The sequence below is a fragment of the Apodemus sylvaticus genome, chromosome 2 (assembly GCF_947179515.1).
Source record: "Apodemus sylvaticus chromosome 2, mApoSyl1.1, whole genome shotgun sequence".
In the NCBI taxonomy this organism is placed as follows: domain Eukaryota; kingdom Metazoa; phylum Chordata; class Mammalia; order Rodentia; family Muridae; genus Apodemus; species Apodemus sylvaticus.
Window position 1 is genome coordinate 159,694,274 of NC_067473.1, and position 68,952 is coordinate 159,763,225.

The window sequence follows — 68,952 nt, forward strand, 5'->3', positions numbered from 1 at the left end:
TTTTCATCCTCAACATGGAAACATCAAGTTAGAACGTTTGTTGAAGATGCTTTTTTTCCCATTCTATGGTTTTGGCTTTTTTATCAAAACTCATGTCCATATATTTGTGAGTTTATTTCTTGAACTTTGATTCAATTCTATTGATCAAGGTCTGTTTTTCTATACTAATACCATGCAATTTTTGCCACTATTGTTCTGTAGTACAACTTGAGATGACAGTTTGTAATTTCTCCTGAAATTCTTTTTTTTCTCAGTATTGCTTCAGATTTCCTGAGTTATTCTTTGCTTCTTTCTTTCTTTCTTTGTATTGTTTTTGTATAAAAAATTAAGATTTCCTCCTTAAAGGTCTATAAAAATTGTATTTAAATTATATTGGGAGTTGTACTGAATCATTAGATTGCTTTAGTAGGATGGTCATTTCCACTATGTTATCCTACTATCCAGGTGTAAAAGAGATCTTTCCATCTTCTGATATCTTCTCTGATTTCATTCTAAAGGGATTGGAAGTGCTTGTCATACATATCGTTCACTTGCTTACTTAGAGTTACAGAAGATATTTCATGTTACTTTTAACCGTTACAAATTGTGTTGTTTTCCAAATTTCTTTCTCAACCAACTTATCATTTGTATATATAAAAAAGGCCAGCAATTTCTTAAAGTTAACTTTATTTCCACCCACTTTGCTGCAACTGTTTATCAGCTATATATGTTCTCTCAGAGAATATTTTAAGACCCCATTTTATACTATCATATCATGTGGAAATAGAGATATTTGACTTCTTTTACAATTTGTATCCCATTGTTGATTTACTTATCACAGTTTATGTTGGATTTTCCAGATGAATTTTTATATAATTTAACAACAAACATAATTCTGAATCTACTTTTGCAATTACTAGGCTTCTAGGTATTTTCTCTTATGATATTTTCATTGTATACTTTTTTATTAGATATTTAAAGCATTATTTAAAGCTTCTAGGCATTTTCTTTCTTCATAATTAATGCCTTCAATCCCAGCACTTGGCAAACAGAGGCAGGAAGGTATCTGTGAGTTTAAGGACAGCTTGGTCCACATAGTGAGTTCCAGGCTAGCCAAAGATACTCACTATGGCAATACATTGTCTGAAAATTTAATTTTATCCTTTGAAAAACTACACAGATGACCTTTCAAGCAAGCAGTCTCTACACTGGCATTGTCTCCTATGTAACAGGGAATAAAATGAGAAAAAGGTATGAGAAAATGTAGAACTCACTATGTAGACTAGGCTGGACACAAATTCATAGTGATCCATGTATATCTTCTTCCTAACTGCTCTGGTAAAACATATGCACCACCATGCCTTGATATTTTTTCTTGCTGATCTTACTTCAGTGTGTGTGTGTGTGTGTGTGTGTGTGTGTGTGTGTGTGTGTGTGTGAGAGAGAGAGAGAGAGAGAGAGAGAGAGAGAGAGAGAGAGAGAGAGAGAGAGAATTCTCCTGATCCCTTGTCCAGATCCGACAGAGGTGAGAAGAGGTTGTCAGATCCCAAGGAACTGGAGTAAATTAACTCAAGCACAGAAATCCCATAATAAGGATACATGCTCTACTATGTTCATAGCAGCCCTGTTTATAATTGCCAGATGCTGGAAAGAACCCAGGTATCCCTCAACAGAAGAGTGGATGCAAAAAATGTGGTATATCTACACAATGGAGTACTATTCAGCCATTAGAAACAATGAATTCATGAAATTCTTAGGCAAGTGGATGGAGCTAGAGAACATCATACTAAGTGAGGTAACCCAGACTCAAAAGGTGATTCATGGTATGCACTCACTAATAAGTGGATATTAACCTAGAACACTGGAATACCCAAAACATAATCCACATATCAAATGAGGTACAAGAAGAAAGGAGGAGTGGCCCCTTGTTCAGGAAAGACTCAGTGAAGCAGTATTCGGCAAAACCAGAACAACGGGGAAGTGGGAAGGGGTGGGTGGGAGGACAGGGGGAGAGAAGGGGGCTTATGGGACTTTTGGGGAGTGGGGGGCTAGAAAAGGGGAAATCATTTGAAATGTAAATAAAAAATATATCGAATAAAAAAAAAGAAATTACTGGATAATGAGTAGTCTCCATTAACCATACAGTGATTGACACAATGTAACAATTTACAACATATTTGAATGTCTAACGACTTAGTTAGAAACATATATTTGATGAACAGTTACATATTCTTTCAGATAACTCCAACCAGGATGTGAGATTCCTGCCATCCACTTGGAAATGCCCTGGGCTGTGCTTGCCTTACAACACTATGGTACATGGCTTCAACAGAGAAACTGTCTCTAGGAAACAGGGATTTCTTTATACTCATAGTGTCCATATGCCTGGCAGCGTTTTAGAGTGGGATGTCTTCCTCTTTAAGATAGTAAAACCCCATGAGTACACATTTTCAGACACTTTGAATCCAAGTATTTCTATGTCCATCAAGTAATATCTTTGGAACAAACTTTACTATACCTCTATCAAAGATGATTCCAATGGGAACTTCTGTCCTGCTTTTATGGCCAAATAAAAGCAACTCAGTCTAATATGACATAAATTTGCATAAGTGAAGGATAAGCAATAACTGAGAGACAAGGTAGACTTGAAATACCTAAATGTTTCTTGATCTTAAGACGGGGTCATATCCAACATTACTGTGTGCAAACAAACTCTTGATTTTAAAAGTAAGGAATATATAAATAAGCCTGGTTCCAAACATAATGAAAACCACTTTGGCTAAGTAGTCTTTTCTGTGCAGGCTTTGACGATGGTTGAACAATAATTTCTCCCAATGTTGCAAGGTCCAACTTTAGTTTGAACTGGGCCTGGTCTAGTAATCATGTTTAAAACAAGTCTTTAGCTAGATAAAAGAAAATACCTGAAAACGACATAGCCTAGGATATAAAGTTCTATGATTCTCTGTGACCTGTTGAATCCCTGGCCTCATATAGCTTCTCCATGCCCATATTTACCATCAGAAACTTAGCCTTCCCAGTCCTGTTACATTGTTTAAATAATGAAAAAATCCAACAACTGTGATTGAAAGAAACATCTAGTAGACACACCTAAAGTCACATCTAGTTGGCAACTCTCTAACCTTTGATAACTGGGTTCATGGTGTCTAGTTGGCTCCAAGGATTGCAGGGACTGGTGATTAAAATACAGATGCCATTGTTTGGTGGAATGCATTGGCTTCACACCAGTCTTTTGAATATTCTGACATGAATCATTTTACACAAATCACAATGAATTCCTTTGTCTTAAAGAAGTCATTTAAAGAACTTCTTTCTGGAATGGCCACCTGACCTCAGTAGGATCACATAGCATTTGGGAAGAAACATACATCCCAGTAAACCAGCACTGGAGGCCAGAATTGAAAAGATTTCCACAGCTACCATGGTTTTGCCTGTGGAGCTCAGGTAAGTGGGTATAAAAGAAATCCACACACTACAGAAAACCATCATGCTGAATGTGATTGTTTTTGCCTCATTGAAGGTGTCAGGTAGCCTTCTAGCCAGAAAAGCAATAAGCAAGCTGAGACTGGCCAGAAAGCCCAAGTACCCCAGAACACAATAGAAAGCAAGAGTGGAACCCTCATTACACAAGAGGATGATTTGTCCATACTCTGATTGCATGTCAACATCAGGGAAGGGAGGATATGTTCCCAGCCAGACTGCACAGATGCACACTTGAATGATGGAACCACAGCAGACTATAGCATTTGAGAGTCGGGTCACCATCCACATTTGTAAGGTGCTTCCTGGTTTGATGACTTTGAAGGCCATGACCACAATGAAGGTCTTTGCCAAGATAGCAGAAACAGCAACAGAAAATACAACCCCAAAAATCATTTGTCTTAAGACACAAGTGAGTGTTCTGGGTTGCCCAATGAATGTCAATGAGCAAAAGAAACAGAGCATTAAAGAAACAAGGAGGACATAACTGAGGTTTCTGTTATTTGCTCTGACAATGGCTGTGTCTCGATAGCGAATGAATAATCCTAAAATCATGGCTGAAAAGGCAGATAAACTAATGGCCACAGAGACCAAAACCATTCCCAGAGTATCTTCATGCGATAAAAATGCTATAATTTTAGGGAGACATTGATTCCTCCGCTTATTTGAATACTGATCTTCAGGACATTTGAAGCATTGATCCATACCTGAAAATGAGGCAGATTGTTTTATGACATTCAACCCATAAATTTCCAAATGTACCTATAACACCTATATCTTGCACAGAGAAATAGTTGAATTCCCTAGAAAATGTCTGTGGATATATTCACTGAAACAAGATATTGAAAAACATTTAATGAATAAGTTATTTTTTTCTGAGAGAAAAATACAGATATACTGTATACATAATATATTCAGAACATGAGTGGACTTGAACAATATGAGAGAATGAGAAATGTTGAAATGATGTTGAGAGGAAATCAGACAATATGAAAATTATATTTGTTTATGAAAGAAAGTAAAAGTTGACTTTGAGAGTTTAATATTTTTCTCTTTGTTCCATTTGTTTAGTAAATATTGTTTATTACTTGAGAACATCATATATGCATATCATGTATTTTAATCAAATCTACCCTCCTTCCCCTGCAGCTACTTCTCTTTGCCCCTCCAATAATTCTTTATCCCAACTTTATTTCTATTTTGGTTTCTTTTTCCCCACTGTGTTCACATCATGCTACCTGTATGTATATCAATATAGAGCCATCGACCATAGCATGAGCAGGAACACATATTTGAAACAAACAAACAGATGATGCTGATACAGAATTTCAAGAAGGACATAAGTAACTCCATTAAAGAAGTACAGGAGAACATGAGTCAAATGACCCTATTAAAAAACGGGGTACAGATCTAAACAAATAATTTTCACCTGAAGAAATTCAAATGGCTGAGAAGCACCTTAAGGAATGTTCAACATCATTAGTCTTCAGGGAAATGAAAATCAAAACAACCCTGAGATTTCACCTCACACCAGTCAGTATGGCTAAGGTTAAAAACTCTGGAGACGCAGGTGTTTGGAAAGCATGTGGAGAAAGAGGAACACTCCTGCACTGATGGTGGGATTTTAAGATGGTACAACCTCTATGGAAATCAATCTGGTGGTTCCTAAGAACACTAGACATGACACTTCTGGAGGATCCTGTTACACCTCTCCTGGGCATATACCCAGAGAATTCCCCAGCATGCAATAAGGCACATACTCCATTATATTCATAGCAGCCTTATTAAAAATAGCCAGAAGCTGGAAAGAACCCAGGTGTCCCTCAGTGGAGGAATGGATACAGAAGATGTGATATATTTACACAATGAAATACTACTCAACAATTAAAAACAATGAATCCATTAAATTTTTATGCAAATGGTTGAAACTGGAAAATATCATCCTAAATGAGGTAACCCAATCACAAAAGAATACACATGGAATGCAATCTCTGATAAGTGGATATTAATTAGCCCAGAAGCTCTAAATACCCAAGACACAATTAGCATAACAAATGACTCCCCTGAAGAAATAAGGAGAGGGCCCTGATTCTGGAAAGGCTTCATCTAGCATTGTAAGGGAGTACCAGGACAGAGAAAAAAAAAGGGAGTTGATTGGAGAATGGTTGGAGAGAAGAAGCCTTATGGAACATATGTTGAGGGGGGAACTGAGAAAGGGGAAATCATTTGGAATGTAAACAAAAAATATAGAAAAAAAAGAAAAAACAAGAGAACATGAGTCAACAGGTAGAAGCCCTTTAAAAGGAAACACAAAACCGCTTGAAGAAATACAAGAGAACATGGGTCAATACCTAGAAGCCCATAAAGAAGAAATACAAAAATCACTTAAAGACATACAAGAGAATAAGGGTCAATAGGCAGAAGTCCTGATAGAGGAAACACAAAAATCCCTTAAAAAATTAGAGGAGAATGCAAACAAACAAATCAAGGAACTGAACAAAACCATCCAGGATCTACAAAGGAAGTAGAAACAACTAATAAATGATAAAGGGAGACAACTTTGGACATACAAAACTTGGAAAGAAATCAGGTGCCATAGATGCAAACTTCAACAATAGAATACAGGAGATGGAGGAAAGAATCTGAGGTGCTGAAGATCCCATAGAAAACATTGACTCAACAGTCAAAGAAAATGCAAAATGAAAAAAGCTTGTAACCCAAAACACCCAGGAAATCCAGGACACAATGGGAAGACCAAACCTAAGGATTATAGGTATAGAAGAGAGTGAAGATTTACAACTTAAAGGGTCAGTAAAAATCTTCAACAAAATTAAAGAGCTCTTCCCTAATCAAAAGAAAGAGAAACCCATGGGCAGACAAGGAGCTTACAGAACTTGAAACAGGCTGCACCAGGGCAGAAATACCTCCCATCACATAAAAATCAAAACCCCAAATGTACTAAACAAAGAAAGAATATTAAAGCAGTAAGAGAAAAAGGCCAAGTAGCATATAAAGGAAGAACTATCAGAATTACATCAGACTTCTTTCCAGAGACCATGAAAACCAGAAGATCCTGAGCAGATCTCACACAGACTCTACAAGAACACAAATGCCAGCCCAGACTACTATACCCAGCAAAACTCTCAATCACTATACATGGAGAAACCAAGATATTCCATGATAAAACCAAATTTACACAATGTCTTTCCTCAAATCCAGCCCTAAAAAGGATAATAAGTCAAAAATGACCATACAACAAGGGCAACTACATCCTGCAAAAAGCAACATAGTAATCTAATTTCAACAAACCCTAAAGAAGATACCCACACAAACATAAAAATAACATCAAAAATAAACAGAAAACAACAATCACTATTCCTTAATATCTCTTAAAATCAATGGACTCAATTGCCCAATAAAAAGACAGAGACTAAAAGACTGGATACATAAACAGGACCCCAAATTTTATGGCATACAGGAAACCTACCATGTTGTCAAAGAAAAACACTACCTCAGAGTAGAAGGCTGGAAAATAATTTTCCAAGAAAATGGTCCGAGGAAATAAGCTTGAGTAGCCATTCTAATACAAGAAAAAATCAACTTTCAACCTAAAGTCATCATAAAAGACACGGAAGGACACTTCATACTCATCAAAAGAAAACTCTGCCAAGAAGAACTCTCAATTCTGAACATATATACTCTAAAGGGCACACTCAGTCATAAAAGAAACTTTACTAAACCCCAAAGCACACATTGCACCTCACACAATGATTGTGGGTGATTTTAACACTCCACTCTCCTCAATCAGGGAACACAAATTATCAGAGACACAGTGAAACAAATTGAAGTTTTGTACCAAATGGATTTAAAAGATATCTATATAACATTTCAACCTAAATCATAAGAATAGACCTTCTTCTCACCACCTTATGGTATCTTCTTCAAAATTGACCACATAATTGGTCACAAAACAGACCTCAACAGATATGAGAAGATTGAAGTGATTCCATGCCTCCTATCAGATAACTACAGATTAAGACTGGTCTTCAATAGCAACAAAAAAAAACAGAAAGCCCATATAAACATGGAAGATGAACAATGTTCTACTCAATTATACCTTGGTCAAGGAAGAAATAAGGTTAGAAATTAAAGACTTATCAGAATTTAATGAAAATGAAGGCACGAAATTCCCAAACTTATGGGACACAATGAAAGCAGTCCTAAGAGGAAAACCTATAACCCTGAGTGCCTCCAAAAAGAAACTGTAGAGAGTATACACTAGCTTCTTAATGGCACACCTGAAAACTCTGGAAAAGAAAGAAGCTAATACAGTGAAGAAGAGTAGAAGGCAGGAAATCATCAAACTCAGGGCCAAAATCAACGAAGTTTAAACAAAAAGAACCATACAATGAATCAACAAAACTAGGAGCTGGCTCTTTGAAAAAAATCAACAAAGATAGATAAATGGTACGCCATACTAATCAGAGGGCACAGAGACAGTATCCAAATTAACAAAGATCTTTACCAACCTTACATTAGACAGAGGGCTAATATCCAATATATACAAAGAACTCAAGATGTTAGTCCAGAGAACCAAATAACACTGGTAAAAAATGGGGTAAAGAGCTAAACAAAGAATTTTCAACTGAGGTATATTGTACGGCTGAGAAGCACCTAAATAAATGTTCAACATGCTTTTTCATCAGGGAAATGCAAATCAAAATAGCACTGAGATTTCACCTCACACTGGTCAGGATGGCTAAGATCAAAAACTAAGGGGACAGCAGGTGCTGGAGAGGTTGTGGAGAAAAAGGAACACTCCTCCACTACTGGTGGGATTGCAAAGAGGTATTACCACTCTGGAAATTAGTTTGGTGGTTACTCAAAAAACTGGGCATAATACTACTACTGGAGGACTCTGCTATACCACTCCTGGGCATATACCCAGAGGATTATACAGCATGTAATAAGAACACATGCTCTACTATGTTCATAGAAGTCCTATTTATAATAGCCAGAAGCTGGAAAGAACCAAGCTGTCCCCCAACAGAGGAATAGATACAGAAAATGTGTTCTATATACACAATGGAGTGCTATTCAGCCATTAAAAACAATGAATTTATGAAATTCTTAAACCAGTGTATGAAATTGGAAAATATCATTCTTAGTGATGCAATCCAGTCACAGAATAACACTCATGGTATGCATTCACTGATAAATGGATATTAGCCCAGAAGCTTGGAATACCCAAGACACATTTCACATATCAAATCATGCCCAATAAGGAGGAAGAACCAAATATGGATTTTTGGGTCCTTTATAGAAAGAAGAAAACATACCCACAGAAGGAGATACAGAGACAAAAATTGGAGCAGAGTCTGAGGGAAAGACCATCCAGAGACTACCCCACCCAGGTGTCCATCCTATACACAGTCACACAACCCAGACACTATTGTGGCTGCCCACAAGTGCTCGCTGACTGGAGCATGATATACCTATCACCTGGGAGGCTCTCCTAGTGCCTGACAAATACAGAAAGGAACACTCTCAGCCAGCCTTTCTAGTGCCACATGAGGAATAACAATATGAGTCATCCAGTACTCCCAGAGGCCCCAGGGAGAAAACCATCAATGAAAGAATACAAATGGAGTTACCCACAACTCCAGATGTAGGTAGCAGAGGCTGGCCTTGTTAGATACCAAAGGGAGGAGAGGCCCTTGGTCCTGGAAAGATTTAATGCAGTAGTGTAGAGGAATCCCAGGACAGGGAAGCAGGGGAGGGTTGATTGGGGAAGAGGACATGGCTTATGGGATTTTCAGGTGAGGGGGGAAACAGGAAAGGGGACAATATTTGAAATGAAAATAAAGAATATATCTAATAAAAATTATGCATTTTAAATTTCAATGAACCTGTGGTGCTAAAGACAGATAAAATATGTTGCATTTTAATGGATACATATGTAAACAATCTATCTTGTAAACTTCTTATTCAAATGAATATTTTAATTTATGTTTGTACTTTAATGAACTTCTGTAAAAAAGGACTTGGTTGAAAAAAATCATGTACTTTATTTGCCTAGAAATAGTGCAAAACACTAGTAATGAATACCTTGGAGGCCAATACTATATCAAAGCAGGAGGTGAGAACAAGACTGGAAGGAGAAGAACAGCACAGTAGAATAACTTAGAGATTATAAGAGATCTTAGATATTAAAAAGGAACTTAGAAATTGGGAAGATATTTTTAATGAGAGAGTTTTTGGAGTAGAGAATTATTTGGAGATGAACTTGGAAATAAATATTAAAATCGCGTTTCAAAGTGTCCCTTTTTCTTCCAGAGACTTTCCTTAGCAGGCTCCAAGTCTCAGCCTCCAAGTTGATGCAGAGATAAGAAGGAAGGCTACTTTACATAATCCCCAACGCTTTTATTATGAGGTTCTAAATGCCAGAGGCTATAGTTTCTGGCCCCTAGAAGAACTGAGAGGCAGGCCAGGTACTACTGCAAAGTAACTTAAACTTAAGTCAGGTAAATATTTCATTATTGAAAAGCATCTATAAATATCTCACAAGCCAAGACTTGCTCTCCATCCACCACCACTCAACTCTTTACCACCTCAGCTACCTCCAAGAGAGAACTAGATTGTCAGAGCAGGTCTCTAACAGGAACACCTAGAAACTAAAACTCTCTAGCATTTACTGTCATCTATGTTTAGGAACAGTAATATTTTCTTTTGATTCTTTCATTTTGTTTTTTATCCAAGGATGTATCATTGTTCTAGAAATAATGCTGAAGGCAATACATTTTAGGTGAATGGTTTTTCTTAGGGTGAAAAACTCTTGTTTCTGACAAGTTCTTTAATATCCTAGAGTAAAATCAGATTAGAATTTACCACTAGAAAAAATTTTATGGTGACAATGGCATGATCTGTGGATACAGTTGAATCTAGGGCTGCATATAAAGCTTTAGGTTCTACTCCCAGCACAAAAATGTGTTAAAAATATGATGATGGTAGAAATATTATTCTCAGAAATTTTAGTAAACTAGAAAGATATCACCCAATTAAAACACTTATTTTCAGTAAATGTAAACTTGCAAATCACTCAGATTCCTCCCTGCACATCACTCACAGTCCCACACATCACTCACAGCCCTGCACATCACTCACAGCCCTGCACATCACTCACAGCCCTTCATATCACTCACAGCCTCACATCACTCACAGCCCCACAAATCATTCATCCTCTGAGATCTCTCAGTGCTTGTTTATACTGTGACCCGATGCTGGCTTACCATACCAAGGAATGCATAATGACAGCTCCCTCAAGAATCAAAGTATTTCAAAGGCAACCTTTTAGTTCATACAGGATATATGTATTTAATCATAAACAAATTGTTATGATGGAGTTTCTACAATTCACCATAGGAAGTAAACCCTGGGTCCCAGTGTCCCAGTGTCCCAGTGTCCCAGTGTCCCAGTGTCCCAGTGTCCCAGGGTTCCAGAAAATGTATTTGCCATCAATGTCACTCTGATACATTCTTTTCAGCAGTTGCTCTCACTTGACAAGTCTGTATTTTGTCTCAACTGACTCTAGGTTTTATGACTTTAGCACTTTATATATTTTCTCAAAAGTCTTATTTCCATGTAAATAAAAATATTGCTTATATTAATATTTATTGTAAGCATGACATAAGGTCATGCTCTATAATGCACCTCATAGTTTAGGGTGTACAGGGAGTACTAGCTGTTTATAGTATACACAGAGCACTAACCTTACCCATTAATACTGCTCTAGCTATAGTAGAATCAGTAGTGAAAAACAGGAAACCAAAGAAAAGAAACTTAAACTCCAAGCAGATGTGCAGAAGACAAAGCTGGACCAGATACAGGAGAACACTCCTGTGGTCATAGTCACCAGGAGGCTCAGCCTGTGGGATTGCTGGAACCCAGGAGTTTGAGATCAATACACACAGCATAGCAAATAAAACAAACAGATAAATATATATCAATAACAAAAATGACTGGGTTGAGATCAATGTTTTTCATTGTTTTTTGTTTTCTTTTTCTTTTTTATTTTTTTATTTGATATATTTTTTATTTACATTTCAAATGATTTTCCTTTTTCTGGCCCCCACTCCCCGAAAGTCCCATAAGCCTGCATCCCTCCCCCTGTTCTCCCATCCACCCCATCCCACTTCCCTGTTCTGGTTTTGCCCTATACTGCTACACTGAGAATTTCCAGAACCAGGCCACTCCTGAATTCTTCTTGTACATCATTTAATTTGTGGATTATGTTTTGGGTATTCCAATTTTCAAGGCTAATATCCACTAATTAGTGAGTGCTTACCATGATTAATCTTTTGAGACTGGGTTACCTCACTTAGTATGATGTTCTCCAGCTCCATCCATTTGTATAAGAATTTCATGAATTCATTGCTTCTAATGGCTGAATAGTACTACATTGTGTATACCACATATACCACATTTTTCTGCATCCATTCTTCCGTTGAGGGATACCTGGGTTCTTTCCAGCTTCTGGCTATTATAAATAGGGCTGCTATGAAAATAGTGGAGCACGTATCCTCATTACCTGCTGGGGAATCCTCTGGGTATATGCCCAGGAGTGGTATAGCAGGATCCTCTGGCAGTGATGTGCCCAGTTTTCTGAGGAACCACCAGACTGATTTCCAGAGTGGTTATACCAATTTGCAATCCCACCAGCAGTGGAGGCATGTTCCTCTTTGTCTACATCATGGAATACTTGCTGACTCCTGAATTTTTAATCTTAGCCATTCAGACTGGTATAAGGTGAAATCTCAGGGTTGTTTTGAATTGCATTTTCCTAATGACTAATGAAGTTGTGCATTTTTTAAGATGCTTCTCAGCCATCCGAAGTTCTTAGGGGGAAAATTCTTTGTTTAGCTCTGTACCCCATTTTTAATAGGGTTATTTGGCTTTCTGGGGTCTAACTTCTTGAGTTCTTAGTATATACTGGATATTAGCCCTCTATCAGATGTAGGGTTGGTGAAGATCTTTTCCCAATTTGTTGATTGCCGATTTGTCCTTTTGATGGTTTTCTTTACCTTACAGAAACTGTAATTTCATGAGATCCCACTCAGGGCTAAAATCAATCGAGTGAAAACAAAGAGAACCATACAAAGAATCAATGAATCCAGGATCTGGTTCTTTGAGAAAATCAACAAGATAGATAAACACTTAGCAAGCCTGAACAAAGGGCACAGAGAAAGTATCCAAATTAAAATTAGAAATGAAAAGGGGGATATAACAACAGAAAGTGAGGAAATTCAAAAAAATAATCAGATCCTACTATAAAAGCCTATACTCAACACAACTGGAGAATCTGGAGGACATGGACAATTTACTAGACAGATACCAAATACCAAAATTAAATCAGGACCAAATAGATCATCTAAAAAGTCCCACAACCCTTAAAGAAATAGATGGGGTCATAGAAAGTCTTCTAACCAAAAAAAGGACAGGACCAGATGGTTTCAGTGCAGTATTCTATCAGACCTTCAAAGAAGACCTAACACCAATACTCTTCAAACTATTCCACAAAATAAAAATGGAAGAAACACTACCCAACTCCTTCTACACAGCCACAATTATAGTGATACCACGACCACACAAAGATCCAACAAAGAAAGAGAACCAATTTCCCTGATGAACATCAATGCAAAAATACTCAATAAAATTCTTGCCAACCGAATCCAAGAACACATAAAAACAATCATCTACCATGATCAAGTAGGTTTTGTCCCAAGGATCTAGGGATGGTTCAATATACAGAAATCCATCAATGCAATCCACTACATAAACAAACTCAAAGAAAAAAACCACATTGTCATTTCATTGAATAAAATTCAGCATCCTTTCATGCTTAAAGTCTTGGAAAGAACAGGAATTCAAGGCCCATACTTAAACATAGTAAAAGCAATATACAGCAAACTGGTAGCCAACATCAAACTAAATGAAGAGAAAGTGGCAGGTTATAAAATCAACTCAAGCAAATGAGTAGCCTTCATATACTCAAAGGATAAGCAGGCTGAGAAAGAAATTAGGGAAATGACACCCTTCACAATAGCCACAAGCAGTATAAAGTACCTTGGTGTGACTCTGATCAACAAGTGAAAGATCTGTATTGTAAGAACTTCAAGGCTCTGAAGAAGGAAATGGAAGAAGACCACAGAAAATGGAAAAATCTCCCATGCTCATGGATTGGCAGGATTAATATAGCTAAAATGGCCATTTTGCCAAAAGCAATATATAGATTCAATGCAATAACCATAAAAATCCCAATTCAGTTCTTCATAGAGCTAGTTAGAAAGAGCAATTCTCAAATTCAGCTGGAATAACAAAAAACCCAGGATAGATAAAACTATTCTCAACAACAAAAGAAATTCTGGGGGAATCAGTACCCCTGACCTCAAGCAATACTACAGAGCAATAGTGTTAAAAACTACATGGTATTGGTACAGTGACAGGCAGGTGGATCAATGGAATAGGATTGAAGATCCAGAAATGTACCCACACATCTATGGCCACTTGATACTCGACAAAAGAGCTGAAAATATCCACTGGAAAAAGCCTTTTCAAAAAATGGTGCTGGTTCATCTGGAGGTCAGCATGCAGAAGAATGCGAATTGATACTTACTTATCTCCTTGTACTAAGCTCAACTCCAAATTGATCAAGGACCTCCACATAAAGCTAGACACTCTGAAGCTAATAGAAAAGAAATGGGGGAAGACCATTGAGGACATCCGTAGAGCTTATGCTCTAAGATCAAGGCTTGTTTTGTTTTTCAAGACATGGTTTCTCTCTTCAGCGCTGGCTGTAGTGGAACTCACTCTGTGGATAAGAATTGCCTTGAACTCAGATAAGCACATACTGAGAGTCGGCTTTAAGAACTTTGCCACCTCATCCAAGCATTAATTTGTTTTAAAATATTAAGAGTCAGCCACATAAATATAACTGTGTCTTCAGGTGTTGTATTTTCACCCCTATCTAGTGGGGCATTATTTCCACATTCAGAACCATTTCTAGAAATTTCCACATTTAGAACCATCTTATAAATACCTGTTTCATTTGTAATCTCTCCAGCTGGACATGGGACACAGTAATAACAACAGATTGCATACCAACCGACTGGTATTTTTCTAAATCCAAGGGGGCAACTTTGTTTGCAAAGAGAAAAATGAATCTGCATAGGAGACATGAGAGGAGCAAAGGCAGTCAGCTCATGACATTCAGTATTAGCATCGAGATGGTAAATTTCAGCAGAACATCTGTGTACTATAAGAAAGAAGTATCAGACTTTTAGAGAGTATGAAGCCAAAATGCCTGTTTCTCCCTATCCCTAATTCTCTTTTTAAACTGTTGCTTTATTTTATTTCATTGTTTGATTGATTTTCTTGCTTTCATTTATTTCATTTTATTTATTTCATATATTTTGATCATCTCCTTCCCTTCTCCCATCTCTGTTCAGGTCCTCACCTTCTCTCAACCTGCCCAAAATTGAGTTCTTTCTCAAAAAAACAGACTGAAGTCCCCAAAACTCAACTAAGTATCAAAACCTTGAAAATAAAACACAACAGCACAAAAAGCAAAAGAAATAAAAACAAAACTGTAACTAAATAAAAGATGGCTTCTGGCTATTTAATTATCACTATTCTGGTGGTAGGAGCTGATGGCTTTGGACAATTAATTGGTTTTGCTTATCCTGGGCCAAAAGCTGATGTCTTCTTGCAGGTTACGCATCCTGCAGCAGAAAAGAAAGAAAGAAAGAAAGAAAGAAAGAAAGAAAGAAAGAAAGAAAGAAAGAAAGAAAGAAAGAAAGAAAGAAAGAAAGAAAGAAAGAAAGAAAGAAAGGAAGGAAGGAAGGAAGGAAGGAAGGAAGGAAGGAGGGAAGGAAGGAAGGAGGGAAGGAAGGAAGGAGGGAAGGAGGGAGAGAGGGAGAGAGGGAGGGAGGGAGGGAGGGAAGGAAGAAAGGAGGGAGGGAGAGAGGAAGGAAGGAAGGAAGGAAGGAAGAAAGAAAGAAAGAAAGAAAGAAAGAAAGAAAGAAAGAAAGAAAGAAAGAAAGAAAGAAAGAAAGAAAGAAAGAAAAAAGGAGGGAGGGAAGGAAGGAAGGAAGGAAGGAAGGAAAGAAAGAAAGAAGGAAAGAAAGAAAGAAAGAAAGAAAGAAAGAAAGAAAGAAAGAAAGAAAGAAAGAAAGAAAGAAAGAAAGAAAGAAAGAAAGAAAGAAAGGAAGGAAGGAAGGAAGGAAGGAAGGAAGGACAGAGGGAGGCAGTGAAAAAGGGAGGTAGGGAGGGGTGGAAGGAATGAAGGAAGAAAGGAAGGAAAAGGAAGGAAGGTAGGAAAGAATTGATGAAGGAAGGAAGAAAAGAAAAGAGAAAAAGAAAGGAAGAAAAGAAATTAAGAAAGTCAAAGGGCACAGAAAAACAAACACACAGTGGGAGAAGCACAAAGAGGCTACTCCAAATCTTTATTATTGCTTTCAGTGTTTTTATAGGTTTTCTGTTACAAAATCTATGTAAAAAAATTACCTCATACACAAAATGTTAAAAAAAAAAAGGAATTACAGCAGAAAGGATATAAATTCAAAGCATTTTTTCTTTGTATCAGTTCGTTATAAGTTAAAAGCAACAGTTTCATATGGTCTTGCTTTTCCACAGTGAACACCTATGGGATATTTCTTAGATCTATAATTTAATAAATGTTTTCTCATTGATAATTAATTTTTTCCAATCTGTTTTTTTCTAGCACAATTAATCCAAGAAACATGAAGGTATAAAGAGCTCTATTTGCAAATTTTATTTTATAGGGTCTTTGAGAATACTTGTATCAATTTAGGAGCTCTTTAAAATCATGATCAGTAATTAGAAAATCATCAATTCATCAGAACACCTTTATTACATCAAAGTATATCTTCATATTGATTCTGAAGGAAATGTACCAAATAAAATGAGTAAATATACAGGAAATTAAGCTGCATAATACTGTGAGGAAAGAGGAGCAATATCTAAGTCAAAGTATCTGTGTGCACCCTGATACTCTCAGAGTGCACCCATTACAACCACTCAAAACTGTGGACTATCTCCAGGATTTTACCCACTTGTCATAGCATTTTCTAGATGGCTTCTGTTAGAAACATAAAATAATAATGCATGAGGGTTGGGGGGCAATGAGTTTTACTTGCACAACTTGTACAGAGACAGGTTGTAGAGAGTACAAGTAAGACACAGGTAATGACAGAACCAGGAGAACTTGAGAAGGAGCCAAAAGATTAATACATATTGACAAACTTACTATGAAGCAAAGCAGAGCAAATTCAGTCAGAAACTGAGAGAAGTCAGATTGAAACAATCAGCTTGAAGAAGACATTGAGCCAGAATACCTGAGTTGAACCAGCCAGCCAGAACTCAGAAGGAGGAAGCAATGGGGAGCTTCTTCAGCTTTAAGTCTCAAAGGCTGTAAATGTTCTAAAACTAGAATAGACTATAGGAGACTAGAAGCATCCTGAAGTAGAATTAGGATAGCAGGTGGAGGCAGTAAGCCTCAGAGATGACAATTAACTTCATAAAATCAAAGTTATATTTATAAGTCCAAATAATTGGGGAGACTGGGTTCATCCACATGTGTTTATTTTATTTATTTACTGAAGGCAGTTACTTCCACTAAAGCCTTGACCACTATGACCAATCCAAATAGCTGTCCAAGATGTTGTTTCTTTTTTCTTTTTTCTTTCTAGGTAAGGCATGGGTGTATCTGATCTTTACAAGAATGAAATCATCTGAAGAATTAATCCAAAATGCATCTGTAATACTTACAGTGATTCATAGGCATAAAATTCTGGTATTCAGCATTAGAAAGGACAAAATAAGGGAACTCTCAGCCTGATGGCACTCAACATTCCCTTAACCCTGTTCTCTGAGGAATTCCACTCTAAAAACAACATACAGTGCTTGTGGGACCATGGTGTGTGTAGCTTGGTTGGGCAAGGCCACTCTGGAGACTCAACTCCATAATCCTGTGGCCATCAGTCTCACATGTGGAATGCCCCACTCCCTAGTGTTCTGGCTGGACTCCACCTCTGCAGTCACCTGGCTACAGGCAGGCTTTCCCTGCCCCTTGGTTACCTGGCAATACCAGGTAACCCAGCTTACTATAAATGGATTTTTCCTGCCCATTCTAGTTCTCTTTTATCCTTCTCCCTTCTCTGTCTCTGTCTCTGTCTCTCTATCTGTCTATCTATCTATCTATCTATCACTTATCTCTCATTCTCTCTTTCAAGTTGTCATGTTCATGCCTCATCTCTCTATCTTCTCTTTTTCCTTTTCTCATTTTAGTCTTTTAATAATAAAACATAAAACTATGAACTGTCTCTTTTATTAAACCCGCCGTGTAAAAGCACAGAACAAGCCTCAGAATTTCCAGCTGACATGGGAATGGATCCAAGCCAGACTCCACTCAGCCTGATGAGCCCCCTCACAGCTAAATAGCTTCACCTATAACAGGTATTCAGGGCTGTGCTAATGGCCCTACCTGTTAGCCCTGCAGCTCCAGTCCTGTGGCCTTCAGTATCTTTGGTCCTGCTGGTGTTCCTATCCCTTGGGATCTGCATGCCAGAGCTCTTCTATGAAGGACCTCCTGCCACCATCACAGGCACACTCTCCTCCTTTTTTTTTCTCCACAAGTGCTAACTTTAAAGATACTCACCTGATTGTTGTATACACCTAAATTTATGAGTTTGTCATTTAGGGAAAGATGCTGAACACTGTGAGATTCAAACAGATATTCGCCAACTTTCACTTGAGCTTTGGTACCATTCTGCAGAGAATGGTAATTAAAGATGTCAAGCTTGGTTGCTGAATCTTCCTGGGTCACAATGTTCTCCTCATTGATGTTTCTTCCAAGTTTGCCCTTTTGTAAGAATGGATGGAGCTAAAAGAGAAAATAACTGTCAGAAATTTCAGTATACCTCACTGGGATGCAAATAAACCTGGTTAGTATAATTGCACTCTCTTTCACAAACTGTATGTTCCTGTGGCTTTGATTTTTGTTTAATTTATCAATTATTTATCATAAGGCTAGCACATGTATGACTATACGAAGACATTAACATAGTTATATGTTTTTAAGCAAATCTATCAATACTATTCAGGTTTATTTCTGAACTTTTCTCTGTCACTCAGTGATGACTCTGGCAGACAGATTCTAAATTTTGAGATTTACAATTTGAAAAATTATGAAAAATAAAAATGATTTGAATGAGGTTGTTTTAATTTGAATAAGAGGTTTTCAGAAAAGCCATAATTTTTCACCACTATACATAACTCAAGAAAGTTCAAATAAAATAAATTTTCAGATTTTAAAATATGAAATTTCCAAATAAGGAAGGAGGCAAAAGAAGAATACCTGTGGTACAGAAATGTATAGGAACATTTGATGGAGACCTGAAAAAATGTATCAGAGTCAGAGAGAATAGAGTAGGGTAAGTTAACCAAACCTGAAGATTATGAAGAAGTCATATATAGCTACAACTTTAAGCTAGTTACAAAGTAAAAGGCAACTTAAAAAGAATTTAAACAGAGGTATTACAGTTTATTATATATAAAATATCCTTGTGGCAGTTAAGAATTCCCCAAAAGATCCCAATACAATGCAGGTTATGATCATTGCCTTTGGTTACACATATAAACCAGATGGTAATACCCTACTGCTAAAGACACCACACACTTTGCTGCAGGACACAGCAGTGAGGCCAGAACTAATGTGAAAATTTTCACACTGTTGTCTATTCTGCTTGTCTTTCTGGCACATTTCACTCTGGTAGTAGCTAAACAACAAGCTGCTGAGGAAGTAAAGTCAGCAAAGGCCTTTCCCAACTGTAGACCTTGCATTCTATAATACCCACTTTCCAGACATGATATGCATACTGAGGAAATACTGGCACAACTGTTATGGGAATAAACAACTTCTTGCACATGGTATTTCAGGAAGTCCTAACAAGACAGACTCATGTCTGATACTACAAATGTATTTTAGATCAATATCTTGGGAGATCATAAGTCATATGGGTGTGCCCACTACTTCTGTTTGGCTAAGAAGACACTTTATTGAATTTACTCCTGAATATTTATATACATAGAATCCTGCTATTGTCAGATTATATCAGAGAATTTCTCTATGCCACAGATATGGATTGATCATATTGAAATAGGACAGCCATGAGAGGATTCCCAAGTCATAGAAACCATTGGGAAAGAGGGGATTGAGAGAATGAACAAATCAGATGCTGGTTAGGAGGTCCATGAACTACTGTCTTTTAGGTATGACATGGTCATGGCACTCAGGAGCTTATGATAGCGAAGTCTGCCTGTATAGAAACAGAACAAGATCGAGCCCATAAAAATGTTTAACTTCAGATGAGGGAGGAAGTTTATGGGGTCAAGCCCATCACATGAACAATTTAAGAATTTAAAAGATTCTAAAGGAGAGGAACTCATTGTCGTTAGACATACCAACATTTTTTAATTCCTTCTGCCTCATTGGATAACTGCATATTCATGCCCATATGGAAGGCCCTGTAGGTCATAAATCTAGTGGGTTATGAGAGAAAAAACAAATCAAAAGACATGAATATAGAATACGGAGATAGTGGGAGACTGGAGGATCTGTGAGTATGCAGAGAGCTAAGAGACTTAGAGAAATGGAAGTGAAGAAAAGCATTTGCTATTTGTATGCTTGTTGTACCTGTCAACGAATACATTATTTTAATAGACTATATAGGGTAGATATACAAAAAACTATATCTGACCTTATAATTTAAACAAAAAACCCAATTCTCTTAAGTATTAAGTGAAAAATATCCCTTCCTTAGAGAGAAGAATGTTTTACTTTTAAGGTTAAATCAGCAAAATTCTCTCCTCTTAAAGTGAAGGGAAAATGAATATGATCACATTTAAAAATACTCGGGAGTAAAATTTTATTCATGTTTCAGCCTTGTAGAAAAGTTAAAGGGAACTTTCACAGAAAAGGAAAATTTTGTTATCTAGAAAATGAAACTGACATACGGTCAAGAACAGCAAAGAAGCAGAATAACACAGTTAAATTGAGCATTGTATCTTCTTTATCTTTGTGCTAGACTATTATCTGCTCAAAACCACAAAGTGAATGCAATAACACCTGGATATATCTTTAGATGAATGAAATACTTGACAACACTGCTACAATAGAATATAGAAAGCAGAAGAGTTCCCAAATACGTCAGCATTACTGATAAGCAGTACTTGCTAATGTGTCTTGAACATGTTTGAAAACCACCAGAATATTTTAAGTATAACTGATATTCTTAGAGAAAAAGTTGAATGGAACATATTCAATTGAATCTAATGAAGTCAGATAAAAAGACGAACAAAAGGGGTCAACTGTCCCATATAAAAAATTCTCACATGATAGACATTATTAAAAAGATTAATAGTGAATTTAAAGTGAGTACACTAAATGCATGAATTTAAAACAGAAACAAGACACAGCACCCTGTCTCCAGGCCTTGAAAGAGGCCAGCTGTGCACCAGGAGGCTGGTTGGGAAGAAGCAGCATGCTCTGGTGAGTCTGGCCCTGCAGAGCTGAGGATCCAGTCCTGAGGCCTCTAGTGGGAGCCTTCCGGTCTCTGCCGTGGGATTGGGAACAACCTGGGCCACAGCAGCTTGTCACCAGGGTGTGCAAGGGGCCAGCTGTGCACCTAGAGGCTGGCTCGGAGGAAGCAGCATGCTCTGGTGAGTCTGGCCCTGCAGAGCAGAAGATCCAGCCCTGAGGCCTCTAGCGGGATCCTTCCTGTCTCCACCTCTGGATCTGGAACAGCCTGGGCTACAGCATACTATCTCCAGGCAGTGCAGGAGGCCAGCTGTGCACCCAGAGACCAGCTGGGAAGAGGAAGCTTGTACAAGTGAGTCCAGCATTGACAACAAGTCCAACTAACACCAGTGAGAACTAGATGGCAAAAGGCAAATGTAGGAATGTTACTGACTGAAATCAAGGTAATATGGCAGCATTTGAAACCAACTCTCCATTAACAGCTTGTCCTGGATACCCCAACACACAAGAAAAACAAGATTTGGAATTAAAATCACTAGTCATGATGCTATTACAGGATCACATGAAGGACATAAATAAATAATAAATAATAAATCCAACAAAGAAAGAGAACTTCAGGCCAATTTCCCTTATGAATATCGATGCAAAAAATACTTAATGAAATTCTTTCCCACCGAATCCAAGAATACATCAAAACGATCATCCACCATGATCAAGTAGGCTTCATCCCAGGCATGCAGGGATGGTTCAATATGAGGAAATCCATCAATGCAATTCACTACATAAACAAACTCAAAGAAAAAACCATATGATCATTTCATTAGATGCTGAAAAAGCATTTGACAAAATTCAGCATCCTGTCATGTTAAAAGTCTTGGAAAGAACAGGAATTCAAGGCCCCATAACTAAACACAGTTAAAGCAATAGACAGCAAACCGGTAGCCAACATCAAACTAAATGGAGAGAAACTTGAAGCAATCCTACTAAAATCAGGTACTAAACAAGGCTGTCCTCTCCATATCTTTTCAATATAGTACTTGAAGTTCTACCTAGAGCAATTAGACAACATAAGGAGGTCAAAGTGATACAAACTGAAAAGGAAGAAGTCAAACTATCACTGTTTGCAGATGATATGATAGTCTACCTAAGTGACTCAAAAAATTCCACTAGAGAAATCCTACAGCTAGTAAACAACTTCAGCAAAGTGGCTGTTTACAAAATCAACTCAAGCAGATCAGTAGCCTTTCTATACTCAAAGGAAAGGCAGACTGCAAAAGAAATTAGGGAAATGGCACCCTTCACAATAGCCACAAACAGCATAAAGTATCTTGGGGTGAGTCTAACCAAACAATTGAAAAACCCATATGACAAGAACTTCAAATCTCTGAACAATGAAATTGAAAAAGACCTCAGAAAATGGAAAAATCTTCCATGCTAGCGGGCTGCCAGGATAAATATAGTTAAAATGGCCATCTTGCCAAAAGCAATCTACAGATTCAATATAATCCCCATCAAAATCCCAACTCATTTCTTCAAAGAGCTAGAAAGAGCAATTCTCAAATTCATCTGGAATAACAAAAAAAAAAAAAAAAAAAAAAAACATATGATAGCTAAAACTATTCTCAACAGTAAAAGAACTACTTCTGGGGGAATTAGTATCCCTCAAACATTACTACAGAGCAATAGTGATAAAAACTGCATGTATTGGTACAATGTCACGGAAGCAGAAAAATGGAATAGGATTGAGGACCCAGAAATGAACCCACACACCTTTCGTCGCTTGATCTTTGTGAAAGGAGCTGAAAGCATCCAGTGGAAAAAAGATAGCCTTTTCAACAAATCATGCTGGTTCAATTAGAGGTCAGCATGCAGAATAATGCAAAACTATCCATTCTTATCTACTTGTAGAAGCTCAACTCCAAGCGGATCAAGGACCCCCACATAAATCCTGACACACTTAAACTAATGGAAAAGAAACTGTGGAAGACCCTTGAGGACATGGGCACAGGGGAAAAGTTCTTGAACAGAACACCAATAGCTTACACTATAAGATCAAGAAATAACAAATGGAACCTCATAAAACTATAAAGTTTCTGTAAGGGAAAGGACACAGTCAAAAGTACAAAACATCAACCAACAGATTGGGAAAGGATCTTCAACAACCCTAAATCCAACAGAGGGCTAATATCCAATAGATACAAAGAACTCAAGAAGGTAGAACCCAGAGAACCAAATAACTCTATTAAAAAGTGGGGAACAGAGCTAAACAAAGAATTTTCACATGAAGAACTTCGGATGGCTGAGAAGTACCTTAAGAAATGTTCAACATCATTAATTATTAGGGAAATGCAAATGAAAACAACCCTGAGATTTCACCTCACACCAGTCAGAATGGCTAAGGTCAAAAACTCAGGAGACAACACGTGTTGGCAAGGATATGGAGAAAGAAGAACACTCCTCCAATGCTGGTGGGATTGCAAGATGGTGCAACCACTTTGGAAATCAGTCTGGTGGTTCCTCAGAAATCAGGGCATGACACTTCCGGAGGACCCTGTTATACCACTCCTGGGCATATACCCAGAGGATTCCCCAGCATGCAATAAGGACACATGCTCCACTATGTTCATAGCAGCCCTATTTGTAGTAGCCAGAAGCTGGAAAGAAACCAGGTGTCCCTCAATGGAGGAATGGATACAAAAATTGTGGTATATTTACACAATGGAGTACTATTCAGCATTTAGAAACAATGAATTCATGAAATTCTTAGACAAATAGATGGACCTGGAGAAGATCATACTAAGTGAGGTAACCCAGTCTCAAAACATCAATCCTGGTATGCACTCACTGGTAAGTGGATGTTAACCTAGAAACTTTGAATACCCAAGACATAATCCACATATTAAATGATGTCCAAGAAGACTGGAGGAGTGTCCCCTGCTTGTGGAAAGACTCCGTGCAGCATTATAGGGGAATAGGAGAACAGGGAAGTGTGAAGGGTAGAGGGGGGAACAGGAGGCCGGAAGAGGGCTTATGGGACTTTTGGGGAATGGGGAGCCAGAAAATGGAAAATCATTTAAAATGTAAATAAAGAATATATCAAATAAAAAACAAAAACAAAAACAAATAGTTAAAAAGGGCACCTTGCCAAAAGCAATTTACAGATTCAATGCAATCCCCATCAAAATCCCAATTCAGTTCTTCACAGAGTTAGAAAAAGGAATTCTTAAATTTAGCTGGAATAACCAAAAAACCAAGATAGCTAAAACTATTCTCAACAGTAAAAGAACTTCTGGGGGAATCAGTATCCCAGATCTCAAGCAATACTATGAAAAACTGCATGATATTCACAGTGACAGGCAAGTAGAACAATGGAATAGAATTGAAGACCCAGAAATGAATCCATACACCTACGGTCACTTGTTATTCGAAAAAGGGGCAGAAAACATCCAGTGGAAAAAAGATAGCATTTTCAACAAATGATGCTGGTTCAACAGGAAGTCAGAATGCAGAAGAATGCAAATTGATCCATTCTTATCAACTTGTACTAAACTCAACTCCAAGTGGATCAGGGACCGCCACATAAAACCAGACACACTGAAACTAATATAAAAGAAACTGGGGAAAACCTTTGAGGACATGAGCACAGGGGAAAATTTCCTGAACAGAACACCAAAAGCATATGCTCTAAGATCAAGAATTGACAAATGGGACCTCATAAAATTACAAAGTTTCTGTAAGGTAAAGGACACTGTCAAAAGGACAAAAAGACAACCAATAAATTTGAAAAAATCTTCACCCACCCTATCTCTGATAGAGGGCTAATATCCAATATATACAAAGAACTCAAGAAGTTAGACCCCAGGGAACCAAATAACCCTATTAAAAAATGGGGTACATATCTAAACAAAGAATTTTCACCTGAAGAAATTCGGATGGCTGAGAAGCACCTTAGGAAGTGTTCAACATCATTAGTCATTAGGGAAATGCAAATCAAAACAACCCTGATATTTCACCTCAAAACCGGTCAGAATGGCTAGGGTTAAAAACTCAGGAGACAGCAGGTTTTGGCAAGGATGTGGAGAAAGATGAACACTCCTGTACTGCTGGTGGAGTTGTAAGATGGTACAGCCAGTTTGGAAATCAGTCTGGCATTTTTTCAGAAAACTGGACATAACACTTCCGGAGGACCCTGCTATACCTCTCCTAGGCATATAACAAAAGGATTCCCTGGCATGCAATAAAGGCACATGTTCCATTATGTTCATAGCAGCCTTATTTATAATAGCCAGAAGCTAGAAATAACCCAGATGTCAATCAATGGAGGAATGGATACAGAAAATGTGGTATATTTATACAATGGAATACTACACAGTAATTAAAAACAATGAATTCATGAAATTTTTAGGCAAATGGTTGAAACTGGAAAACATCATCCTAAGTGAGGTAACCCAATCACAAAAGAATACACATGGAATGTAATATCTGATAAGTGGATATTAATTAGTCCAGAAGCTTTGAATACCCAAGGCACAATTAGCTTATCAAATGACTCCCATGAAGAAGTATGGAGAGGGCACTGTTATTGGAAAGGCTTGATCTAGCATTGGAGGGGAGTATGAAGACAGAGAAAAAGGAGAGAGGTGATTAGACAATGGGTAGAGAGAAGAAGGTTTATGGGACATATGGGGAGGGGGGAACTGGGAAAGGGGAAATCATTTGGAATGTAAACAAAGAATATAGAAAATAAAAATATATAATAAAAAATCCTACAAAAAAAGAAAAAAAAGAAAAAAGAAAAAATTAGAGTAAAATACTACACTCAACCAGACAAACAAAAAGCTGTCAAAACTTGACTGTGTGCTAGAAATGAAATCCACAGGGAGAGTAAGTGTCCCTGACACAAAACATACAGGAAATATGGGGCACTGAGAAAGAACAAATTTAATAGAAATAAAAATCAAGATAACAGGAATAGAACAAGGAGAAGATCCTAGCTCAAAGACCCATATTTAACACACTCAAAAAAGAAAAATTACCTAATTCCCCCCAAAAAAAAGGAAAAAGAAAAAAGAAAAAAATGCCTATAAATATAGAAGAACTATATAGAACATAAAATAGATTGGATCAGAAAGTAAACTCACTTTTCTATACAATAATCAGAACACTGAACATATAGAAAATAGAATAATAAATGCTTCAAGGAGAAAAGGCCAAATAACTTGTACAGGTAGACATATTCAAATTCCACAAACATCTCAGTGCAGACACTAAAACTAGAAATGCATAGGCAATTACATTGTAGACTCCAAGATACCACAGATGCCCAGATCACTATACCCAGTATAACTTTCAATCACCATTGCTGGAGAAAACAAGATATTCTGTGATAAACACAACTTTAAACAATATCTGGACTTCAGAACTCAGCCTCCCACCAGTCAGGAGAGGTGCATCCATCTTGGTTCCGTACTCCAGGGATTGGACAGACTGAGGTACACAAACATAATCCGAGGCCAACACCGCGGTGGTCTGAGCCCGACGGGCGTTGGCCTGCACCCAGGCCCTGGGCGGGTCGGGGGCCATCAGGGTGCCAACCCAGCCAGGAGGTTTTTTGCCCAGGCCTGCGAGCGCGCCGCCGCCATTTTGCCTGCAGGACGACAGAGAGCTCAGGCGGGCAGACCTGTAACAGGCATAGCCTAAGGCTAACAAAGCGGGGGTCCAGGCCCCAAAAGGCACAGGACTGACCCCAAGAACTGGGCGGCTCGGTGGGCCATCTGTGAGTCAACCCGCCCAGGTGATTGTTAGCAAAGCAGACTCTCCCGGCGCTTTCAGGGAGCGCGGGCGCGCACGCCCAACATCCTAGTCACCTGGCGGACCCAATTAACAGTCATAGCCCTAGGGGAACTTTGCTCGGACCTTGGCCTCCCAGGCTTTTGCCTGGACTCAGGGACTGGGCGGCCAGGCTAACCTTGTGTGCGACAGCCCGGTTGGCGGATCGGCTGCCCAGCGGAGTGAGCAGAACACAGGGGAGGTCACAGTAGCATACACCGTCGGCACTCCCTGGGGGTGCACACAGGCTCCATCTGGTCCACAGACACAATCTGGGGCAAGGTCTCAGGCAGAAGCCCTTAGCTCTACTCTCTCCGCTTCCGGATCCAGATCAGTCTGGGCGGCAGCATTACATCTCCAAGTCCTGCAAGTGGCTAGCTGGGCTTCCGGGCGGCCAGCTGGGAGAAGTCAGTGTGCTCCAGTGAATCCAGCGGGCCCCAGCAGGAGCCTTCTGGTGCCTGCTTTGGGATCGGAACAACCTGGGCAGCAGCACACTGTCTACAAGCAGTGCAGGAGGTAAGCTGTGCACCAGAGGCCAACTGGGAAGGGGCAGCTTGCACTGGTGAGTCCAGCACTGACAAGATAACCTAACACCAGTGAGAACTAGATGGCAAAAGGCAAACGCAGGAATGTCACTAACAGAAATCAAGACAATATGGCAACATCTGAACCCAATTCTCCTCTACCAACATGTCCTGGATACCCCATCACACCAGTAAAACAAGATTTGGATTTAAAATCACTGGTCATGATGCTGGTACAGGAACACATGAAGGACATACATAAAGAAATTCAGGAGAAAATGGATCAAAAGTTAGAAGCCCTTGCAAGGGAAACACAAAAATCATTGAAAGAAATCCAGGAGAATACAAAAGCCAACAAGGAGGAAATGCAAAAAACACTTAAAGAAATACAGGAGAACTTTGGTCAACAGGCTGAGGTCATGAAAGACGAAACACAAAAATCTCTTAAAGAAATACAGGAGAACTTTGGTCAACAGGCTGAGGTCATGAAAGACGAAACACAAAAATCTCTTAAAGAATTACAGGAAAACACAAACATGCAAGTGAAGGAGCTAAGCAAAACCATCCAGGATCTAAAATCAGAAGTAGAAACAACTAAGAAAACTCAAAGGGAGACAACTTTGGAGATAGAAAGCATTGGGAAGAAATCAGGGGACAGAGATGAAAATATCAACAACAGAATACAAGAAATAGAAGAAAGAATCTCAGATGCTGAAGATTCCATAGAAACCATGGACTCAACAGTTAAAGAAAATGCAAAATGCAAAAAGCTTGTAACCCAAAATATCCAGGAAATCCAGGACACAATGAGAAGACCAAACCTAAGGATTATAGGCATAGATGAGAGTGAAGATTTACAACTTAAAGGGCCAGCAAATATCTTCAATAAAATTATGGAAGAAAACTTCCCTAACCTAAAGAGAGATGCCCATGAATATACAAGAAGCCTACAGAACTCCAAACAGACTGGACCAGAACAGAAATACTTCCCGTCACATAATAATCAAAACACCAAATGTTCTAAACAAAGAAAGAATACTAAAGGCAGTAAGAGAAAAAGGCCAAGTAACATATAAAGGAAGAGCTATCAGAATCACAGCAGACTTTTCACCTGAGACTATGAAGGCTAGAAGGTCCTGGGCAGATCTCATGCAGACTCTAAGAGAACACAAATGCCAACCAAAACTACTATATCCAGCAAAACTCTCAATCTCCATAGATGGAGAAACTAAGATATTTCATGACAAAACCAAGTTTACCCAATATCTATCCACAAACCCAGCCCTAAAAAGGATAATAGGAGGACAACACCAATACAAGGAGGGAAACTTCACCCTGGAAAAAGCAAGATAGTAACCTTTCATCAAACGCAAAAGAAGTTAAGCATTCAAATTTAAAAAATAACGTCAAAAATGATAGGAAGTAACAATCACTATTCCTTAATATCTCTTAACATCAATGGACTTAATGCCCCAATAAAAAGACACAGACTAACTGAATGGATACGTAAACAGGACCCTACATTTTGCTGCTTACAGGAAACACGCCTCAGGGTCAAAGACAAACACTACCTTAGAGTAAAAGGCTGGAAGACAATTTTACAAGCAAATGGTCTCAGGAAACAAGCTGGAGTAGCCATTTTAATATCAGATAAAATTGACTTTCAACCCAAAGTCTTCAAAAGAGACCCTGAGGGACACTTCTTGCTGGTCAAAGGAAAAATACAAAAAGAAGAACTGTCAATCCTGAACATCTATGCCCCAAATGCAAGGGCACCCTCTTTCATAAAAGAAACTTTATTAAAACTAAAAGCACACATTGCACCTAACACAATAATTGTGGGTGACTTCAACACTGCACTTTCCTCAATGGACCGATCAGGAAAACAGAAACTAAACAGGGACACAATGAAACTAATTGAAGCTTTGGACCAATTAGATTTAACAGATATATATAGAACATTCTATCCTAAAACAAAAGAATATACCTTTTTCTCAGCACCTCATGGTACCTTCTCCAAAATCGACCATATAATTGGTCACAAGACAGACCTCAACAAATATAAGAAGATCGAACTAATCCCATGCCTCCTATCTGATCACTATGGAGTAAAAGTGGTCTTCAATAGCAACAGAAACAACAGAAAGCCCACATACACGTGGAAACTGAACAATACTCTACTCAATGATACCTTGGTCAAGGAAGAAATAAAGAAAGAAATTAAAGACTTTTTAAAACACAATGAAAATGAAGACACAACATACCCAAACCTATGGGACACAATGAAAGCAGTGCTAAGAGGAAAACTCATAGCCCTGAGTGCCTCCAAAAAGAAAATGGAGAGAGCATACATTACCAGCTTAATGACACACCTGAAAGCCCTAGAACAAAAAGAAGCTATTTCACCCAGGAGGAGTAGAAGGCAGGAAATCATCAAACTCAGGGCCGAAATCAATCAAGTAGAAACAAAGAGAACCATACAAAAAATCAACAATACCAGGAGCTGGTTCTTTGAGAAAATCAACAAGATAGATAAACCCTTAGCCAGAATGACCAAAGGGCACAGAGAAAGTATCCAAATTAACAAACTTAGAAATGAAAAGGGAGATATAACAACGGAAACTGAGGAAATCCAAAAAATCATCAGATCCTACTACAAGAGCCTATACTCAACACAACTGGAGAATCTGGAGGAAATGGACAATTTCCTTGACAGATACCAAATACCAAAATTAAATCAGGACCAACTAGACCATCTAAACAGTCCCATAATGCCTAAAGAAATAGAAGGAGTCATAGAAAGTCTTCCAACCAAAAAAAGCACAGGACTAGATGGCTTCAATGCAGAATTCTACCAGACCTTCAAAGAAGAGTTAACACCAATACTCTTCAAACTATTCCACAAAATAGAAACAGAAGGAACACTACCCAATTCCTTCTACGAAGCCACAATTACGCTGATACCAAAGCCACACAAATATCCAACAAAGAGAACTTCAGACCAATTTCCCTTATGAACATCGATGCAAAAATACTCAATAAAATTCTTGCCAACCGAATCCAAGAACACATCAAAAAGATCATCCACCATGATCAAGTAGGCTTTATCCCGGGAATGCAGGGTTGGTTCAATATATGGAAATCCATCAATACAGTCCACTACATAAACAAACTCAAAGAACAAAACCACATGGTCATTTCATTGGATGCTGAAAAAGCATTTGACAAAATTCAGCATCCCTTCATACTTAAAGTCTTGGAGAGAACAGGAATTCAAGGCCCATACCTAAACATAGTAAAAGCAATATACAGCAAACCGGTAGCCAGCATCAAACTAAATGGAGAGAAACGTGAAGCAATCCCACTGAAATCAGGGACCAGACAAGGCTGCCCCCTTTCTCCTTATCTTTTCAATATTGTACTTGAGGTACTAGCTCGGGCAATTCGACAACATAAGGAGGTCAAAGGGATACAAATTGGAAAAGAGGAAGTCAAACTATCATTATTTGCAGACGACATGATAGTCTACCTAAGTGACCCAAAGAACTCCACTAGAGAGCTCCTACAGCTGATAAACAACTTCAGCAAAGTGGCAGGTTATAAAATCAACTCAAGCAAATCAGTGGCCTTCCTATACTCAAAGGATAAGCAGGCTGAGAAAGAAATTAGGGAAATGACCCCCTTCACAATAGCCACAAACAGTATAAAGTATCTTGGGGTGACTCTTACCAAACATGTGAAAGGTCTGTATGACAAGAACTTCAAGACTCTGAAGAAGGAAATGGAAGAAGACCTCAAAAAATGGGAAAACCTCCCATGCTCATGGATCGGTAGAATAAATATAGTTAAAATGGCCATTTTGCCTAAAGCACTATACAGATTCAATGCAATACCCATCAAAATCCCAACTCAATTCTTCACAGAGTTAGAAAGAGCAATTATCAAATTCATCTGGAACAACAAAAAACCCAGGATAGCTAAAACTATTCTCAGCAACAAAAGGAAATCTGGGGGAATCAGTATCCCTGACCTCAAGCAATACTACAGAGCAATAGTGTTAAAAACTGCATGGTATTGGTACAGTGACAGGCAGGAGGATCAATGGAACAGGATTGAAGATCCAGAAATGAACCCACACACCTATGGCCACTTGATCCTCGACAAAGAGGCTGAAAACATCCAATGGAAAAAAGATAGCCTTTTCAACAAATGGTGCTGGTTCAACTGGAGGTCAGCATGCAGAAGAATGCGAATTGATCCATCCTTGTCTCCTTGTACTAAGCTCAAATCCAAATGGATCAAGGACCTCCACATAAAGCCAGACACTCTGAAGCTAATAGAAAAGAAACTGCGGAAGACCCTTGAGGACATCGGTACAGGGAGAAAGTTTCTGAACAGAACACCAATAGCGTATGCTCTAAGAGCAAGAATTGACAAATGGGACCTCATAAAATTACAAAGTTTCTGTAAGGCAAAGGACACCATCAAGAGGACAAATCGGCAACCAACAAATTGGGAAAAGATCTTCACCAATCCTACATCAGATAGAGGGCTAATATCCAATATATATAAAGAACTCAAGAAGTTAGACTCCAGAAAACCAAACAACCCTATTAAAAAATGGGGTACAGAGTTAAACAAAGAATTCTCACCTGAAGAACTTCAGATGGTGGAGAAGCATCTTAAAAAATGCTCAACTTCATTAGTCATTAGGGAAATGCAAATCAAAACAACCCTAAGATTTCATCTTACACCAGTCAGAATGGCTAAGATTAAAAATTGAGGAGACAGCAGGTGTTGGAGAGGGTGTGGAGAAAGAGGAACACTCCTCCACTGCTGGTGGGGTTGCAAATTGGTACAACCACTCTGGAAATCAGTCTGGCGGTTCCTCCGAAAACTGGGCACCTTACTTCCAGAAAATCCTGCTATACCACTCCTGGGCATATACCCAGAAGACTCCCCACCATGTAATAAGGATACATGTTCTACTATGTTCATAGCAGCCCTATTTGTAATTGCCAGATGCTGGAAAGAACCCAGGTATCCCTCAACAGAACAGTGGATGCAAAAAATGTGGTATATCTACACAATGGAGTACTATTCAGCCATTAGAAACAATGAATTCATGAAATTCTTAGGCAAATGGATGGAGCTAGAGAATATCATACTAAGTGAGGTAACCCAGACTCAAAAGGTGAATCATGGTATGCACTCACTAATAAGTGGATATTAACCTAGAAAACTGGAATACCCAAAACATAATCCACACATCAAATGAGGTACAAGAAGAAAGGAGGAGTGGCCCCTGGTTCTGGAAAGACTCAGTGAAACAGTATTCAGCAAAACCAGAACGGGGAAGTGGGAAGGGGTGGGTGGGAGGACAGGGGAAGAGAAGGGTGCTTGCGGGACTTTCGGGGAGTGGGGGGGCTAGAAAAGAGGAAATCATTTGAAATGTAAATAAATTATATCGAATAATAAAAGAAAAAAAAACAAACAAACAAAAGAAAACAATATCTGTCCACAAATTCATTGCTACAGATGGTGCTAAAATGAAAACTCCAACCCTAGAAGGTAAAATATACCAATGAAAACATAGGGAATACATAACCTCACAGCAGAAACACCAAAAGAGGGAAGTATGCAGAAAAACAAACACACATACACTCATACTCACATATACAACCACTTCTGGCACCCGATAAAAACAAGAAGCATCATTGATATCTCTCAATATCAATGGACTTAATTCCTCAATTAAAAGATACAGGCTAACAAAACGGATATGAAAAGAAGATCCAAGCTTTCAAAGCAAATATGAAACATATCTCAAAATCAACATAGTAGTTACATCAGATTAAAGGGTTGGGGAAAGGATTTCTAAACAAATAGACCTAAAGTCAATGTACAATAGATATTCTAACATCTGATAAAATAGACTTCAAAAGAAAATTACTCAAAAGAGATGGGAAAGAACATTTGTACTCTTCAAAGAACAAATCCACCAATATGGCATCCCAATTTTCAACAACTATACTACAAACACCTAAATCCAAGTCTGTTAAAGGAACACCAGGAAACCTCAAATCACCCATCGATCTCACATATTGATAGTGGGAGACTATAATACCCAACCCACTATCACCAATGCATGAGTCAACCTGATAAAAGTTAAATAAATACTGGAGCTAGGAGATGTTATTAATAAACTGGACCTTACACAGTAAGTTAGCCAAAGAAGATCAAAAGATACAGACAAGAAAATAAAAATTCAAGACATCATTATTACAGATAATGTGATAGTATACATAAGCAAACCCCAAAATTCTACAGGGAACTTGTAAGGCTGAGATCACTTTCAGCAGTGTGCCTGGTTACAAGATTAACTCAAAGAAATAATTAGTAGCCTTCCTATATACAAATGACAGACTGAGAAATATATCAGGGAAACAACACTCTTCACAATAACCACAAAATATAAAGTACTTTGGGGTAGCCAAATCTAGGAAGCAAAAGACTAGTATGAAAAAAGTTTAAGTCTTGGAAGGAAAACGAGGAACATATCAGAAGAAGAAAAGAACTCCCACCCTCATGGATCAGGAGAAAAACATACTAAACAGTAAAAGAACTTCCAGAGGTAACACCATCACTAATTTTAAAGACTACCACAGTGCTATAGTAAAGAAAACCACAAAGTAGTCTCATAAAAATAGACATGCTGAGCAATGGAAAAGAATTGTAAACCCAGAAATAAATCCACACATGTATGGACACCTTATTTTTTATAAAGGATTCATAAACACACAATAGAAAAAAGAGAGCATATTCAAAAATGGTGCTGATCTAATTGGCTATCTTCATGTTAGAATACTCCTAGATACATATTAGCCCTGTTCAAAAATCAAGGCGAAATGATAATCATTACATTAAAACACACTGGATGGAACACTGAACTTTATGGAAGATTAATAGGGATTAGCATTGAAAATATTTGTAAATTCTTGTAATATGAATGGTAATTTTGTTCCCAAAAAACAACTCTTTAAATGAGAAAATTTACAAGCACATAGCTGATGGAAACCAACCTTTGATAGAAGAAAAAGTAGTGAACATGATAACTCTGGATTATCAGAGGGAGGTGGATTAGCCAAATGGAAGTTAGCAAGTGGCCCAACCATTGAGTTGTTTAAAGCATATGAAATTATAAAGACTGAGTGTGTGTTTTTCATTTGAGAACCCAGACCTTTAGGAAAGATAGTGTGGAATGTGCTGCCAAAATGTATTTAATTCTACATATCCTAGCACAGGAGAAACTTTCTAAACAGAACACAGATAGAACCTCATGACAGCAAAAAGTTTCTGAGAGGCAAAGGACATCAATAGGACAAAATGGCAGTCAACAGAATAGAAAAGGATTTTTTTATCAACTCTAAATCTGACAGAGAAATAATACACAAAATATATAAAGAACTGAAGACACAAGGCATCAACAAACCACAAATCTAATTTTTACAATTAGGTATGGAGTTAAACAGAGAATTCTCAATAGAGAAATCTCAAAGGGGTGAGAATCATATAAAAATAATATTCAATATCCTTATCCATTAGGGAAATGCAAGTCAAAACTACGTTGAGCTTCTCTTGTACACATGTCAACATGCCTAAAATCAATGTTAAAAGTTACAGCTTATACTGGCAAGGAAATGGAGCAAAGGGAACATAATTACATCAATGAAGGGAGTGCAAATATGTACAGCAACTACAAAAATCATTATGACAGATCCTCAGAAAATTGGGAATCTATCTACCTCATGACCCATCTATACCACTTTTGAGAATATAGCCAAAGGACACTACATCTTACCACAAGGACACTTGCTCAATTAGTTCATAGTGTCTTTGTTTAAAATATCAGGAAACTAGAAACAAAGTAGATTTTTCTCAATGGAAGAATGGATAAAGAGAATGTGGTATGTTTACTTAATGGAATACTACTCTGCAGAGTATAAGTAACAAGGTGAGTTCTTGGGGTTGGGGTAGACTGGTCAAATGAATATCCCTGGGAATGCAAAAGATTTGTTGGGTAGAAGAGAGGGTGTGTGAAGATAGGAACAGAAAGGAAAAAAATTGTGAAGGCTGGCACACAGGGAGAGGGTATGGTCAGGGAGACACACAGAGAGAGGTGGAATACTAGGGCATTTAGAGTAGATGTCAAACCTAGTGAAGCAGAACTTCCTGAAACCAATGAAGGTCACCTTAGTGAGAACTTAGTAATGGAGAATATTGAACCTGAACTGGCCATCTTCTGTAAGCAGGCAAGGCTTCCAGTGGAACATGTCAGACACCAACCCATTCATCAAACCTTGGACTCAACAATCTGTCCTGACTACAACATGGACTGGGGCAATGGTGGCTCAGAATGTGTGGGACTGATCAACCAATGAATGACTGGTTTAATTTGAGGCTCAGGACATAAGAGGCAACCCATGAAACACACAGCCTGGATTGCCAGGAATGTGAGAATGTGTGGTACAGAGACCTAAGGTAGAACCAAGTACAATAGACCACATAAACAGCAACAAATCAAAGAAGTAGGCTGGAGAACAGTCCTGGATGATAATGTCTAGTCTCATAAAAGCTGTCTTCTTCAAGGGTCTGTTTACTAAAACCAAACAAACTTTTGGCAACAAACATACCTAAAATCCTTAAAATATGCCACAGTTATACTTGTACAAATTTCCTCAGTTGTTTATTATCATTATTTCACAGAACATTAAAAGGAGTAATAAAAAATGTGAAAATTAAATGACTTAAATATTATTGTTTCAATTTCCTTAAACTAGGAATATCATTTTCTCAACAACAGGCACGTATTTTTTTCTGATAGAAATGTTAGGTCAACTTTAACACTATGACATGTTTTTTTTCTAAGTATGCTCCTGTATGCTCCTGAATAAACATGAATACATTGAGAAGGAGATAGTAGTATAAAGAAGCATGCTAGCATAAAAAATGTTTTTCTAACACTAACTATTTCAGATCATGAATCAAAATGCAGACATTAAAAGCCAGGGCCCAATACTCTAGGAAAGCATAAACATATGTTACCTTCCATGGGAGAGGAGCCTGGAGTCCACATTTATCGAATGAGTCTCCATTCACTCTGAGTGACAGCTCCTCATGAAGTGCCTGGGTAATGGCATACACAGCTTCATGGACTTTGTAGCTCAAAGGTGAGGTATTCATATCCCAAACATTCAGAGATCGTGTGCTCAGGCTGCCATTTTGCTCACATTGACTTAGTTTCTTGACTACATGCTCATAGACATGTGGACATTCAAATAAAATCGACCAAACATCCTGGATAAAGATATCATAAGGGTATTTTCTAGGTTGAACACTTTTTTGAAAATCCTTGAATCCCAGAATTTCATCCTTGTGAACCGAAAATGATAATGCTCCATCAAAGGGTATATAAATTCCATTTTGTTTAAAGGGTAATATTGCAGTATACCAATCAGAAGTTGTGATCCAGATATTACCAAAAGCAGCATAGCAAATGATGAAAAAGAAAAGTGTCAGAAAATCATGAGTGTCACCAAATGCAATTACAACACGTGTCATTATGAGATGTACTATTAATTGGTACCAGCGTACTTGACCAAAAGAAGGAAATACTGGATCCTTTTCTGCAAATGCAACACAAATTCCATAGTTGATCATCTCCTCTGTGATTTCCTTAATGAAGAGTTCTCCCCTCATTTCATCTGGAACCACCAGACCAACCCAGACCCAAGTGAAGTAGAGCAGCAGTTGAATAATTCCATGGTACAGAGCTGCAGTGTGCACAGGAAACTGGTAAGGAGGCTGGAGCTGGTTTCTTGTCCCAAGACTCTGGTCAAAAGGAGCATAGCTGATCTGAACAGAAACAAAGTTACTATATAAGTCATGACAACTAGATTTATTTAAAAATGATTTGGTTTACCTCTTCTGCTTATGCACTCTAGGAGAAATTGAACAGTTAAATAACTTTACTAAGTAATATCAATTAGTTACCTATGTCATTTACTCTTCACTGCATACACAAAATGTACCTTTTCCTTTGTCCTTTTATAGAACATATGAAAAAAGGCCATAGAGTGTCTATCTCCTGATCTCCACTCAGGTAATACCAGTCAAACACAACCATTTGCAAATCTGTCACTTCAAAACTTTCATCTTCCTGATAATAGAAGTGGAAAAACAGTAACACTAAAGGCCTGTTTACTTGATGTCACAAATCCAAAACAAAAACAAAACAAAACAAACAAACAAACAAACAAAACGGAATCTATGGAGCATTGTAAAAGGGAATGTGGAGTGACAGCACCTCACAGAGTCTGCAGGAAAGTGAACAGGCCTGGATGAGGTTGCCTCAGAGGAAGGGGTCAAAATGGAGGTCACAATGGCAAGAAACTGAATAGTTAGGTAAGAAGAGGTTTGGCTCAGGTGGTTTATGGAGGGAATATTTAGTTCACTGTTTTGGTGTCTAGAAGGTAAACTCAACATCAGATTTTAACTGTACAGTCCAGTAGGCCAAAGCCAGGGCTGAGGAGACTGAAGAACAATGTATAATGCTATACATGCATGAAGATGTTATGACAAATCCATTATATTGTAGGATATTATATATGTATATATGTATATATGTATATATATATATATATATATATATATATATATATATATATATATATATATATATATATATATATATATAAATATAATCACTGAAAGGTGGCTCTGCTCACTGGGTTTGAAGTGCTTCCTTTATAAGCAGAAGGGCGGCCTGCAGTAGAATCTTCAGAATCCCCATAAGTCAGACATGGCTGTGTCCCTTGTACCCTAAAATAGCAGGGTGGAGACAGATAAATCCCTAGAGCTTTCTGGGCAATCAACTCAAAATCTTAAGCTTCTGATTCAGAACTCTGATTTCAAACAATGGTGGAGAAAGTGAGGAAGAAAAAATATCAGTTGTCCTGATATGCCTACCTACACAGTCCTGACATACATCATATATGAGACACATACCACACAAACACACATACACTCATGCACACCTACAAGAGTATGCACACATACACACACACACACACATGCACATGCACACACATACACACACATGGTCAAACACAAGCAAACACTCATGCACACATACACAAAAACACAGACAAACAAACTGAAAAAGAGAGACAGGGACAGACACTGAGACAGAGACAGAAAGGGGGAGAGGGAGACTCAGAGTGAGACAGAACAACTATGGCTCCTCCATCAGGTCATGATTCCTCAGTATTAGAAATCAAAGAGAATAAGGAAAATGGCATGATTTACATATGCTGCATAGAGTTACCAATAATAACAAAAAATCATAAACAATGCTCACATAAGCAGGTACATGCAAAAAGAGAATCAATTCTGAATCTAAATAGAACTTAGCAAACAGGCATTAGGTGGAGAAATTTTAAAATGTGGAGAAAAAAACTGAACGTAAAAACAGATAACTAAATAAACCTGCTGAAAGTTACTATCCAAGTAAGTCAAATGAAAACCCACCACAGAGCAACCTTTGTAAATTTTCTTCAACTCAAAAATGTGCTCTGAAAATGTGAAAGTTAATCAAGAAAGAAAGATGTAAGACTCAGCATACAGAGGACCTAACACCCAGAACTAGTTGAGAACAGACATACAGCACTTAGGCTGGAGAAGACAAGAAATTGAAAGAAGGGATTATCTGTCACAGGTAAAGTTGGAATGATTTATATATACTAGGGATTCATTTACATACACTACAGATGGTGTACTTATTCTACACAGAAAAATGCTAACAAAAATGCCAACATGATAAAACCAAAGAAGCATGAATAAATATGGTCTACAATACAGCACTGCCAGCTCCACAGTTCATGCTTAAGAAGTATGAGTGGATTACTAAAAGAAATGATAAAAATGTCTCAGGACATTGTAAGTATATTTAACTTGTGTTAGGCTATTAGCGTAAGTTTCAGTAGCCACAGGCAGCCAGCTAGCCATAGGTGAAAGAGAAAATTTGCATTTCAACTATTAAAAAGGGGGATAGCATGAATTTTACAGGAAGATAGATAGAACTACAAAATATCACCCTGGTTGAGGTAACCCAGATCCAAGAGGACATACTCAAAAGGTGTATAAATAGATATTAGCCAAAAAATACAGAATTACTTTGAATTAGAATTAGCCAAAGAGACAGGGCCCCAAGTAGAGGGATGGCATCACTGAACTACCCTCAAGCTAGTATAGCTGTCCTCTGAGAGGTTCTGCCAGTACCTAGAGAAGACAGAGGCAGACTCTTACTGCCAACCATTGGATTGAACCTGGGGACCCCAATGGAAGAGTTGGGGGAAGGACTGAAGTAGCTGAAAGGGATGGCAACACCTTATGAAGAACAGTATCAACTAACTGGACTCCTCAGAGATCCCATGGACACAGGAATATACATGGGTGGTTCCACGGCTCCTACTACATATGTATCAGAGGAATTCCTTATCTGGCACCAAATGGAGGGGAGGCACTTGGTCCTGTGGAGGCTCATTGTAAAGGAGGATGCTAGAGGAGTGAGGCTAGAGTGGGTGGGTGGTTGCAAAATTACCCTTTTAGAGTCAACGGGGAAGGGGATAGGATGGAGGGTTTGGGGAGGTTAGACAGAGAAAGGAGAAAACATTTGGAATGTAAATAAATAAAATGACAAATAATTAAAAAATAACTCATAAAATCTTATAAAATAAAAATCTAGTCAAGCATGATGGAGTATGATTAAAATCCCAGCCATGGGAAAGCAAAGGCATGAAGATCTCATTAATGCTATCTTGGGCTGCAAAGGAAGTTCAAGACTGGAAAACAGGATGCTTTGTGTACCTGTGGGACATTGTAGAGACTTAGAACTCGGGAGATCTGAGTTGATATTCCTGTTGAAATGCCTCCTATTACTGCAACCAGCTTATCAGTCTTCTCAGGCCTGCAGCTGTAGTTAGGAATTGGGGGGCTTGCTCCTGAGAGCAAAGCCATAGAAGTTTCCATAGCCTTTGTTTCAAAAAAGTCATCATTGAACAGATAAAATCCCAGGGACATATTGAATAGAATATTTGGCTCCTTGTTGATTTTTTCTATAGCAAAAACCATTGCCAACACGTGCTGATAATTTTTGGTGAGATTCCTGGGAGGAAAATTTGAAAGATCATATTGCCTTTTCTATCAGTTTCATTAGGAGGTTTGTCTAGTAGCTTGCCTAGACTCTAGATAATGCCCTATACTCCTGCAATACTGGCATGTCTAAATGAACTCAATATGTTAAAATTGGAGAGAGACTGGGAGAAAGACAGAAAGACAGACACAGAGAACCCATAAAGTTGAAGGCAGGAGACATTGCAAGGGAAACAGCAGACTACAGTCAGATCAATATGTCTTGTTTATATGTATGAAATCCTGAAACTCTTTTTTTTTTAAAGAGAGAAGTCAAACACTTACACAATAACAGCTTCCGGTATAACCATTGCATCATTAAAGCCAAATTTAATTTTATTGTCTCTAGCAGTCACTCTGAGGGAAAAGAGTCCTCCAATAACAAAATCCCCATCTTGATAGTAGCCAGGAGAAGCAGGTATACTTAAGGAGAAACAAGAAATTTGTTCCTGGACTTCAATGAGGACAATCAGGAGAGAGAAAGCAATGAGTAATTCCATAACATTGATAAATAATTGATAAAACCCAGATATCTGTTCAGTTGAGAATCTTGGACTATTCATCCCTGGGAGCACATCAACAAACTGGTAAAGATGTCTGGTTGATCCATGTGGATGAAGGTTATGAAGTATTGTTTTGTCCTGGTCCAGGTCCACCAGTATCCAAACACTCCCTCAGTTCCCTGGAGTCCAATCTGCTTTATACCTTTTTAGCCCTAGATTATGTCCCCTTCACAGATTCACTGTGAGTCTCCAAGGGCTCAGAAATCTCTCACTTGGCACCTGGAAATCCTAATTCTCAGTAGGAAAACATACAATTAAGAAAAAGTGTAAAGTCCACTAAAACACCTGTGGGGTGTGTACACTCACAGAGCTGAGACTAACCAGTGGAAACAAAATTAAGTCATGAAGAATCATCTGAAGGAGGCATCAAAGGGCACAGTGTTTGTTAGGCAAGAACTAGACCCTGAATTATTTAACATCAGTATCATTTTAGAGTATATTTGTAAGGAAAAGAAATAGTGTTACATTAGAAAATATTATTTCTGGTTACTATATTGGGTGAAATAATCAACTCCTATTTTTTATTGGATATTTTATGTATTTACATTTCAAATGTTATCCCCTTTCCCGCATTCCTCTCCAGATCTGTCCTATCCTATTCCCTCACCCCATACTTCTATGAGTGTGCTACCCTACCCACCCACCTACTCCCACCTCACTGACCTGTCATTCTCCTACACTGGGCAATCAAGCATTCATTGGACCAAGGGCCTTTTCCCCCATTGATGCCAGACAATATCATTGTCTGCTACATATGCAGCTGGAGCAATGAGTCCCTCCACATGTATTCTTTGCTGGATGGTTTTGTCCCTGAGAGCTCTGGGGAGTCTGCTTGGTTTTTATTGTTGTTCTTCCTAAGGGGTTGCAAACCCCTTCAGCTCCTTCAGTCCTTTCTCTAACTCCTCCATTAGGGACCCCATGATCAGTTCAATGGATGGCTGTGAGTATCCACCTCTGTACATGCCAGGCTCTGGCAGAGACTATCAGGAAACAGCTATATCAGGATCCTGTCAGCATGAACTGAATGGCATCCACATAGTGTCTGCATTTGGTGACCGATTGTTAATTCTTCCTTTGATATATGTGGGGATAGTGTGTAGGTTTGTGTATGGGGTGTGTGTTTCTGTCTGTGATGTGTGTGCTTCTCTGTGTGTGTGTGTCTGTGTGCACTTTCATGATTTTTTTGGCTTTGCTAGCATGCAATGTTTTATTTCCTGCATTTCCGTGCATGTACTTAATGTCCTTGGATTACAGTTTTGGGTCTTGTATCCTGTGTAAGGATGGATTTGTGGATGGATGTTTAGTTTTAGATTTCTCATGAAATATTTTCTTTTCTCCATCTATGGTGATTGAAAGTTATGCTGGGTATAGGATCCTTAAATACCATTTGTGGTCTCTTAGAGTCTTAATGACATTTTTCCAGGCCATTCTGTCTTTTAGAGTCTCTGTAAAGATGAAAAGTATAATTCTAATAGGTTGGAATTTATAAGTTACATGATAATTTTTCTTTGTAGCTTTTAATATTGTTTCTTCTGTATATTTAATATTTTCATTATTAAGTGATAAAGAGATTTTAATTTCTGGCTCAAACTATTTGGTGTTCTGTAAGCTTCTTTTACCTTTTTAGACAACTCTTTCTTTAGGTAAGCTGAATTTTCTTCCATGATTTTATTGTAAATATTTTCTGAACATTTTATCTGTGAATCTCTCCATGTTCTCTTCCTATTATTCTTAGGTTTTGTCTTTTCATTCTGTCCCAGATTTCCTGGAAGTTTTGTGTGAGAAACATTTTATGTTCAACATTTTCTTTGACCAATGTACCGATTTTTTTTATCATATCTTCTATACTTCAGATTCTCTCTTTCATTTGTTGAATTCTATTGGTGATCATTGCATCTGTAATTCCTGTTTGATTATAATATTTTCCATTTCAAGGATTCTTTCACTGCATGAGTTTTTATGGTTTTTATATCCATTTTTGGGTTTTGAAAAGTCTTATTAATTTTCTCCTATTAGTATTTTACTGGATATATTAAATGGACTTAATAATTTTCTGTTTAAGGGGGGAAAAAAGACCATATGTTAGGAGGGCAGAGAGAGAGAGTAAAACAGAAAGTAAAAATGATGGGAGGGGTATTTCTGAAACAAGCAAGAAATCAAGAGCAATGGAAAATCCCAGGAATCAATGAGGGTGACCCTGGCTAAGTCTCCTAGCAAGGGAGATATGAAGCCTAAACTGGACATCTCCTGTAACCAGGCAAGCCTTCCAAAGGAGGTATTGGAACACCAACACAGTCACATGTATTTTAAACAACAATTTATCCTGCCTAAAAGATGGGTTGGGATAAGGGTAGCAGAGAAACTATGGGAGGGGTCAACCAATGACTGGTCCAGATTAAGACTTATGCCTTGAGAGGGAGCCCATTCCTGACACTTCCTAGAGAGACAGGCTCTAGAGACTAAATAGCCCAGAGAACAAATAAATAAAAACAAATATAAATGGCAAAAAACTCCAACAACAAATCCAATAAAAAAGAAACTCAAAGACAATAAAATTATTCCTAATGATAACTTACTATATATTTATATGCATAGATACATAGATACATAGATAGATAGATAAATAGATAGATAGATAGATAGATAGATAGATAGATAGATAGATAGATAGATAGATAGATAGATAGATGGATAGATGGATGGATAGATAGATAGATAGATAGATAGATAGATAGATAGATAGATAGATAGATAGATGTACATCTCAGTTGTTATGGGAGAAGTTTTACCTTGCAACTAATGGAAACACATGCAGAGATCCACATCCAATGCCTAAAAGGAGCTTGGTGAATCCTGAAGAAGATGGGAAGGAAAGGTGGCAAGTAAGAGGGAAGAAAAATACCATAATAAAAAACTCACAGAATAAACTAGCATAGGCTCACAGAGACTGAACAATTAACTAAGCAACCTGCATGGAACTGACCTAGGCTCTCTGCATATGCTCCATTTGTGTAGTTTCATCATCCATGGACTCCTAACATTGGGAGCAGGAGATGTCTCAGACTCTGTTCCCTACAAATAGGACCCTTTCCCCCTACTGAATTGTCTTGTGTAGCCTTAGTAAAATAAGTAGGTATCTATTCTTACAGTACATCATAGGACATGACTTGTTAATAACTATGGAGGGCCTGCCACTTTCTAATAAAAATGAAGGAGGAGTGGAGTGAGGTAGTGGTTGGAATAAACTTGGAGGAGACAAGAGATGGGAAATTGATGTAGAATATATAATAAATTGATTAAACACAAAATCTAGAGTTTTTTATTGCTTCTAGTGCCTTTATAACAAAAATTTTGGCATGTTTATTTTGAAACAATTGTAAGTAAATTTCTTTTCCTTACTTCTCTCTCAAATATGCTTATAGCTGACAACGTACAGATACGGATGCTGACTTAAGACCTTAATGGGTTATCAGATCTTAAAGACTTTATTTCTTTGTTTCTTTGTTTGTTTGCTAGTTTTTGTGGAAACTTAGGGTCTTTTTTATATGAGATAAAGCCATCTACAAATAAAGATAGTTTGATTTTTCTTCCTAATGCTAGGGCTTTCCTTTTTTCTTCAGCTCTATAACTCTCATTGAAAAACATTGCAAACTTCCACTAGATGTTGAAAGATAGCCAAAAAGGCCCTATCCAGGTGCAAAAATACCAATGCAAAACCACCAATAAGGTGAGAATGACTTAGACAAAAGTTTAGACCAGGAATTCTAAGGAACGATTATAAGTGTGCTCAAAGAAATTAATAAGGACAAAAATAGTAAGCTGAAATAAATAATTAAACGAGGACAGAACATGAAATGGAATACAATAAAGATAATTAGATGGAAAGAACATGGAATATAGCAGAATCTATAAGATACAATGAACATAATTTTGGAAAAAGTATAGTGACTGGGAATTGACCAGAGGCCATCTCAGGCAAAGACTCAGGTGAGTGTGTTCCACAACTCAAAGAGAATTCGGTGCTGATGCAGGATCGATGAGGGCACCTCCATAGTATGAGGCAGAAGCCATGGTCTCAAGTAAGGAAAGGGTGCTGACCTAAGGTAAAGGGAAGAGGTGTCAGAGTTGGGGGATTCAGTAACAAATGGCAGTAGTTACAAACCTAGGGAGGAGAAGCAAACTAAGCCAGAGTAAGGCATCTAGGTATGATGAGTACATTGATAGAGAAAGCAATGGACCCAGAGGATAATGAGTAGACCCAGTGTGAGTACTTCAGAGGTATGGAAAGGTCTACAATTCACAGTTGAGTGCAGAGCCAGGGAGGAAACTGAGGCTGACTCAGAGAAGTGCATATAGGGCTGTGGAGTTCAAAGCACAAATTGTGGACCCAAGGAGAAAAGAGAAATTGACCCAGGTATAGGCACACAGATTTATGGTGTTTCACAAATCAGAGCAGAAGCTGTGGACAATGGGGAAGATGAGAGCTGAAACAGCGGAGATACACTGGCATGGGGACACACATAATAAATACCACAAATTATGAACCAGGGATCAAGGTAGAAATGACACTAGACAGTAGCTGACTTCAGAGAGAAACTAGGGATAGAGTTTGGATTCTTAAATACAATTCTCAGGTAGGAAAAGAAGATCTTACTCTTAACTGAACTCTCTGAACTTTCTGAACATTGTAAATGCCTGACTGAAAAATAGAATATTGGTTTAAAGAATCACCAACAAAAATATTCTAGAGTAATTACTCATAATTAGAACGATTTAAAAGAATATAAGCAAATATTTAAAAGAATGGTTAAAACTATGGTAGCATGTGGGACATTAAACCATGCCAGAAGTTTAGTTAGGTAGAGCAGATCAAAATTGGGAGACTCAGTGGGCACACACCTGAGACTTAGGTGACTCCCAAGTCTTGCCAGACTCCTGGATTGTAACATGTACCATGGTTCTCACATAGAAGAAAGTGTCCTATGTTCATGTAGGCTCAAGATAGAGTTCTCCATGCTAATGAGGTACCTAGAGGCTCAGAGAGCTTAGCCAAAAGTTTCCCTTACCAGATATTCCTCCCTGCAACAAGTACTTAATCTCAGGCCCAACCTGAGAAGTCAGGTATGGTTTTACAAATGCATTTTCCACATGATAATAAACTGATTAGAATCAGGAATTGTGCCTTTCACCAAGATCTGCTGTTAGAGACATGAAGACCTTTGCCTACAGATCAGCAGCCTAATCTCCATTAGAAGGCCTCTCTGCACTTCTAGCCACAAATAGCCACCAAGCCTGCCTCTGCAAAGGTAAAAACAATCCCTTCTACTAGGAATGAGAGCTCCCTTTTTCCCCCTGGCCATGGACTAGACAATTTCCCCAAGTCTCAGTGCCCCCTACTACACAACCCACCACTGCACTCCGATTTCTATACTAATATAGAATGAGGAGAGCTTTGTAACACAATTAAAACACCCAATCTGCATATTTTAGATGCAAAGAAGGAGAACAATACCAAAACAAAAGCGTATCAATAATTATCAATAATGTAATAGTAGAAAATTCCCCAAATCTACAGAAGGAGATGTTCAATTAAGTAGAAGAGGCTTACAGAAAGGACCAGAAAAGAACCTTCACATGACATACTATAGCTAAAATACTTGAAATATAAAATAAATGGCATTAAAAAGCTGTAACAGTTACAAGTAAAGTCACTTATAAAGACATGTCCATCTGAAAAGCAATAGAGTATACATTAAGTAGAAACACTTGAAGCAGAAGGGTCTGGAAGATGAATTCGAAATTCTGAAAGATCACAACTGCCAACATGAGTATTTTGCATAGTAAAACGATGCCTTATATTTGAAGGAAAAATACAAACATTCCATGATAAAAATACCCAAGAATTTATGTTACCTAAATATCTCTATACAGGATTCCTGAAGTAAAGCTTAAATCTGAAGAGAATGATTAGCATACACAATCGGCATCCAAAGATAAATAAACACTATCAGGAGAGTTACTAAGAAAAGGTCCAAGAAAACAATACAAAATCAAAAGTGACAGGAACATAAACTACTATTGACTACTATCACTAAAAGTTAAATGGTCTCAATTGTCCAACTGAAAAAAATGGAGACTAGCAGGATGGCTTAGAAAACAGAATTTATCCCATTTATAGAACCAAAAAATATGTCTTACAACCAAAGATAGATACCATCTTAGAGTAAAAGGATAGAAAATTATTTTTAACAAAATGGGAATATGAATTAAGCAGGCATGGCTAATGTAACATATGATAAGACAGACTTCAAACCAAACTACTCAGAGCAGATAAGAAGGGTCTCTTCATATTACTAAAAGGAAGAGTCCCTGATGAGGCTATTAAAAGTTTAGAACACCCCTGCCACTGCCCTATTCCTTCAGATGTGGTAGACTGATACCACTTCTGCCACAGGGAAGAGCCCACTTCCTGATACTTTCTAGAGAACTGGCAGCAGCAGGGCACTCCTTAAGAACCACCCTGTACTTCTAGAGGCCCAGAGCTGCTCTCCCCCACCGCCCACCACCACCCCGTTCCTTCAGATTTGGTAGACCCATACTACTTCTGCCATGGGGAAGAGCCCAGTTCCTGATAATTTCTAGAGAACAAGCAGGAGTAGAGCATTCAAGAACCAGCAGCAGCAGGACATTTGAGAACTAACAGCCTGCAGGGCATTCAACCCTTGCCAAGTCTGCTACAGGGAAGAGCTCATCTCCTGATACTTCCTGGAGAACCAGCTGTATGCAGGGCATTTGAGAGAAAGGGAATCCCAGGAGTACAGAAACATGGTCCTGCAGGACAGAGAAGTTAGAGTGTAAGACAGCTAACCAGAAATAACTATATGGCCAAAGGCAAAGGCAAGATTATTACCAATAGAAACCAAAGCAACATGGCACCATCAGGATCCAGTTCTCCCACAACAGCAAATCATGGATACTCCATTACAACAGAAAAGCAAGAGCTAGATTAAAAATCACATCTCATGATGCTGATGGAGGACTTCAAGGAGAACATAAATAACTCCCTTAATGAAATCAGGAGAACATTGTTCAAAAGGTAGAACCCCTTAAAGAGGAAACATGAAAATCCCTTAAAGAACTACAGGAGAATATGAATCAAAAGGTAGAAGCCCTTAATGGGAAAACACAAAAATCCCTTAAAGAAATTTGGGAGAACATGGGTAGGACCCCTTAAAGAGGCAACACAAAACTTCCTAAAAGAAACACAGGAGAACATGGGACATCAGGTAAAGTCCCTTAAAGAGGAAACACAAAAATCCCTTAAAGAATTTCAGGAAAAAATGAACAAGAGAAGGAACTGAACAAAACTGTCCAGGATCTAAAAATGGAAATAGAAACAAGAAAGAAATTGCAAAGTGAGACATCTCTGGAGATAAAAAAAAAATCCTTGGAAAGAATTCCAGAGTCATAGATGCATGCATCAACAACAGAAATCTAGAGATAGAAGAAAGAACCTCTGGTACTGAAGATTCCATAGAAAACATTGACTCAACAGTCAAAGAAAATGCAAAATGCAAAAAGCTTGTAAGGTAAAACATCAAGGAAATCCAGGACATAATGAGAAACCAAACCTAAGGATTATAGGTATAGAAGAGAGGAAGGATTTACATCTTAAAGGCCCAGTAAATATCTTCAACCAAATTATAGAAGAAAACTCTCCTAACCAAAAGAAAGAGATGCCCATGAACATACAAGAAGCCTACAGAACTTCAAACAGACTGGACCAGGGCAGAAATCCTTCCTGTCACATAATAATCAAAACACCAAATGCATGAATTAAACAAAGAATATTAAAAGCAGAATATTAATAGGTCAAGTAACATTTAAAGGCAGACCTATTAGAATTACAACAGTCTTCTCAGCAGAGACTATGAAAGCCAGAAGCTACTGGACAGATGTCATACAGACCCTAATAGAACATAAATGTCAGCATAGACTACTATACCCAGCAAAACATTCAATTTTCAAAACGACAAAACAAGACATTCTCTGACAAAAGCAAATTTGGACATTACCTTTCCAGAAATGCAGCTCTACAAAGGATAATGTGTGGATTATATCAACAGAAGGCAAGAAACAATACTGTAGAAAAAGCAATAAGGTAATATTTCAACAAACCCAATGGAAGGTAACTAAGTAAACAGAATTTCATCTTTAACTAAGAAGAAAACAGTAAGCAGCAATCACTTTTCTTTAATATCTCTTAATATCAATGGCCTCAATTCCCCTATAAAAAGACATAGATTAACAGACTGGATATGTAAACAGGACCCAACATTTTGCTGTGGACAAGAAACCTACCTCAGTGACAAAGACAGTCACTATTTCAGAGTCAAAGGTTGGAAAACAATTTTCTAAGCAAATTATCCCAAGAAACAATTTGGAGTGGCCATTCTTATATTGGAAAAAATTGACTTTCAACCAAAAGTGGTTAAAAAAGAGAAGGAGGGACACTTTATACTGGTCAAAGGAAAAGTCTACCAAGGTGAACTCTCAATTCTTAACAGATATGCTCTGAATGCGAGGGCACCCACATTCATAAAAGAAACTTTAATAAAGCTCAAAACACAAATTGCACTGCACACAATAATAGTGGGAGACTTCAACACCCCTCTGTCAAAAATAGACAAATCATGGAATCAGAAACTAAACAGAGATACAGTGAAACTTACTGAAGTTGTGGAACAAATGGATCTGACAGATATTTATAGAACATTATACCCTAAAGCAAAAGAATATACCTTCTTCTCAGCACCTCTTGGTACCTCATCCAAAATTAGCATAAAATTGGTCACAAAACATGCCTCACCAGATACAGAATTATTGAAATTATTCCATGGACCTTATCAGATCATCACAGCCTAAGGCTGGTCTTAAGCTCAAACAAAAGCAATGGAAAACACATACACATGGACTTTGAACAATGTTCTTCTCAATGATAGTTGCTCAAGGGTGAAAGAAAGAAAATAAAGACTTTTTAGAATTTAATGAAAATGAACACACATCATACCAAAATTTATGGGACACAATGAAAGCAGTGCTAAGAGGAAAAACTCATAGCTCTGAGTGCCTTCCAAAAGAAAATAGAGCTTATACTAACAGCTTGACAGTACACCTGAAAGCTTTAGAACAAAAAGAAGCAAATACGCCCAAGAGGAGTAGATAGCAGGAAATAATCAAACTCAGGGCTGAAATCAACCAAATGAAAACAAAAAGAATTATACAAAGAATCAACAAAGATACTGAAGTAAAGGCCACACAAAGACTGCCCTACCTGGAGATTCATCCTATCACCAAACCCCAACACTACTATGGATGACAAGAAGTGTATACCAAAAGAAGCATGCCATGGTTGACTCTGGAAGGGTATTGTCAGAGCCTTAAACATATAGTGGCATATGCTAGCATTCAACCATTGAATTGGGAATGGGGTACCCTGTGGAGGAGTTGGAGGACAGACTGGAGGAGCTGAAGGAGTTTACAGCCCCATGTGAAGAACAATGATGTTGGCCACTTAGATGCCATGGGACACCCAGGGACTAAAACATCAACCAAGGGGTACACATGGTTCCAGCCAAAAATATGGCAGAGGAATGCCTTGTTGGGCATAAGTGGCAGTAGTGGTCCTTGGCCACGTGAAGGCTCAATAGATGCCACAACAAAGGGAAATCAATGGGGCTGGAGGGAGGTGGGAGGGGGTTCAGTGGAAGTGCATATAAGAGGAGGCAGGGGGTGGGAGTAGGGGTTGGAGGTTTTTGAGGGGGGAAATCGGGAAAGGTTTTACCATTGGAGATGTAAATAAAGATGATATTCAATAAATAAAATTTAAAAAAAAAGAAATTTGGGATATCATGAAAAGACCTAACCCGGGAATAATAGGAATAGAATAAATTGAAGAATCCCACCTCCATCACCCAGAAAACATTTTCAACAAAATCATAGTAGAAAATTTTCCCAACAAAAAGAGATGCCTGTAAACATACATAGAACACCAATGAGAATGGACTAGAAAAAAATCCTCCTACCACATAATAACCAAAACATAAAACGTATAGACCAATGAAAGAATATTAAAAGCAGCAAGGGGAAAAGGACAGGTATCGTACAAGGCAGACTTATCAGAATAATACTCGACTATTCAACAGAGCCTCTAAAAACAAGAAGGAGCGGAACAGATAGCTTGCAACCTGTGAAAAATGACAGGTGGCCACACAGAATACTATATCCAGCTAAATTCTCAGGCACCATAGATGGAAAATACAGGATATTTCAAGACAAATCTAAATTCAAACAATATCTATCGACAACTGAGCCCTACTGAAAATTCTAGAAAAACCCAAGGAGGATAACTGCATCCAGGAAAACACAGTAAATAAGTAATTTTATACCAGCAAAGCCAAAAAAAGCATAACATAAAGAAACACACACATACACACCACCACCAGCATGACCACCACACCATCATCATAATTAGAGAAAATAACAATCAGTGCTTATTAATATTTCCCAACATCAATAGACTTAATTTCCCAGTAAAGACAGAGGTGAATAGAATGAATAGCCTCGTCTGACAGCAAAGGGAGGGGAGGTACTTGGTCCTGTGGAGGTTTGATGCCCTTTCATAGGTGGACACTGGAGCAGTGAGGAGGGAGAAGGTGGGTGTGTGTGAGAAAACCCTCATTGAGGCAAATGGGATGGGGTAGAGGACAGATGTGGGTTGTGGTGTTTGTGTAGGAGCAACCAGTAAATTGTATATTATTTGAGATGTAAATAAAATGATTGATTAATTTATAAAGGAAAAAAAGTTAATGTTAGAACATGTTAGAAAAAAGAAAATGAAGGCACAAGATACCTAACTTAATGGGACTTTTAAAAGGAAAGCAGTACTGACAGGAAAGCTCATAGTACCTATGAAGTGTCCCAACATGGAAATTAGAAAGTTCTCATACCATCAGTTTAAAAGTACACCTGAAAGCAGTAGAAAATAGAAGCTAGCAGAACAAATAGGAGTAGAAGCCAGGAAATAATCAAAATCAGGGCAGAAATTAATTAGTTAGAAACAAAGAAAACAATACAAAGAATCAATGAAACAAAAATCAACAAGAAATGGAAACAATTAACCAAACTAACCAAGATACACAGAGCCAGAATACAAACAAACAAAATCAGAAATGAAAAGAGAGACATAGCAATTGGCACTGAAGCAATTCAAAGAATTAAGTCTTACCTCAAAAGCTTCTACTCCAAATATTGGAAAAATCTTAATGAAACTGATAACTTTCTAAACAAATACTGTGAATCAAAGTTAAATCTAGATCAGGTAAACTAGTTAAATAGCCCTTTAACCACCAAAGTAAAAGAAGTAGATATTAAAATCTCCCTAGTCCAAAAAAAGGATCCGTTGATATGATTTTAACACAGAATTCTACCAGACTTTTAGAGAAGAGCTAATTCTGGTACTCCTCAAAATATTCCATCAACTAGAAACAGAAAGAACACTGCCAAACTCATTCTATGGAGCCACAGTCACCCTAATACTTAAACCCACACAAAGACTAAACAAAGAAAGAGAATGTCAGATCAATTTTACTTATGAACATTGACGGAAAAATACTCAATAAAATACTAGCAAACTGAATCCAGGAACATATTAAAAAATATCTTCCATCATGATCATGTAAGCTTCATTCCAGGGATTTAGGGATTATTCAGTGTATGAAAATACATGAATAATCCACCATATAAACAAAGTGAAGAAAAATTTTCCTGATCATCTCATTACACATTGACAGAGCCTTGGACAAAATGCAACACACATTCAGGTTAAAAGTATCAGAGACATCAGGGATATAAGGCACATACCTAACCATAAGGAAAGTAATAGCAAGCCAATAGCCAACACCAAATAAATTGGAGAGAAACTAAAAGCAATATTACTAAATTCAGGGAGAAGACAAAGCTTCTCATTGTCATTCTACCTATTCAATATAGTGCTTAAAGTCCTAGCCAGAGCAATAAGACAACAGAAATCAATCAAGGGGATACAAATTGTAAAAGAAAAAAAATCAAAGGATCACTATTGTTGATAAGAAAATATATATGAGCCACAGCAAAAATAAAACCAGAGAACTCCAGCTTATAAATAGCTTCAGAAAAGTGACTGGATACAAAAATAGCTCAAAGAAATCAGTATATCTCTTTATACAAATAATAAACTGGCTATGAAAGCAATTTGGGAACAATACCCTTAACAATAACCATGAATAATACAAAATATCTTGGTGTTACTCCAACCACAGAAGTTAATAATCTGTATGCTAAGAACTTTAAGTCCCAGGAGAAAGAAATGGAAGGAAATATCAGAAGATGGAAAGATCTCCCATGACTATATATTGGTAGGATTATGAATGAAAATGGCCATCATACCAAAAATAATCTTCAGATTCAATACAATTCCCATCAAAATCTCAACCCAATTTTTTATAGACTTTATAAAATGATTTCTGAACTTCATATTGAAAAATAATAAATTGAAGAAAGCCAAAAAATCTTGAACAATAAAAGAACATCAAAAGAATTTATAATCTCTGACCTCAAGTGCTACAGAGCAATACTGATTTTAACAAAACTGCCTGGTGTTGGTACAAATTCAGACACATTAATCAAGGTAATCAAATCAAAGACCCAAAAATAAACCAACATACCTATCACACTTGATATTTTTGAAGAAGCTCAAGCCATACAATGGACAGCATCAAGCCATACAGTGGAAAGCTTCTTTAATAAATGGTGCTGGTTTGACTGTATGTCCACATGTAGAAGAATGAAAACAAACTCATACTTAGCCCCCCTCACATTTATTAAAGTCTCAGTCTTGATCGACAAGAGTAGTCCTGACTCAGTTCTCTTTCACCGACTCCCATAAAACCCCAGGATTCTCTTTCTGGCCTCTGGTTTACCAGTTGCTGCAGGCAGCAATAGACTGGCGCCTGAACATGGACAGACCTGATACAGGAGAATATCCTATCTTCCTGAAGCTTCACAGACAAAATGGGAAGAGGATGGTATCCTGCATGGTAAACAACTGTAGGAGTTAAATACTAGTGCTAGTGTAAAATTTCATCTTTTTGAAACTGTTGTTGTGGGTGCGAAAGGATAAGGCTAAGTGGAACAGTGTTGACCCGGCAAAGTTAGCATAGATAATGCAAGATGGGGCAGGAACATTCTAGGCAAGACTTTGTCCGCAGCCTCCAGGAGCTACTTCAGGTGAAAGGGATAGGGTTTGAAGAACGAAGGTTAGAAGATTTCTTAAATCAGATAGATTCTTGCTGCCCATGGTTCTAAGAAAAAAGAACTTTAAATGGGAGAACCTGGGAAAGAATTGGTAATTCGCTAAAGGCCGCCAAGGCAGATAGTATTACCCTCTGCCTCTGGACACTTACAAAGGAGGCTATCGATGAAGGGACCCTGAAGGAATCAGATATCATGCAGGAAGAACTTGAGGAATCTCAAAAAAAGAAAAAAAAAGGCCTGCTGGAGAGGACTTGCTCAAAAAAGGGTCCTCTCAAACCTAAATTTAAAAAAAGTGTAGAGATAGTGCTGATGAGCTAATTATAGAAAAGAAGCTGATCCAAGAAAAGGAGCGGCTGAACATCATGGAGAAGAATGGCCTCCTACCCTGCCTTCTGCTCTGCCTGTGACCTCTGTTGTAGGAGATGATATCCAGAGGGATATGCATTTACAAAAATTGGAGTTTGAGATTAAGTTGCAGAAGTTGACTAATGAGTTACAGGAGCTAAAAAGGGTATCAAATATTAGAGAGAACAATGATCTTGAGATGTGCCAATTGCCCCTAGAAAGAGCTGTAAGTCAGGCTCATGGAGAAGGACAGGATACGTCGGACCTGTTAGCCTTCCCTGTCCTTGAGATCAGAGACCAGGAGAATAGGATTAGACAATATCAGACACTGGAGTTCAAAGTGATAAAAGAATTAAAGGCAGCTGTGGTGCAGTATGGCCCTATGGCTCCTTTTACACAAGCTCTATTGGATACTGTGATGGAGTCAAATTTAACTCCACAGGATGGGAGAAGTCTATGTAAGGCTACTTTGTCAGGAGGAGATTTCTTGCTTTGGAATTCTGAGTGGCGTGAAGCTAGTAAAAGGACTGCTACTATAAATGCTCAGGCAGGCCATCCACATTGGGATACTGAAATGTTACTGGGAGAAGTTATATATGAAGGAATACTAATCAGATTGGGTTTCCTATCACAGTGTATGCACAGGTTGCAATGACTGCCCGCCATGCGTGGAATCTTTTACCATCGAAGGGGGATCTTACTGGAAGCTTAACGGGCATTAGACAGGCTCCTGATGAGCTTTTTCAGGATTTTGTGGATAGATTATTAAAAACAGGTAACAGAAATTTTGGAGATTCTCAGGCAGAAAATCCGTTTGTCACTCAGTTGGCTTATGAGAATGCTAATGCAGCCTGTCACAAAACCATTAGACCTCACGGGGGAAGACAGACTTAGCTGGTTATATTCACCTCTGTTCCGAAATTGGCCCCTTGTATAATTAGGGTCTAGCCATGGAAAAGAAGGACAAGGCAGTAAAAGGTTTGAAAGTCCCAAGACTAAGCCTAACAGTTAGAGGTTTGGGGCATTTTCAGTAATGACCACTATCTTGCCTGCATCCCACACTGATAAAATTAGGTGGCTTAATGATAATCCTATGTGGGTTGATCAGTGGTCTTTATCTAAAGAAAAAGCAGAAGCTGCCTTTTCGCTAGTGCAGGAGCAGATAGAGGCAGGACATTTAAGAAAGTCTCAATCTCCATGGAATACCCCAATATTTGTTATCATGAAAAAATCTGGTAAATGGAGATTGCTACAAGATCTAAGAAAGGTTAATGAGACCATGGTACCCATGGGAGCTTTACAAACTGGTCTTCCATCTCCCGTGGCTATTCCTAGAGGATATTATAAATTAGTTATAGATTTAAAAGATTGTTTCTTTACTATTCCATTGCACCCTGAGGATTGCAAAAGATTTGCTTTCAGTGTTCTTTCTATTAACTTCATGGAACCTATAAAAAGATACCAATGGATAGTTCTTCCTCAGGGCATGGCTAACGGTCTCATCTTATGTCAGAAGTTTGTGGCACAGGCCATTCAGCCTGTAAGACAACAATGGCCGGATATTTACCTTGTCCATTACATAGATGATATTTTGATTGTGGAAAAAATATCCTCAGAATTTGCTTTTGTGTTTTAAAGATTTGCAACAGGCTTTAGCCTCTAAAGGATTACAAATAGCTCCAGAGAAAGTACAAACCAGCGTCCATATAATTATCGGGGTTTCAAACTTACAGATCAAGTTTTTCCCCAGAAGATAATTATTCGCAGGGACAGTTTAAAAACTTTAAATGATTTTCAAAGATTGATGGACAATATTAAATAGTTTTTCCCGTATTTAAAGCGTACTACAGGAGTATTACCTTTATTTGATATTCTAAAGAGGGATGCTTACCCTATATCCCCTAGATTATTAACTCCAGAAGGGCTTTTGGCCTTACAGCAAATTGAGAAAGCTGTTGAAAACCAATTTGTTACCTAAATAGATAATTCTTTACCTTTACATCTGCTAATTTTTAATACAACTCATTTGTCTACAGGATTATTATTATTATTTATCATTATTATTATTATTATTATTATTATTATTATTATTATTATTATTATTGGCAAAAGGCTCCTCTTATGTGGATTCATTTGAGGGTGTCTCCTAAACTTAATATTCTGCCATATTATGAGGCAGTAGCCCAGGTAACTGTGCTTGGAAGAAAGCAGGCACTAACTTATTTTGACAAAGAACCAGTATTATTATTCAGCCTTTTAACGTAGTTCAAGATGCTTGGCTGAAACAACATAGCGAGGATTGGTTGCTTTCTCAAATAGGCTTTGAGGGAACTATAGATAACCATTATCCTCAAGATAAATTGATAAAGTTTTTAAATATGCATGAGGTTGTATTTCCTAATATGACATCTTTACAGCCACTACATAATGCTCTTTTAATTTCACAGATGTTTCTTTCAAAGGAAGAGCTGGATATCTTCTTAATAATCAACAGGTGGTTATAGAGAGCTCACATTCACAGGGCATTTATAGAACCAAATGGATCTCCAAAACGGGAGCCACATAGAACTCAGATCTGCGTGTGCTTGCTTATTAAGCAAGCTTGGGCATCAGCTTGAGATGTGAGGCAAGGCACTGCAAGGGAAAAGGAAATGCCCTGCTTCTGAGCTTCCCTGAAAGCACACCTGATTGCATAGGGGTTGTTGTTGAGAGACTGTCCTTATAAAAATAATAAGGCAGTCTATTATCCCTCCCCTGAAAAAGACATCATTAATACTTGAGGGGATCATGGTCAATGTTTTTCCTCACTGACTAAAAGCCCACTGTCTTTAGACAGATATATTTATCCATGGGTTCTTTAAAAAATTTATAAATAAGGGGGAATTTGTCCCTTCCCCCTCCAGCATTGAGCTGGGCTCTACAGCCTCTGTTCTCAGCCTGTGAAATTCCTGGCCATGAGCCTCTGCTCCCAGCCTGTGACATTCCTGGCCTTTGCTCTTTAGAGAACAATACAGGCCGCTGCTCTCACTTGGAAGCCACGAGGAAGTATTCCAGATCTGCTAGACTTGAAGTATGCTGATCTTAGCAGGAGTTTTTGTGCTTGCAGGCAAGAGTCTAGAAAGGCTATTCTCTGAGAGACATGACTTCCTATATTTTGGGTCATCAGTGTCTAAGAAAATTCTGTTTCTTTCTCCCTACCTCCTTCTTCCCTTCCTCCCTCCCCCTCCTTCCCTACCTCCCTCTTTCTTTCCCTGTATTCCTCCCTTCTTCCCTCCTTTGCTTCCCCCTCCTTCCCTCCTTCCTTCCTTTCTTCCTTCCCTTATTCCCTTCCTCCCTTCTCCTCTTCTGTGTATAGTGCTGGTCCAACTCGCAATATTCATGTAGAAGAGTGGAAATTGATCCAGGTTTATACCCTGGTAGAAAGTTCAAGACCAAGTGGATGAAGGACCTCCACATAAAAACAAATATACTTAATCTAATAGAAGAAACAAATGGGTAAGAGCCTCAAAAACAGAGCTGCAGAGGATTTCTGAACAGCACACCAATCACTCAGACTCTAAGATCAATATATGACAAAGGGGACCTATTGAATCTGAAAATCATCTTTAAGGCAAAGGACACTGTCAATAGGACAAAATGGCAAACTACCAATTGGCCAAAAATCTTAACTAACCCTACCTCTGATTGAGGGGAAATATTCAAAATATACAAGAACTCAAGATGTTACACTTCAGAAAACCAAATAACCCAAGTAACAATGGGGTATACTACTAAACAGAGAAATCTGAAGTGAGGAATAGTAAATGGCTAAATAGCACCTAAAGAAAAGTTCAACATCCTTTAGTCATCATGGAAATTCAAATCAAAACAAGACTGAGATTCCACTTTACAGCAATCAGAATTTTAAGATCAAAAACTCAGCTGTCAACAGATGCTAGTGAGTATGTGGAGCAAGAGGAATATTCCTTTTGGCTGGTAGTTTTGAAAACTGGTAGAACCATTTTGTAAATCAATCTGGTAGTTTCTCAGAAAATTGGAAATAGTTCTATCTGAAAACCTAGGTATGTAACACCTGGGCATATACCCCAAAAAAGGCATTAGCATATGACAAGGACACATGTTCCTCTAGATTCTTAGCAGCAATATTTATCATAGGCAGAAGCTGGACAGAACCCAGATGTTTCTCAAAAGACGATTGGCTACAGAAAATGTGGTACATTAATACAATGAAGTACGAATTGGCTATTAACAATGAGAAAATCACAAATGTTGCAGGCCAATAGGTAGAAATATAAAAAAATAGTCTTGAGTAGGGTAACCCATTGCTAATAGAACATTTGTGGTGTGTACTTACTGATAAGTGGGTACTAGACAAAAATTACAGAATACCCATGATACAAATCAAGTCCACATGAAGCTTAGCAGGAAGGAAAACCCAAGTCTAGATCCTTCATTGCCATTTACAAGGGGGAAACAAAATAATCGTAAGAGTCATAGGGAGGGATGGACTTTAGTGGAAGGGAGAGGAGGAAGCAACAGAACAGGGCAGGTCATGTATGGAGTGGGGTTGGAGAGACAGAGGAGAATCCCAGACCACCAAGAGATTGAATAGAAATATGCAGGACTGTGGGCTAGGGAATGAGAGAAACCACTAGAACATACCAGACACCAGGAATGAGGCAGGCTCCCAGGACCCAATAGAGATTTCCTTAGCCAAAATGTTCCTCAAACATTATTTCCAACAGCAGGAAGATAGTACCTGTAGAGACTATTTCCAGTAGATAGACAGGGCTACCAGATGAGGGATGGGACTACCACCCATCTTCAAGATCTTTAACCCAGAATGGTTCTTTTCTAAAGGAAATGCAGGGACAAGAAATGGAGGAGAGACTGAGGAAAGGCCCAAAAGACACCACTGAACCCTGGGATCCATCCTAGCACAGACACCAAACCCAGGCACTATTGCTGGTGCCAAGATGTGGATTGCAGTCTGAGCCTGGCCTGGATGTCCTGTGAGGGGCTCTAACAGAAGCTGCCTGAGACACAAGCAGATACTTACAGCTAACCATTGGATTGACCCCAGTCATCCAAATAGACAATCTAGGGGAAGGACTGAAAGCGCTGCATGGAATTACAATTATATAGGAAAAACAAAACCCCTGAGAGCTGGCAGGGACTAACCACCAACGCAGGGGTGTACCCAGTCAGGTTTATGGTCCCAATTACATATGTAACAGAGGACTGACTTATCAGGTCTTAGTGGGAGAAGATACACTTAGTACTATGGAGGCTTCATGTCCCAGAGAAGCTGAATGCTAGAGGGATGGGGTAGGATTGAGTAGGTAGGGGAACAGCCTCTTAGACACAACAAAGACTAGGGAGAATGTGGGAGGGCTCATGAATGGGGGAAACTGGAAGGGGGGCAACATTTTCAATGTATATAAATTAAATAATAAAAAAGAATCTTTATTTATGTACACATCAGAGCTGTCTCCTCCAAGGAATGGTTCATGAGACCAACCTTTAGTCATTTTTTATTCCCTTTTTATTAGTAACTAACTAATAAAGATTTGATTTAAAGTCTACTCCCAAAGATGGAACCCATATGTAACACTGCTTGCCTGACCAGGATCTTGAGACTAGATGGCCCTGGACATTAAGGAAAAACAAAACCAAATAACAGTGCTCTAAACGAATAGGAGGCAACAATCACTATTCCTTAATATCTCCTAACATCAATGGACTCAGTTCCCCAATAAAAAGACATAGACTAACAGACTGGATACATAAACATGATCCACCATTTTGATGTTGACAGGAAATGCCCCTCAGAGTCAAAGACAAACACTACCTCAGAGTAAAATGCTGAGAAACAATTTTCCATGCAAATGGTCACAGGAAAGAAGCTTAAGTTGCCATTCTAATATTGGATGAAATTGACTTTCAACCAAAATCATCAAAAAACACATGTGAGGACAATTCATACTCATCAAAGGAAAAATCTACCAAAAATATCTCTCAATTCTAAACATCAATGCTCCAAATGCAAGGGCACCAACATTCATAAAAGAAACTTTATTAAAGCTTAAAACATATTACTCTTCACTCAATAATTGTGGGGACATCAACACTCCACTTTCATAAATGTTCAGAGCAGGGAAACACAAATTAAACAGAGGCAAAGTAAATCTAACAGAAGTTATAGACCAAATGCATTTAACAGATATCTATAGAACATTTGAACCTAAATCAAAATAATATACCTTCTTCTCAGCACCTCAGGTACCTTCTCGAAAACTGATCATATAATTGGTCACAAAACAGACCTCAACAGATATGAGAAGATAGAAATAATCCCTTACCTCCTATCAGATAACTAGACATCAATGCTGGTCTTCAATAGCAAAAAAATAACAGAAAGCCCATGTAAACATGGAGCATGAACAATGCTCTACTCAATGATACCTTGGTCAAGGAAGTAATAAGGAGAGAAATCAAAGACTTTTTAGAATTTAATGAAAATTAAGGCACAACATTACCAAACTTATGGGACACAATGAAAGCATTGATAAAAGAAAAACTCATAGCCTTGAGTGCCTCCAAAAAGACAATGGAGAGAGCATACACTCGCAGCTTAAATATATAGCTTACAAGGAACCCCCGTCCCCCCCCCCAGGCTTCAAGGTGAAGTCAGAGAACTGGTTGGCTCCAATCTCAGCATGTTGCCTGCTAAGATCAGCATACTTCAAGTCTAGCAGATCCAGAATACTTCCACACAGCTTCCAGGTGAGAGCAGCAGCCTGTATTGTGCTCTAAATAACAAAGGCCAGAAATTTCACAGGCTGAGCACATAGGCTGGAAACCCCACCTCAATGCTGTAGGTGGAAGAAAAATTCCACTACACTGGGGTATCCAGCCTTCACAGGACCAAGGGCCTCTCTTTACATTGATGTCTGACAAGTCCATCCTCTACTACATATGCATCTAGAGCCATGGGTCCCTCTACACATACTCTTTGGTTGGTGGTTTACTCCCAGTGAACTCAGGGGTCTGGTAGGTTAATATTGTCTTTCCTCCTATGGGGCTGCAAACCCCTTCTTCTCCTTCAGTCCGTTTTCTAACTCCTATCATCTGCATACAGTGAATTCTTCCTTTTAAATTTGTATCACTTTGACCTCCATTTGTTGTCTAATTGCTCTAGCTAGAACTTCATGTACTATGTTGAATAGATATAGAGATAGAGGGCAGCCTTGTCAAGTCCCTGATTTTAGCGGGAGTTTTTCAAATCTCCATTTAGTTTGATGTTGGGTACTGGTTTGCTGTATATTGCTTTTACTATGTTTAGGTATGGACTTTGAATTCCGATCTTTCCAAGACTTTTAACATGAAAAGATGCTAAATTTTGTGAAATGCTTTTTCAGCATCTAATGAAATAACCATGTGGTTTTCTTCTTTGATTTTTTTTTTTTTAGATAGTGGATTACAATGATGGATTTCCCTATTTTGAATCATCCCTGCATCCCTGGAATGAAGCTTACTTGACTCTGGTGAATTGTGTTGATGTGCTGTTGGATTCTGTTGGCAAGAATTATATTGAGTATTTTTGCATCTATATTTATAAGGGGAATTGTTTTGAAGTTCTCTTTCCTGATTGGATCTTTGTATGGTTTTTTTTATCAGCATATTTGTGACTTCATAGAACAGGTTGGGTAGTGTTCCTTCTGTTTTTATTTTGTGGAATAGTTTGAAGAGTCTTATATGAAGGTCTGATAGAATTCTGCACTAAAACCATCTGGTTTTGTGCCAGTTTTTGGTTAGGAGATATTCAATAACTGCTTCTATTTCTTTAGGAGTTATGGGACAGTTTAGATGGTCTATCTGATCATGATTTAACTTTGGTATTTGATATCTCTCTTAAAAAAATGCCCATTTAATACGGATTTTGTTGTGCTTAGTATAGTCTTTTGTAGTAGGATCTGATTTTCTTAAATTTCCTCAGTTTCTGTTGTTATATCTCCCTTTTCATTTCTAATTTTGTTAATTTAGATACTGTCTCTGTGCCCTCTGGTTACTCTGGCTAGGCTTTATCTATCTTGTTGTTTTTCTCAAAGAACCAATTCCTGGTTGTGTTGATTCTTGTATACTTCTTTTTGTTTCCACTTGGTTGATTTCAGTCCTGAGTGTGATGTTTCCTGCAGTCTATTCCTCCTGGTTGTATTAGCTTCTTTCTGTTTTAGAGCTTACAGATGTGCTTTTAAGCTGCTAGTGTGTGCTCTTTCCAGTTTCATTTTGGAGGCACTCAGGGCTATAAGTTTCCGCATAGCACTGCTTTCTTTGTGTCCCTTAGGTTTCGGTATGCTATACCTTCATTTTCATTAAATTCTAAAAAGTATTTGATTTCTTTCCTTATTTCTTCCTTGACCAATTTATCATTGAGTAGAGCATTGTTCAGCTTCCATGTATATGGGCTTTCTGTTATTTTTGTTGCTATTGAAGACCAACCTTCATCCATACTTATCTGGTAGGAGCCATGGAATAATTTCAGTCTTCTCATATCTGTTGAGGTCTGTATTATGAGCAATTATATGGTAAGTTTTAGAAAAGTTACCATGAGGTACAGAGAAGAAAGCATATTCTTTTGATTTAGGTTCAAATATTCATCAAATCTTTATTAGTTAGTTACTCCAACAAGTTTTGTCCCAGTATTGTGCTTACATGTCTTGCAGGTAAGACACCACTGTACAACAAATGGGTTTGTGGCAAGTTTGGTTTCCCTTTTGAAAATGTGCCAAATAAGGTACTGCTTCTTGTAGGCACCTGATTATCTTCTCCATGTTCAATGAGTTGAGTGAGTATGATCTGTAAAGTTTGTGGAGAGCAACCTACTTCCTGGGCAATAAGCAAGGTTGTTTGGGAATTTGAGCTGCACCCTACACTGTAAATCTGAAAAGTTCTATAACAAACACTCCAGAAATATTCTTTGGGGGAGACAGCTTTGATGTGTACATAAATATTCTTTTTTATTTGGGTATAAAGTTGGGGTGATTAATGTTTGTCCATTCCCTCACTCTTTGCTTCATCCCTCATGCCTGCATTTCATGTAGACAGACTAAATTAGGGATTGAAAGTTTTGTGTGTGGGTTGATGTCTCTATTCTTCCACTGGAATTCCTGCCTGGCTACAAGAGGTGGCCTCTTCAATTTCCATATCATCAGTGTTGTTAATCACAGTCAACTTCACTACCATTGATTCTTGGGCACATTTCTTATACCAGGTCTCTGTTTCCACCTGGAAATTCCCACCACCACCTCATCCACATATTTTCAGTCACATATTTTCATTCATTTTTGTGGCAATTAAACTTTCTTTCATGTCATTTCCCACACCTGTTCCTGAACTTCCCCACTGTCTACCACATCCTGTTCTTTCCCATACCCCTTGATCATCTGCCTCTGATGACTATATTATTTACCTTTCTAAATGAGACTGAAGCATCTTTTCTTGTACCTTCCTTCCATTTAGCTTCTTCTGGTCTATGAAATATTTTTAGTTGGAACACTAGGCCAGCAAAATTCCCATTCTTCAATAAAAGGGAGAGAAGCAAAGAAGAGTAAAAAGAGAGCAAGTCTCTGTGTTTTATCTGGACTGTGACATAGATGCCAGATATAGGTGCACACTACCATGTACACGTGATGTGGGTGAATAGTGCCCAGGAAATATGTGGCAGTTGCCATTGTAACATACACAAACTGATTATTGTCAACTGATTCTGAGACTAACTGTAAACAGCTTCTGATGCCAATGAGTATATCATGGTACCTGTAGCTAATATCTACTTATAAGTGAATACATACTGTGCATACCTCCTCCCATGGGTATTATGTTCTGCCTTCTAAGAAGGACCAAAGAATCCATACTTTGTTCTTCCTTCATCTTGAGCTTCGTTTGGTCTGTGATTGGTATCTTGGGAATTCCAAGCCTCTGGGCTAATGTCCATATATAAGTGAGCGCATACTATGTGTGTTATTTGGTTATTGGGTTACCTCACTCAGGATGATATTTCTAGTTCCATCCATTGCCTAAGAATTTCATGGATTCATTGTTTTTATTAGCTGACTAGTATTAAATTGTGAATTAATTGTTTTTAATAGCTGAGTAGTATTCAATTGTGTAAATGTACCACATTTTCTATATCTATTTCTCTGTTGAGGGACATCTGGGTTCTTTCCAGCTTCTGGTTATTATAAATAAGGCTGCTATGAACATAAAAAGTAGCAAAGAGCTTTGATCACGTGGGCACAGGGGAAAATTTACTGAACAGAATATCAATAACTTATGTTCTAAAATCAAGAACTAACAAACGGTACCTCAAAAAATTACAAAGCTTCTATAAGGCAAAGGACACTGTCAATAGGGTGAAAGAACATACAAAAAATCAGAAAAAGATCTTTACCAATCCTACCTCGGATCAAGGCCTAATATCCAGTATATATAATGATCCAGGAAATTAGAGTCCAAGGAACCAAATTACCCTATTAAAACTGGGGTAAGGAGCCTAACAAAGAATTCTTAACTGAGAAATAAGAAATGGCTGAGAAGCACTTCATGAAATGTTTAACATCATTAGTCATCTGGGAAATGCAAATCAAAACAACCCTGAGATTATACCTCACACCAGTCAGAATGACTAAGATCAAAAACCCAGGTGAAAGCAAATGCTGGTAAGGATGTGGAGAAAGAGGAACACTCCTCCATTGCTGGTGGGATTGCAAGCTGGAAAAACTGCTCTGGAAATCAGTTAGGCAATTTCTCTAAAAATTGGACAAAGTACTACCCGAAGACACAGCTATACAACTTCTAAGCATATACCCAGAAGATTCTCCAACATGTAATTAAGATACATGTTCTACCATATTCATTGCAACCTTCTTTATAATAGTCCATTGGTGATCTTAGAGCCAGAGTCATTAGTGTTCTAGTGAGAAATTTTTCTCCTGTACCAGTGCTTTAAGGGTATGTCACTTCTTCTATGGGATTTATCATACAGTTTTATTTGGAAATCCTTCATTCACTTGGACTTGAGTTTTGTGAAGCATGATAAACCTGGATCTATTTTCATCCTCAACATGGAAACATCAAGTTAGAACGTTTGTTGAAGATGCTTTTTTTCCCATTGTATGGTTTGGGTTTTTTATCAAAACTCATGTCCATATATTTGTGAGTTTATTTCTTGAACTTTGGTTCAAGTCTATTGATCAAGGTCTGTTTTTCTATACTAATACCATGCAATTTTTACCACTATTGTTCTGTAGTACAACTTGAGATGACAGTTTGTAATTTCTCCTGAAATTCTTTTTTTTGCTCAGTATTGCTTCAGATTTCCTGAGTTTTTCTTTGCTTGTTTCTTTCTTTCTTTGTATTGTTTTTGTATAAGAAATTAAGATTTCCTCCTTAAAGGTCTATAAAAATTGTATTGAAATTGTATTGGGAGTTGTACTGAATCATTAGATTGCTTTGGTAGGATGGTCATTTCCGCTATGTTATCCTACTATCCAGGTGTACAGGAGATCTTTCCATCTTCTGATATCTTCTCTGATTTCTTTCTAAAGGGATTGGAAGTGCTTGTCATACATATCTTTCACTTGCTTACTTAGAGTTACAGAAGATATTTCATGTTACTTTTAACCGTTACAAATTGTGTTGTTTTCCAAATTTCTTTCTCAACCAACTTATCATTTGTATATATAAAAAAGGCCAGCTATTTCTTAAAGTTAACTTTATTTCCACCCACTTTGCTGCAACTGTTTATCAGCTATATATGTTCTCTCAGAGAATATTTTAAGACCCCATTTTATACTATCATATCATGTGGAAGTAGAGATATTTGACTTCTTTTACAATTTGTATCCCATTGTTGATTTTCTTATCACAGTTTATGTTGGATTTTCCAGATGAATTTTTATATAATTTAACAACAAACATAATTCTGAATCTACTTTTGCAATTACTAGGCTTCTAGGTATTTTCTCTTATAATATTTTCATTGTATACTTTTTTATTAGATATTTAAAGCATTATTTAAAGCTTCTAGGCATTTTCTTTCTTCATAATTAATGCCTTCAATCCCAGGACTTGGCAAACAGAGGCAGGAAGGTATCTGTGAGTTTAAGGACAGCTTGGTCCACATAGTGATTTCCAGGCTAGCCAAAGATACTCACTATGGCAATACATTGTCTGAAAATTTATTTTTATCCTTTGAAAAACTACACAGATGACCTTTCAAGCAAGCAGTCTCTACACTGGCATTGTCTCCTATGTAACAGGGAATAAACTGAGAAAAAGGTATGAGAAAATGTAGAATTCACTATGTAGACTAGGCTGGACACAAATTCATAGTGATCCATGTATATCTTCTTCCTAACTGCTCTGGTAAAACATATGCACCACCATGCCTTGATATTTTTTTCTTGCTGATCTTACTTCAGTGTGTGTGTGTGTGTGTGTGTGTGTGAGAGAGAGAGAGAGAGAGAGAGAGAGAGAGAGAGAGAGAGAGAGAGAGAGAGAAAGAGAGAGAGAGAGAGAGAGAGAGAGAGTATTTTCCTGATCCCTTGTCCAGATCCCACAGAGGTGAGAAGAGGTTGTCAGATCCCAAGGAACTGGAGTAAATTAACTCAAGCACAGAAATCCCATAATAAGGATACATGCTCTAATATGTTCATAGCAGCCCTATTTATAATTGCCAGATGCTGGAAAGAACCCAGGTATTCCTCAACAGAAGAGTGGATGCAAAAAGTGTGGTATATCTACACAATGGAGTACTATTCAGCCATTAGAAACAATGAATTCATGAAATTCTTAGGCAAGTGGATGGAGCTAGAGAACATCATACTAAGTGAGGTGACCCAGACTCAAAAGGTGAATCATGGTATGCACTCACTAATAAGTGGATATTAACCTAGAATACTGGAATACCCAAAACATAATCCACACATCAAATGAGGTACAAGAAGAAAGGAGGAGTGGCCCCTTGTTCAGGAAAGACTCAGTGAAGCAGTATTCGGCAAAACCAGAACAACAGGGAAGTGGGAAGGGGTGGGTAGGAGGACAGGGGGAGAGAAGGGGGCTTATGGGACTTTTGGGGAGTGGGGGGCTAGAAAAGGGGAAATCATTTGAAATGTATATAAAAAATATATCGAATTAAAAAAAAAAGAAATTACTGGATAATGAGTAGTCTCCATTAACCATACAGTGATTGACACAATGTAACAATTTACAACACATTTGAATGTCTAACGACTTAGTTAGAAACATATATTTGATGAACAGTTACATATTCTTTCAGATAACTCCAACCAGGATGTGAGATTCCTGCCATCCACTTGGAAATGCCCTGGGCTGTGCTTGCCTTACAACACTATGGTACATGGCTTCAACAGAGAAACTGTCTCTAGGAAACAGGGATTTCTTTATACTCATAGTATCCATATGCCTGGCAGTTTTTTAGAGTGGGATGTCTTCCTCTTTAAGATAGTAAAAGCCCATGAGTACACATTTTCAGACACTTTGAATCCAAGTATTTCTATGTCCATCAAGTAATATCTTTGGAACAAACTTTACTATACCTCTATCAAAGATGATTCCAATGGGACCTTCTGTCCTGCTTTTGTGGCCAAATAAAAGCAACTCAGTCTAATATGACATAAATTTGCATAAGTGAAGGATAAGCAATAACTGAGAGACAAGGTAGACTGGAAATACCTAAATGTTTCTTGATCTTAAGACGGGGTCATATCCAACATTACTGTGCGCAAACAAACTCTTGATTTTAAAAGTAAGGAAGATATAAATAAGCCTGGTTCCAAACATAATGAAAACCATTTTGGCTAAGTAGTCTTTTCTGTGCAGGCTTTGACGATGGTTGAACAATAATTTCTCCCAATGTTGCAAGGTCCAACTTTAGTTTGAACTGGGCCTGGTCTAGTAATCATGTTTAAAA

General features: G+C 38.0%; 1 protein-coding gene across 1 annotated transcript; it reads right to left on the reverse strand.

Annotated features, from left to right (window-relative positions):
• Positions 1-3,291: 3,291 nt before the first annotated feature.
• Positions 3,292-41,198, reverse strand: LOC127677655 (vomeronasal type-2 receptor 26-like). Its single transcript, XM_052172688.1, has 6 exons — positions 40,981-41,198; positions 40,372-40,669; positions 36,550-37,359; positions 18,212-18,436; positions 14,573-14,696; positions 3,292-4,184 (listed from the first exon to the last, which is right to left on the reverse strand). Exons 1-6 carry the CDS (start codon positions 41,193-41,195, stop codon positions 3,292-3,294), a joined length of 2,565 nt encoding a protein of 854 aa, XP_052028648.1. The 5' UTR covers positions 41,196-41,198.
• Between the last annotated feature and the right edge of the window lie 27,754 nt (positions 41,199-68,952).

Bases quoted from the DNA above. Each gene is read 5' to 3' on its own strand.
- LOC127677655 (XM_052172688.1), bottom strand. From the start codon at position 41,195: ATGGAATTACTCATTGCTTTCTCTCTCCTGATTGTCCTCATTGAAGTC. The intron at 40,670-40,980 runs GTAAGTGTTTGA...TTTTCCTCCCAG, and splicing joins ATACCGGAAGCTGTTATTGT to GAATCTCACCAAAAATTATC. The intron at 14,697-18,211 runs GTGAGTATCTTT...TCTCCTATGCAG, and splicing joins TAGGTGTATACAACAATCAG to ATTCATTTTTCTCTTTGCAA.